The sequence below is a fragment of the Danio rerio genome, chromosome 19 (assembly GCF_052040795.2).
Source record: "Danio rerio strain M-AB ecotype USA chromosome 19, GRCz13ab, whole genome shotgun sequence".
In the NCBI taxonomy this organism is placed as follows: domain Eukaryota; kingdom Metazoa; phylum Chordata; class Actinopteri; order Cypriniformes; family Danionidae; genus Danio; species Danio rerio.
In genome coordinates, this window is record NC_141039.2 from 42,166,813 (window position 1) to 42,238,901 (window position 72,089).

General features: G+C 35.6%; 3 long non-coding RNA genes across 4 annotated transcripts; all 3 read left to right on the top strand.

Moving 5' to 3' along the window:
* The first annotated feature begins 21,650 nt into the window (after positions 1-21,650).
* On the top strand, positions 21,651-24,389 carry LOC148679821 (uncharacterized). 2 transcript variants are annotated; one of them, XR_015945452.1, is made up of 6 exons: positions 21,651-21,698; positions 21,999-22,104; positions 23,000-23,127; positions 23,302-23,377; positions 23,707-23,749; positions 23,847-24,389. It is a non-coding gene; the product is annotated as an uncharacterized LOC148679821 (long non-coding RNA). The 2 variants fall into 2 exon arrangements; XR_015945453.1 differs by having other exon boundaries at positions 22,031-22,104.
* An 11,056-nt stretch (positions 24,390-35,445) lies between these two features.
* Positions 35,446-46,233, top strand: LOC148679822 (uncharacterized). The gene is made up of 2 exons (XR_015945480.1): positions 35,446-35,566; positions 46,128-46,233. It is a non-coding gene; the product is annotated as an uncharacterized LOC148679822 (long non-coding RNA).
* Positions 46,234-47,969: 1,736 nt separating this feature from the next.
* On the top strand, positions 47,970-50,328 carry LOC141379167 (uncharacterized). The gene is made up of 2 exons (XR_015517137.2): positions 47,970-48,014; positions 48,273-50,328. It is a non-coding gene; the product is annotated as an uncharacterized LOC141379167 (long non-coding RNA).
* The last annotated feature ends 21,761 nt before the right edge of the window (positions 50,329-72,089 follow it).

Genomic DNA, 72,089 nt, shown 5'->3' on the forward strand with positions numbered 1-72,089 from the left:
AGGTCATGAAAACAAAACCCAAATTAAAAGTAAAACCCAAATCTCTGACATTTTAGGAGATTCAGAAACTACGGTCGGATGCATTTTGGCGCAAAAGTTATGCAGAGGACATGAGATTGTCTGTGTGAGAGTTGATGACCATCAGCAGGAAATGTGCAGAGCGAGAGAAGATTTTCCACTGATTAATCGATCACAAATGTTGTGCTTTTTTGGGGCGGATATCAAACAGTGTAAAAGAGGGATAATAATAGTATTCAAGTGTCACAACCAAATATACTTGGGCGGCCGTTAATATACCTGGGCTGCCCGCCCCCAAGTAAAGTCTATGTGTGGGAAGCACTGGGTTGGAACAATCACCAAAAACAATTTTTTGAGTGTAAATCAACTTTTGAAATTCTCTTTTGAAAGACTTTTTTCTCTCATCCACTAGCACACATATTTTTTTTCAATACATAAATATAAATGCAAAACTAATTTAAACTATAGAGAAGCCATAGATGGTGCTCATTTAGTCAGTCAACAACAGTGTAGCCTGTATTACAACTTCACTTGAAAAATATGAAAGTGTGAAAAGGGTTGACTAAAATACCTGTCTTACACTTAGACCTTTTTTTTTTTTTGATAGGTTATGTGCAATTTGCAACCCTGACTCTGGGTACCAGAGACTAAGGAAGTCTATTATCCTGGTCCTGGTGTTTTTCTTTTCTTTTAGATGGGTTCTTCAAGCCTCGAGTGTAATATGGAGGACATAACACAGGTTAATTGAGTTTTTTCTGTCTCTCTTTTTTTATATTCCTCTCCCACAGATTTCCACCGCATGCTGAACGCAAAAATATGACTGGAAGGCGTCATAATGTGGGTAGCGTGAGTGAGTTTTATTCCCGCTTGCAGGAATGTATTAAGCAAAGAAAGGTGGTGTGATATTCTGTGAGCACACACCTGTTCCAGTGCCTCAGAGGAATTCATCCACACGGCGGTTTATTAACTAAAAGCTTTCCAGGTCAAATTAAGTTGCCTCTTTCCGAAAGGTAAAGCAGAAAGAGCATGAGTTCAATAAATTCGATCATCCAATTCCAGGAAATAAGACCGATACAAGACTCCATGGTCTCGTAAAACGGTAGACACGCTATAACTTTTTTATTCATTACAATATTTCGATCTGTCCTTGAGTTTGATTGGCTGAGCAGCAGTTTAGTTACTGTTTTAACTAACCCAGGATCATTCTGATTACGTGCCTCTATATACATTCCTGAAGAGAGCAAAATATGTCGCAGGGGCTACATTTTTTGCCGTTTTTGATTTTGTGAAAAAAAACAAAAACTGGAAAACTTGAAGATTCAATATGGTGGCAGGCATGCCAGGGGTAGTCACAGCTGCACAATTAATCGTAAAAAGATCGCGATCTCGATTCGACCCCCTAGACTATCTTAATCCAGCGTTTCTACGATTCTGTCAATCATATTTTCAAGTTCAGAAGAGAAGCAATGTTGGCCGCACAAGTCTTCACATTGTTTTTACATGCGTTGTTCAGCAACGTGGACACCTCCAAATGGTGTTGAAAGAGTCACATACTGTATTTATAAGATATAATTCACCTCAAAAATGTCATTTCTGTCTTCATGTAATGTATTTGCGACCGCAAAAATCACACAAGATGTGAGCTGACCGTCAGCTGTTGCCACACAGAGATTGGGAGCGTTCCCGCCGCTGAATGAAGTCTACTTTAGTGAACAGAACTGTGATTCCTGAATAACAGGTAGTAATGTTGTAAATAACATTCAGTTTGTGGCACAGAGTGATCGTTTGGGAGCCGCGCGGGAAGTGAACCACTCTAAGCAGTGAAAATGAAACCAAAAGTTGTAGCATGTAGCTGACTGATTCCAGCCCAAAAACTATCCAAAGCCCGCTGAAATGCACAAATACCCACCCAGTCTTCTGTATTCACAAAAACCATGTCAGTGACCGATTTTAAGCAAAAAATTACAGATTGTAGACATATGTCTCAAACACAATAATTCAACATCAGAATTAAAATTAGCATTAATGACCAGGACAAATCTAAAGACTGTTCACGTCCACCATTCCAAGTGTATACAAAATTTAGCATTTTACCCAACAGTACAGCTACACAAAGCATATTGCTGTTTCACCACATGTTTGAGAATAACAATAATAATAGCGCACTCATATTAACCTTTATTTTATATCTACAGAATCGTGAGAAAATTCTGATCTTTATTTTAGGCAAAAAAATTGCGATTTTTATTTTAGCCAGAATTGTGCAGCTCTACTATGTAATTATGCTGTGCTTTTATTTTAGGTGTGACATTTTAACATTCTGCAAGGGGTCTACAGATGAAAAATAGCCATTCTTGGCTAATTCTTGGCACATTTTACAGTAATGTTTATTAATGTGCATTGACCCTGTAAACAAATAAACTAAAAAATGAAAAAAAATAAATAAATAAATCCACCAGAGGCCACTGTGTATGCTTTTTCAGACCTCAAATTTCTCTCACAAGTGCCATTTAGACCTGCTGTTGACTGACTGACTGACCATCTGACTGATCCCCCCACCATCCCTCTTTTCGAAACCCAACCGATAGTGTTTTTAAAAACATTGATTGACCCAACCACCCACTTTCCTAAACCCATTGACAGTGTTTTAAAAAGCAATCCAGAAAAGGAAAAGCCCTCGCCTGATCTTTAGCTGATTTTTCAGATTTTACCACATTCTTACCCTGTTATTTAATTGTTTGTTTTATATTTTGGCTTCTGTTTTTGTCTTACCCGTTTTTGGAACCGTTTTTCACTGGACTTGAACCCCAATGTCGTGGCCAACACCGCTCTGCATCTTTAGTCATGTCGAGCTACCAGACAAACTGATAACAGTGGAAAAAAATATCCATATGGAGGTAAGAGGCCAGCTGGTACTGTAAGCGTGAAAAGGAACGCCGTTATACCATGCCTAGCATTTTAATTTCAGCTACAAAATTTCAGAATGAGCCTATGTTTTCAGAGTGAGCCTTTGTTGGTTTTAACTACAGGACTCGGTTACTCTGATGCGCCAATAGGTGGCGACACATTAGTGAATTACACTTTAAACTCTTTTGTAAAAAAAAAAAAAAAAAACAGCCTGGTCTCACGAGGAAAGTATTTTACGTTTTGTCAATTTAGTGGCTAATTTGTAAGATGTAAGATGACGTTCTAAAATGTAGGCGTGGCACCCAACCCTACTCCTAACCCCAGTTGCATTGGGTGATACGCAAATCGTTTTAAATTGTACAAATTAGATCGTACAAATACATACGTATTAGCCACTACATCAAAACGTTACAAATTGCCATGAGATTGTGTTGAAAAAACAGTGCTTTAATTCAGAAATAAATTATTCTTACTTCAGTACATCATAATAGGAAATAACATGTCTGTTTTTCTCAATATTCTTTAATATATCTTATATGTAGTCAACAACAAAAAAGTCAGACTGGTTTGGACAACATAGGCTCATTCTGAAAACATAACCATCTCCATTTCTGGAGATTGTAAACTATGTAGCCAGAAGTATGTATGGCTGCAATTCATCATTATAACAAATGCTACAGAGGGCGTATGACGGTGTTCCTTTTCACTCACCAGCTGACCTTTTACCTCCGTATAGATGGCTTTCCGGCTGTTACCAGTTTGTACAGTGGCTTGCCGCATACATCGGTGGACTTAAGACACACTATGTCTTATCGTGACAAAGGGTTTCAAGTCTGGTTAAAAACAGTTTCAGAAAGCAAGTAAGACAAAAAACAAAAGCCAAAAAATAAAATAAACAAGTAAATAACAGGGTGAGAGCATGGTTAAAACTGAAAATGTGGTAAAACTTAGGCTAGAGCTTTTCTTATTTTGGACTGCTTTTCAAAACACTGAGGTTGGGTTTTAGGAAGTGGGTCAGTTAGTGTTTTTGAAAACAATATCGGTTGGGTTTAGGGAAGGAGGAGGGTGGGTCAGTCACTTAGTCAGTCAGTCAGTCAGTCAACAGTGGCCTCTGGTGGATTCACACGAGAGCAGTAGGCGTGAATTGCACTCACAAGAGAAATTTGAGATTCCAAAAAGTGTAAACAGTGGCCTCTTGTGGATTGCCGAAAACAAAAACAGCAAAAAAAAACATAGATCCTGGGACGTATTTCGCTTCCCAGATATGAATAGTGTTATGTTTTCAGAATGAGCCTAGGCTGAGTTTGGAACAAGTGGAGAATGAGTAAATGATGACAACATTTCATTTTTTGGGTGAATTATTTTGTTTGGGCATCACTTTACTTTTCACAATAATTCTTTTGAGTTAATTTAAAATATATATATTTAAATAAAAAATGGTAAATTAAGCAAAGTGTAAAGTAATTTTTATCATAACAACACTAGTTTATACAAAGAAAAACAACAGAAGTGCAGTGAGGAGGAATGCCAAGCCTATTGTGTGTGAACGGCCCCGATGACTGTGTTTGTGTTCAGGTGTGTTTGTGAAGAAAAGCATGCAGACCAGATGCAGTCGCTGTGTGACAGAATGGTGTCGCATATGTCTGAATGCTAGATGACTTTCTCCTCATGTCATCCCGACTTCCAAACCTCTTCCACCATTTCTGACACCCTGTCAGAATCAACAGAAACACCTTGAATGCAAGCAGATGTAATTGCAGAGCCTGAACAAAAGAAAACCGTGAGTGCCTTTACATGCATAAAATAAGCAGAGAACTCTCAGAAATCAGATCATTTCTGAAACTAGGTTTGGAAGTCTATGGTTAGAGGTTTTCAGCTTTAAAATATCTTCTTGTATGTTCAACTGAAGAAAGAAATCAAGTTTGGAACTACTTGAGGGGGAGTAAACAGTCAGTAAATTTACATTTTGGGGGGAACAATCCCTTTTGGAGAAGAAGGCAACAAATTATTTAAAAAATAAACCGATCTATTAATAAAGTCAGTAACATTTTAGTTTAGGTCACAATTCGCTGTATTAACAAACCATTAACAAACAGTTATTGCTTAATAAACTACGAATTAGCTATTTATTAATTGTTGGTAGAAGTTGGGTTTAGCTATTGGGTAGGGTTAAATATGTAAAATAAGATCATACTTTATAATTACTAATAAACAGTTCATATCTTAATAATAGGTAATAAGCGAATAGTTCAAGAGATCTCCCCTGAATTTGTTTGCTCAGCCTTACCTTGATTATTAGGGGTTGCCATGGTGGAATGAACCACCAACTATACCAGCATATGGCTATGCAATGAATGCTCAGTACTAAAACGCTTATATACTGTGCCAATTTGGTTGATTCAATTCACTTATGCTGCATGTAGTTGGACTGTGGGAGAAAATAGTACCAAGGGGAACACGGGGAGAACATGTAAACTCCATATAGAAATCAACTGGCCTAGCTAAAACTCAAACCAGTGACCTTTTTTGCTGTGAGGCAGCAGTGCCAACCACTAACCTACCATGTCTGTATCAAAAAAAGAGGGGAAGGAGTAGGGATGGATGAGGGTTTCTTCGCGACTAAGGTATGAAAATCTGATTATTTATGTGCATTTGCAATTGTCTGATTGGTAAATCATAGCTAATGCAGGACCAGCTGTGGTCAATCATAAGCATGTGATCTTCTCGAAATTAGTTTATTGATAAACTTCACTTAGCAAGAATTGTGACCTTAACTAAAGTATTACCATAAAGTCTTGTAAGCGTGGTTTACTTGCATCATGGTTTGCCTGTAAAACCAGGACTATTTATTATTTTTTAGTTTGCTTGCATATTAGTTATTTGCATATTCGCTTGCATATTAATGTATTCCTCCAATATAGGCTCATTCTGAAAACATACCCCATATACATTTCTGGCGATCGCAAATTATGTAGTCCGAGGTACATATCTCTGGATTTCATCTTTAAAACAAATGCTACGGGGTGGTATGATGCTGTTCCTTTTCGCGTTTACCAGCTGACCACTTACCTCCATGTTGACAGCTTTCCCAGTGGTGTAGAGCAAAATACGGGGCCCCTCATGCACAGATTATTGATGGGGGCCCCTGGTGAAGTCGGTCGTGGAAATGACGCTCACTTTTTTTGGGGGGGGGGCATATACCGCGGGGGGATATATAATGCGGGGCACCCTTATTACGCGGGGCCCCCCCCTGCTACGCCACTGAGCTTTCCCACTGTTACCAGTTTGTTCAGTAGCAATGTCAGCAGATCTGAGACGCAGAGAGGAGTTGATCACAACAACAGGGTTTGAGTCCAATGAAGAACAGTTTCAGAAAGCAGTTAAAACAACAACAAAAGCCAAAAAAAAAGTAAAAATTAGGCAAGGGCTTTTCTTTTTCTGGATTGCTTTTTAAAACACTGGGAATTAGGGAAGTGAGTGGTCGCTAGACAATTGGTGCTTTTTAAAACACTATTGGTTGGGTTTCGGAAAGAGGATAGATGGAGGGATCGGTTGGTTGGTTAAACAGTCAGTGAGTCAACAGCGGCCTCTGGTGGATTTACACAAGAACAGCAGGCATGAATAGCACTCGCGAGAGAAATTTGAGAGCTCAAAAACCATACACAGCGGCCTCTGGTGGATTCGTGATAACAAAAAGAGCAAAAAAACTGCTCCTGGCTTGTATTTGGTGCTACGTTTTCAAAATAAGCCTGGTTTGTATTCACCAAAAGGGGTCGATCAATGTAAAGCCAATGTGAGATCAAAAGATATTCATGCTTCTTTTCTATTAGGATAAAAGCATGAACTCTTTATAGTCAACGATAATTTAGCTTAGTACTGCAAGAAATCAGGAGTTTGCTGTGAACATGTACTAATAAAAACGGATGCATCAAATACACTCATAAGAATATCCATTATATATTATGCTATGCCGGTTGAACTGTGAATAAAATGAACTGGTTGTGATGTAAATTATAGCTTTGGAGTCGAGCGATCCACTTCCTCCATGGCATTTTGGTACAAGCAGAAAACAAAAGATTGCCGGAAATGGGACAGAAAGGAAAATCATAGTTGGATAGACCTGATAAAGTACATGTTTGTTCAGTTCCTGCTTTTCATACGCATAAAAAGCTTATAAATAGTAGAGAACATTCAGTCTTGCGGTAGAGTTGAAAGCTAATGCTCTCCTACCTGGTTATTACTGCTTATGAAAGTGCATCAGATTCAAAAAGAAGAAAAATCTGTCTATAAGCATGCACTGTGTAATTCTGTTCTCACTTATTTGATGTTTTAGTTTGTGTCTGCTATCACTTATGTAATTGGTGATTATTAGACATTATGATATCTGCAACATAGACTCATTCTGAAAACGTAACCCTTTGTACATTTCTGGAGATCGTGAATAATGTAGCCAGAAGTACGTATGGTTGCATTTCGTCTTTAAAACAAACGCTACAAGGCCATATGACGACATTCCCTTTCACCTCCATATGGACTGCTTTGCAGCTGTTACCAGTTTGTCCAGTAGCTCGCTGCATACAACGATCGACCTGAAACGCAGAGTGGAGTTAACCACGACGACAGGGTTTGAGTCTGGTGAAGAATGATTCTACTGTAGAAAGTGTGTAAGACAAAAACAGAATCTAAAAAAATAAGAAAAACTAGTAGATAACAGGGTGAAAACGTGGTAATATCTGAAAAAAGGAAAAACGGCAATACAGGAGACCAGGAGAAACCCCAGTAGGAGAAACGACGCAGACACTAGAGATCACAAGGAGAGTAACTTTTCTAAATAGAGAAACACTGACCGTTTGGAGAATGTAATCCTTCAGGTGTAACGAGGTTGGAGACTTTATAATGCCGGGGAAATGGGCAGGTGCGGGGCTATATCAGTATGCAGTTGACCAAGGAAGGAGAGAACCAGGCATTATGTTTTTAATATATAAAGGAAATCTTTTAAAATATGAATATTTAGGATTTTTTAAGATACTGTTATACTTTAATTCAGTATTGAGGCATTAAAATAATTTAAATTTGCAGTAAAGATATTAATAAAGTTCAAAATGTTAATATTAAATACATACTGTTTGGATTACATATCAAATAAAATTTTGTGCAGATTAAAAAACTCTGAAGGATCTCTTTGGACTAAACAAGTTTTTTTTTTCCTGTTAATCAAAACTATTCCTGTTTGTCTTTTGGAGAGAGAAGCAAGGCTGCACTATATCAACATGCACCTGTTTCACAGAAGAGTCATTAAATATCTTGTTATTGTAGGAAGAGAGCGTGTTTGGGTTATGAATTACAGTGTGACGACTCACAGATTTTATTTCCAAAGATCATTAAGTCTGGTTTATGGATGTCCACATAGCTGTCACTTATATCAGCTTATAAAATCACACTGAAAGAGACTTACTGGTTGGTATTTTTTGTCAGATTGTTTTCTAAAAAAAGATCCGATACAAATGCTATAAATTAGGAGAAAACCAATTTAAAGTACGAGTCAAGCTCCCAAATGAAGGGAACACTAATCACTGCAATGGTGTCTGTTTCTGCTTTCTCCTTCTGCTAAATGACTAAAAGTAAATTAAACTGTTATCCTATAATGCAGTCCAGTGCTTGTTTTCTTGTTTTATTTTGTCTTTGTGTGGCAAGCAATGACTAGATTGATTTTACTATAAGATCTGATTAAACGACTTTATTAAATTCGCAACATATTTACAAACAAAGCAAAAACAATCCAATTAAATGTATAAGGTGAATAATGCAACTGGGGGCTGTTCCATAAACCAAGCTTAGAGAAAATGCCAGGCTTATGGCAGTTTACATGTGTTTGGTGCCTCATTACGAATATAGGCAGCAAATTTCACAATATACACATTAAACAAAAAAAAAGATACATCGAAACAGTCCTTATGTATTTTTGGTGTAGCACTAAATACATTTATAATCTGTATATCCTGCATTTTGCATTGCCGTGAACAGATGAGAACACGGCTGCCTGCTTCTTCACAGAACTGCTCCTTCACTCTTCGTTAAAACCTGTCCTATTTTTAAAGTAAGAGTCCCACATACATAATATCTTTAATTCAAGCTTAGATAAACATAAAAAATTAGAGGGACAATTTTACATTGTTGTTAGTTCATATTGTGGCCAATCAGACGCTGTCTGGGGCATGCATTTTAATGAGTTGTGTGCAAGGTAACAGTCAGTGTTTTGTTCCAATTGTTCTGATTTTACACTGATGGGATTTACATGAGAACCTGAAAACTGATGCTTGAGGCTCATGGTATGTGCTTTGCATGTACTGAACTCCTATTATTTAGCTACAGGTATATACAGATTGTCATTGTATAGTGCGCTTACATAAAAAAATTGTCTAAAATGACTTAAGTCTATGTTTGTGCGATTCCAAAGTACAAAAAATCCAACAATCCTGCCTTGAATGATCATTTCCAGATTACTATTCTGAGTGTGTTGCAGAATCACAATCATTCTGTTTTAATTATCCACTGTTTGGTCCTTGAGCAGGGCGAAGAGCTTCTCTGCTCCACTGCGCTGTGTGGACGTCCGGCCGTGGCCCAGCAGTCCTGCTTGTGTCCACAGTTTTCATATGTCAGGGTTTTGCGCACAGCCTGCCAGCTTCACTGAATTAAACATGAGCTCTTCTGATGTTGTGCAAACACATGAAAAGAAAATGAAAATCTATATATTTTTGTCTCCACGTTTTATTACTTTTCGAACAGTAATATGTGTCTGATTCGCAAAGAAAAGTGTTCTTAGACATTTGCAAGTTTAGTGCCACTAGCCCATATTTACATTGGATCCTCCACAAATTGGATTCTCTCCACAAATTCATATTAATATATTCTTATTCACACATGAGAAACTTCGAAAATATATATATATTTCTTGCCTGGTCTGGTTTTAGTATACACTAGTGTTCTTTGAAAAACTTGAATGTGGTTGACACAGGTTTATTGATTGATCTGAACTTCCCTAAATTTTGTTGATAATGCTTTTATGTTTATGTTTAGTTTAGTTTAGTTTAGTTTAGTTTAGTTTAGTTTAGTTGAGTTGAGTTGAGTTGAGTTGAGTTGAGTTTAGTTTAGTACTACCCGGAATTTGGTTGATGTCATTCTGTTAATTGCTTTGCATTACCATGACTTTGGTCCACACCAATTTTAGGGATGAACACCTACGGTGTATAGACCCTTGGAATTGCTCCGTTTGTTCTTCTTCTTGTTTTCTAAAATGAATCGCATTTTGAGGGTCTAAACATGCTCAAAAACTCACTAAACTTTGCACATGTGTCAGAAGTAACGGAAATTTCTGTTTGTCATGTACGATGTCCGATCTGCATGAAAATTCACAGATTCCTCTCCTGGAGATATCTACACGGCAGTATTGAGTCACAGTCATAGCGCCATTTGCTTTACTTTGCATAACCCTGACTTAAGGTCATACTTTTTTGTTTTGTTTATTTACTTTTGTTTTATTTAGTGTTTTTATTATTATTTGGACTGCCCTGACTTACAGTTTTACAGTTTTGTTTTTCTGGACATTTGTTTTGTTTTTCAGTAGCATTTGGTTGATTTGCTTTGCTTTTTGCTTTTCTTTTTGCTTTGCATTACCCATTTACAATTGTTTTCGACCACCCTGACTTAGGGTGATACCATTTTGTTTTGTTTTTCCTGTTTTGGATTAACCTGATTTAATAGATACTGTTTTGTTTTGTTTTGTTTAATAGCATAAACAAACAATCGTGTACATTCTTCTGCCTTCACAGGATTAAAACAACAGAAGGCAGAGTACATCATGACAGAAATCTTGTTTTGAGGGGAACTGTAAGACTCTGAAACTTTAAACTTTCTGTAAACTTTCCATATTAAGTTATTTCTGCGTGTATCCTTGTTCTAGGGTTATGTACACTTTTAATAAATTATTCAACTAAAAGCAAATGTTTTCTTGCATGGCACTGCAGATTTTCCAAAACACAGTGCGCGCGGCAAATACACACACAAGCACGACCAAAACAGACACTGTGCCACTTTCTATCATCCGCCTGTAAATATGAAAGGACCTCTGGGTTAGTTGTGCCATGTTTTCCAGACATTTGAGATAATTGAACAAATTATGTGCAGGTTGCGGTTAGGCACTGGGGTCAAAATAGCTGTTAGTAGTAAATGCTTATGCCTCTGTGCCTTTCATTAATTGTGAGAATTACTGTTTTTACTCCTCTTCTGCTGTACGGGAGTCATTAGTCATTTGACAGGCTCGCCGCAAGCTCTCCAGTCCACCAGTTTAGTCTTGAACACCCCCAAGAGCAAAAACACAAGAAGGAACGAATGAAAACATGCCCGACGCCATCCACATATTAGCACAGATGAGCATCTGAATGTCATTTTAAATAAACAGGCCTAGAGAATGATTTGTTGCCGAAGTGTTTCATAAACCTTTCTTAAATGTCTCATTTACATTTCTAACTGTTGTTTTTTGCACACCACACCTGAACATAAATCCTAGGCTTATGAATGCAACATTATTTGGTGGTTTATAAAGGATGCATATCATTAGCTTAAACAAGTTCAGAGAATATGTGAAATCCTATGTGCTTTATTTCTGTGGCAGGTTCCCAAGAGTAAAATCTTATTAGCTAAGACTTGGTTTTCACAGTTTGACAGGTGTATCCAGTGGATAATGAAAAGCATCCACACTGAGAAAGGCTGGAGATTTATGGAGTATTTTTTTCTGAATTGCTGCAAACAAAACACACAGAGGAATTATATTAACTTTATACTTGAAACTAAATTAGGATACAAACTTCTTACACTGAATTAAACATCATCTGTGAAAATAATTAATTAACGTAAATACCCTGATTTTCTGATACCATTTTCTTTTGTTTTTTTGTATTCAGACTTCTCTGACTTTGGTTGATACAATTTCATGTTATAATTTGTATTAAACATCATGTGCAAAATCAATTCATTTATTGTCTATAAAATATTGCTTCTTAATAAAACTTTAAATAGTTTAGCTCCTGTTTATCTAACCAACCTTCTGTCTTGCTACAATCCATTCCTACTCCTTAAGATCTCAAAACTCACTAAAGTCCACTAAAGGAGAACAAGCCTTCTCATATATGGCTCCTAAACTCTGATGAGTTCCAAGACCTGAATATTTTATTAATTATAAAATATTGCTCTTTACCTATGAAACTTTAAATAGTCTAGGGCATGTTTGTCTAACCAACCTTCTCTCTTGCTACAATCCATTCCCACTCCTTACTATCTAAAAACTCACTAAAGGAGATTGAGCCTTCTCAAATATGGCTCCTAAACTCTGATGAGATCGAAGACCTGAATATTTTATTGATTTTAAAATATATCTCATTACTTATAAAGCTTCAAATAGTCTAGCTCCTGTTTATCTAACCAACCTTCTGTCTCGCTACAATCCAACCCACTCCTTAAGATCTAAAAACTCACTAAAGTCCACTAAAGGAGGTCGAGCCTTCTCATATATGGCTCCTAAACTCTAATGAGTTCCAAGACCTGAATATTTTAATAATTATAAAATATTGCTCTTTACCTATCAAGCTTTAAATAGTCTAGCACCTGTTAGTATAACCAACCTTCTCTCTCACTACAATCCATTCCCACTCCTTAAGATCTCAAAACTCACTAAAGGAGGTTGAGCCTTCTCAAATATGGCTCCTAAACTCTGATGAAATCGAAAACCTGAATGTTTTATTGATTATAAAATATTGCTCGTTACCTACAAAGCTTTAAATAGTCTAGCTCCTGTTTATCTAACCAATCTTTTCTCTCGCTACAATCCAACCCACTCCTTAAGATCCAAAACTTACAAAAGTCCACTAAAGGAGAACAAACCTTCTCATATATGGCCCCTTAACTCTGATGAGATCCAAGGCCTGAATATTTTATTGATTATAAAATATTGTTTATTGCCTATGAAGCTTTAAATGGTCTAGCTCCTGTTTATCTAACCAACCTTCAGTCTCACCACAATCCAATCCGCTCCCTAAGATCTCAAAACTCAGTCCACTAAAGGAGGTCAAGCCTTCTCATATATGGCTCCTAAACTCTGATGAGATCAAAGACCTGTCAAGTGATGATGCCAACCCTCGAAAACTTTGATGACAACACATTTAATGCACAAGATACATCTTTGAACATGTACACATAGACATCACCTATATTATATAACTGCAGGTTTATATATAATAACTTAAAATGTTAAAAGCTATTAGTTACTAGTTAATTAAAGTTATTAGTAACTAATAAAGTTATGGTAATAAGCTTAACTCAACCAAATTAGATTTGAATGCAGTAATGTAGACCTTTTGTAAAGCTGCTTTAAAACAATAATTATTGTGAAAAGCGCTATGCAAATAAACTTGAACTGAATTTAATTACTTAAATAACATGATTATGATTGATTTTGTTTTGTTTTTATTTTTGTTTTAGGACTACTCTGACTTTGTTTGAAACCATTTTGTATTAAAAATTGTATAAAACATCGTCTGAAGAATTAATTGACAAAACAGCAAGAAATCCAGCCTGATCTTGTGAGTAACTTAATTATTTCATGTTTTGTCAGTTTAGTGGCTAATTCGTACGAGTTCAGTCATACGAAAATGAACAATTTTAAAACCCAACCCCACCCTTAACCCCAACTGTCATTGGGTGATGAGCAAATCATACTAAATTGTACAAATAAGATCACACACTCTAAAAAACACAGGATTAAAAACTACCCAAATTGTGTTGTTTTTAACCCTACTGCTGGATAAATATGGGACAGAATACATTAGGGGTTAAATTAACCCTAGTAATTGGGTTGTTATTTTTAACCCCATAAATGGGTTGTTTTTTTACCCAATAATTGGTTATTTTTACAGGTTAATTTGATACAGAAATGCCTCGGAAAAATGGCCCAATTGTGTTGTTTTGACTCGGCATTATTGAAGTACAGTGAGTGATGTGCAGCTTTGATTCCAGGGGTATTCCAGGGAAATTTTTTAATTCATGAAGGTCTGACTAAGGGCTGCTATGAACAGATCCCATTTTAATCATCTGAAAACGCAAGGAATCTGCATTTATGTTACACTATTTTCATTGCATTTAAACAAATTAGTATATTATATGTGGCATCCCTGTCAGCCACTGTGAGTTGATTCGACCCAAAGAGTTGGGTTGGAACTACCCAAGACTCTGAAAATAACCCAAAAATTACTCAAATGCCTCAACCCAAGATTTGGGTAGAAAAAATAACCCCATATTTTTTAGAGTGAACAAATTCATATGAATTAGCCACTAAATTAAAAAGTTACGAATTGCCGTGAGATTGCGTTGATCTGAACTCTGATTTCTTTTTCTTTTTATTTTACTGTAGAGCAGTAAGTGTCATCACTAAAAAAATGTTAGTAATTAAAAATTAAGCTGGAATAATTTAAGGAATAAATTAAGATATCATTATTAAATGAGAAACATTAGGCAAAGTAAGTATAACTATCAGGTTTACAGTGATAGTCCGCCCAATTTACTCTTCCTCAGTACAGCTTGTTTCTCTCCAGAAAAAAAAAAAAAATGGGATTTCAGCTTAAAATCTTCTTTATACTGAATAGAAATCCACCTACATGCTCGATAAGCTAAGGGTGACTAAATTAACAGCATATACAATCAAGCTTGACAGACATAAAGAAGTACTCAAACTAAAAGGAAATCTAAAATCAAAAGCTCATTTAAAATATGGATACATACTTACTAAATAGCATTAAAATAACTGACGCAGGTCCTTGAATCTGCTTTTTAAAATGTGCAAAGTAAGGTTACTCTGCAGCAGATTTTTTTCTTCATCATTTGATCATGAGCAAACCATCATTTGATGGGAAACGAACATGATCAATAGAAAGTGAAAGCAAACGTCTCTTTAACATGAAAACTCTTTTCAGCCGAAAGCAGGCAGTAATGGCTCAACATTAATTGCACTGGACAAACCTAGTTTTGTAATTAAGGATGTATAATGAGCCTAATTTGCATAGAAAGTTTCTGCTGAAAATCTTTTCCCACAGTAGAGTGCTTTTTATGTTAAAGTTTATGAAGCATGTTTTAATTTAATTTTTGTGTACGCTTAAAATAAACAAAAAAAAAACTTCAAGTTATATTTTATGTGTCAGAACAGTGTTGTCAGGTGAAGAGCAGCACAAAGTCACAAAGAGGACACTGAAAAAGCAGTGAAAAAGATGTGTCATCCTGAAATATTCATGGTCAACATATATTTCAAAACAAGCTGACAACAAACACGCTTTACCTTCTCTTGCTAGATGTCCTTTTAGCTCAAAAGCTCGAGAAGATGATGAGTTTTTTTTTTTACTTCAAAAGAACATAGAATCAATTAAATGGATCTGCTATCAATCAGCGCATTTTACAGTCTACACAATCTAATACATTTCTAACACATTTCACACCATGTCAGTCATACGGTACTGTAATTTGATTTCTTTAAAAAACCTTTAAGCACAGCGGGTCTGTCTGTTTGAGCGTCTGACTACTGTAATGCAGCAGCACTGGCTCAATCTGAATTTTGGCGGGGCTGTCTGTTTTTTCACATTTTAAAAAAGGGTGTGGCTCTCTAACTGGGAAAAATTCATGGACAGCTTCTTGGATAATGTAGTTTTTTGTACAAATTCCACTATTAAACCAATAAGTCAAATGATTGTGAACAGATGGGCCCAATAAAACCATACAAATGTAAAAAAAAAAAAAACATTTTGTTTAGTTTTGTTTTGTTGTTTCGTGTCAGGCGAAGCTGGCTGTTTACTGTTTTAGTTTTGTGTCAGGCGGAGCTGACTGTTTCCAGTTTTGTTTTGTTTTGTGTTTTGTTTATTTTTTTGTTTTGTTTTTTGTTTTTTAGGCACAGGCGGAGCTCTCTGTTGTGTTTTGTTGTTTTGGGGCATGCAGAGCTGTCTGTTTTGTTTTGTTTTGTTTTGTGGCTGACAGGGGTTTTCTGTTTACGTTTTTTGTTTTGTTTAGTTGTTTAAGGGCAGGCAAAGAGCATAGAATCACCAAGAGGCGACACTCTAGTGCAATTTGGGAAACAGCCACTAGATGGCGCAGCGACCATTTTGGAATGAAAACTCCAATTGAACAACAGCATATTAATAAACTATTAAAAGTGAAGATGATTGTCATAGTAAGTGCTGTATTGTCGTCTTGCAGGTTGTATCCTAGCTTTAATGTGCTTTTTAAATAAATAAACAAAAAACAAAGCAGCTGCTTGCTATCTTGAAAGCAGTAAGATTCAATGAACAGCCGATCACTTTCACTCCAAAATGGCGAAATCGGGGCTGTTCATGGCCGCTGCTGTTGCAATGGAAAGTTCTATTGAGTGTCGCCTCTTGGTCATTCTAAGCTCTTTGGGGCATGTGGAGCTGTCTGTTTTGTTTTGTTTTGTTTTGTTTTGTTTTGTTTTGTTTTGTTTTGTTTTGTTTTGTTTTGTTTTGTTTTGTTTTGTTTTGTTTTGTTTTGTTTTGGAGCTGGCAGGGCTGTTTGTTATGTTATGTTTTGTCAGAGCTGTCTGTTTATCTATGACAAAAATATGTGGCCTTCACTGCAGCTTACTTACTGTTTTTATTTTTTATTTTGTTTGTTTGTTTTTGTACAAATTCCACTATAACACAAAACTGTTTAAAAAATAATTCGAAGAAATATGAACAGATGGGCACCAAAACATACATTTACAAATAGCTTTATCAGAGAAGGTCAGTTTTTAACAATTATTGTTATTAAAAATCAATCTCCCTATAGAGAAAATAAATCCCTTTATTTATGAAACATCACTGAAGGCTAATTTGAAATAGGCATTTTAAATGAAGTTTAAATGAAGAATTTCACCTTTCTGTCTATTCATATAAGTAATGATTTAAACCAAAATGCACACTGTAAAAAAATCAGGGTTCCACATGATTTTTTATGTTGTCACAAATTAATTAATTTAACTTAATTGTTTTTATAAATGTATGTTGATTGAACAAAAAGCAAGTTATCTAAAATAAATCTCTAGAATTTTGTTGATTCAGCTTGTTTGAACAAGCAGCAAAAATCATTTTTGAATGCATATTTTGGCTATATGAATAATAAAATGTTTTTCTATGCATATGTTGTAGGTGTTGTTGTTGTTGTTGTTGTTTTTCCTCCTTCTTAAGGGAGAGCTCCATATTCTCCAATATCATACTTTATGAGCCAATAAAACTTGATGTATAATCTAACCTAAATGCTCAATTAACTATTTATGCAATTTTTATTCATTTTGTTTCTATTTATTAACATGCCACGGTAAACGCAAGTCTGAAACACTTCTGTACAGCAAAATATATGTGGTTCATAACCTATAATGGTTAATTCAGCTTACTGGTTTATTAATACTGCTATAAAAATTGCCATTTTAATAAAACAGCTTTACAGTAAAGGAGGAAAGCCCATCCCACGCTGACCAGCTCTGAGGAATAAAAGATTGATGAAAAGCAGCCATTTATAGCAAACACGGTTTATCTTTTAATTGATCTTTTGAATGATAGTCAGCGGATTCGTAAAGAAAATAGAGGAAAGTTAATTACGGTACATGATTTCTCAATGCAATGATGAAGGCATGCGAGGACTGTAAACACAAAAACTTCCCCATCTTAGAGTCCAAAGCAAAGCCAACAGCACGGCCACGCAAAGCTATTTTAGTTTGTCTGAAGAATTTATGTCCTTTAGAAAGAAGGTATGAGTCTTGATCACTCAGAGATTAAAGTCTGCTAATGGAGAGCGGATCGGGCCGGAGAGCTGCTCTTTCCCTGACAAACAGGCCATGAGAGTAATCGCAGAGGACAGGAGGGCTGTTTGTCTCGAAATGTTAGAAAAAAGCCCTGCAGCAAACATCAATGCATTTCTACTTTTCACACCAAACGCATACGACAACAAATATCCCATTCCGTTTCATCTATGAGAGACTCTTTGAATATTAAGACATAATGGAGCAATTACAGGGCACTTATCTGTGAGCTCAAAAAGCCATGCCTTGCTTTCTCCCGGAAAGGTTGGACTTCATGCTCAAATGCACAGCCAATCCCTTGATAACCAGTCAACAGCATCTATTTTCAATGGCGCTTTGAGGCCTTTGTGCACTTGCTGCTGCCTGCTGACAAATATGCAAATTGCTCTGATAATTCCAGTAGCCAATAGGGGGCCAGGATGAAACTTTGTCCTTATGTACTCCCTGCTACTGACAACAGAGAATGATATGCACAACATTAAAACTTGTTTGCAGCACTACATACTTGTACAGTTCAGTACAAGAATGAACTCTATAGTTATAGTACGTAGAAGGGTCAAAGATGAAAAGGGGATTTCAAGCAACAAAAAAGGGCGATGTAGCTGTACATTTTAATTTTGTTTATTTGAATTTAATTATTTTTTTAAGCAGGAAAAATTATGACTAGCATTGTCACCGGTTCGGTCCCAATATATGCCTTCACCAACCAGCAGAGGCCCTCATCTCCCGATTATCAACCACATGGCTGGCGCTTATTACTCTGCACTAGATTTCAATTACCAGGTGTATAAATACCAACTCAGTTCAAGAATTTAGGGCAAAGTCTTGTTTTGCTGTCAAACATTTCTGAGTGCTTCTGAGTGTTTTCACGATTGTTTTAGAACTACCAACTGAGTCATCTATGGGAGAAATGACTTGGAATAATAAACGGCAAAAAACGGTCAAACTACTTGCTCTACAAACAAATGTTTGCATGACTATATAGGCCAAGTAGAATAATATAATAAGGAAATATCAGTTTGCAACATCAAACAGCGAAACGAGTAGTTTTTAATGTCTAAAAATGAATGGAAGTGAATGAGACAAGAACTCTCGAGCCAAAAAGCTTCAAATGGCTGCGCCCGCTTGTCAGCGAAGAATAAGGTGAATACTTTCTGATTGCCTTTTTGTTACCGACTGCCTGCCTGCTCATTTACTGATTGTTTGCTGCCGGCCCTGACCAACACCTGCACCATCATTCCTGACTCCTAGCTGCCTGCCCTAACCAAAGCCCGTTTCAGTTTCCGATCGTAAGCTGCCTGCTCTGAATAAAGCCCGTTTCTCTGTTTCCGATCGTAAGCTGCCTGCCCCTGACCAAAGCCCGAATTACCGTTCCTGAGTTTATGCTGCATGTTCGTGGCTGTCATACTCTCTGTGTTGTCTTGCTGTGTTGTAATAAAAGCTCACAAATGGATCCACATCCTTCAGAGTTGCCACTACAAGCACACATTTACCATGGTTTACAGAAGACATCACTTAAATGCCAATCAGCTTGACAACAAAAATTATGTCCATTTTAAAAAAATAATAATAATAATTTGAGGTAACGCAGGCTCATTCTGAAAACATACCGCTATATCTGAAGATCGCCAAATTCGTCCCAGGAGGTTTTTTTTTTTTTTTTTTTGCAATTTTTGTTTTCGCAAATCCACCAGAGTTCTCTGTGATGCTTTTTCAAATCTCAAATTCCTTTCGCGAGTGCCATTCCTGCCTGCTGTTCTTGCATAAATCCACCAGAGGCTGCTGTCGACTGACTGACTGACTGATCAATCGACTGACCCACCATCCTTCAACTAAACCCAACCAATAGTGTTTTTAAAAGCAAATATTGACCAGTGCCCACCCATTGAAATTTAATCCTAATTCTAACTATTTTCTCTGTAGAAATCGTAAGATATAAAGTAGCAAAAAGTCTAAATTGTGAGGTGTAATTGTAGAATAAAATGTCTCCAGTCCCCCTTTACAATAAAGTTAATCAGTTAATGTTAGTTAATGTGTTTAATAGCATGGACTAACTATGAAAATTACTTGTACAGCATTTATTTATCACAGTTCAACATTACTATTGCATTATTAACATACAAATTTGCATGTGTTAACATTAGTTAATGCACCGTCAGTTAACATGAACTAATATGACAACTCTATTTTCATTAAGGTTAACTAACATGTACACATACTGTAACAAATGTATTGTTCATTGTTTGTGCATGTTAGTAACTAACATTAACTGACATTAACTAATACAACATAATTTTAAAGTCTTACCAAATTGCGAGATGTACAGTAATTGTGAAATAAAATGTCTCCATTATATTCTTTGGCAGAATCCAGCTTTTAATTAGCTATTCTTTGTTTTAGTCCATCAGTAAAAACATGTTGACGTGAAGCCAACACACTGTGAGTTTCATTACTGATTCATTCAGTATTTTTGATCAAATCAATGATTCATCAGCTTACTCGAGAAACTCTTTTTGCCTCCTTCTTTTAAGTCACTAAAAAAATCCCCACCAAACCTGCAGAGTTCAAACAGAGCAGTGTTCCAATGACAGAATGTTGAAACGCTATTCAACCAATCAACAAGCTGCTGTGTAAAAATAAACATGTAAACATTCCATCTAAATATCGGACTGGATGGAGAAACGCTAATATAAACACTGCTAATATAAACTCCTCTCGCCGCTCGAGGTATCGCAGGGATTCATCAAGACAGATGGGAGTGTTAACAGGACAGGACTAAAGCAAACATGTCACTCTGTAATGGTTTTCTCAGTCTGCAGCACTGGGGAGCCTAATATTTGCATTGGATGATCTGTGGGATCTTTGACAAGCAGAGGAAGGGCCATGATAAAACGGAGAGAAATGGAGGATTTGGGGTTTTCGTGGACTCTTGTGCATTCATTGTATTGCATTGTACTAAGAGGCTGTCTCACAACTTGACCTGAAATTAGACAGCAATTTAACTTTTGAAAACCATTTATCCTATGTCACAAAAACAATTATTTCATGTGAGAAATATCGAAGTTATGAAGTATTCTATCCATCTCAGATGCAGAAAAGCTAATCCATGCTTTTATGACTTCTAGGCTGGATTACTGTAATGCTCTATTTGCTGGCTGCTCAGCATCCTCTATTAACAAACTTCAATTAGTACAAAATGCAGCTGCCAGAGTTCTTGGAAAAGGTCTATAAAATATGACCATATCACCCCAATTTTATCCTCCTTACACTGGCTGCCTGTTAACTTTCGTATTGATTTTAAAATATTACCTTCTTACCTACAGTATAAAGCTTTAAATAATCTAGCTCCTGTTTATCTAACCAACCTTCTGTCTCACAACAATACGACTCGCACTTTTAGATCTCAAAACTCAGGGCTTCTGGTCCTCAGTCGAGTAAAGGAGCCTTCTTATTTATGGCTCCTTAACTCTGGAATAGCCTTCCTGATAATGTCCGAGGTTCAGACACACTCTCAAAACTAGATTAAAGACCTATCTTTTTAGCAAAGCATACGCTCAATGCATCACATGGCGGTATGATGCAAGAATGTGCTCCACGCAAGTTTTTATATCTTGTTTATATACACTATGAACAGTAACTACGCTACACAGCAAATTCATCAGAGTTAAATTCTCGGTGTTGAAGCATTTCAGAGTAAAGTGTTGACGTTAAAGAGTTATATTTTGATAAATGAATATAATAAGAGTTAGAATTGATTTTATTCAGTGCGAAATCAAGGAGTTATCTTTTCAACACTTGGTGGTGTTATTTCCAACATCCGGGAATTCATGCAGCACCAGTCACTGATGAATTTTCCAGCCGCCATTTTCCAGGTTTAGAACAGCAACTGGTGAGTCAAACTACCTAAATGTTGGTATTTTACTGACTTTCTTTAAGGAAATACAGTTGTAAACATATTGTTAAGTTAATAACTTTAGAATGGAGTGACAATTTTAAACTTCTGCGGTTCATTCATGGTCGTTTGTGTAACTTATCTAACGTTAGCTTAACTGCAGTACTATTGACTTTTTTCATAGTGCATAAAAACATCAAATGTACATTTTCAACACATTTCTGTCACGCTTAATGCCATTTTGTGCGTTGTTACCCATCTTTAAAATAAAATCGACACTTCTCCTTTAATTCGAAGCAAACTAGCGAGGGAATCCCCGGAGCGCCTAGCCTACTCTGCCCAGATGCTAACAGCAACACAGGACGGTTTCCATAAGCTCTGGAGAGTTTCTAAAACATATCTGGTGAGTAAATGAACATATGCTTACTTGTAAAAGGCTTCCTGACTAAAACATATGATTGTTTGTTATTCGTGTATGTTAATTTGGTTATTTTAAACACCGCGGCCCTTTTAAACTGGTTCATTCGTGGCCGTCCATATAAGTTACCGTTAGTCCATAAACTCGCGTGATAACGTACGCTTGAATTATATTAAGTGTTGACAACCATTAAAGTCGGAATGTTAACAATAATGTCTTTAAATGACCGCGTTTGCACTTAGACATTTAGTCTCCCGGAAGTTGCGGGACTAACGTTAACGTTATCCCGCAAATGCACAGAGATTCCCAGATGCCCAAGTAGATGCCCGCAAATGAATGATAATCTCCCTGAAATAGCGCGTCTCCCGCCCGGTCATTAAACACTTTGCACACCCCTCTCCACCGCATTCCTCCCAGCTCTTCAGGTACGTCGCGCGCAAGTCACCCCCACCGCTCTTCAGGTACTCATCTCTCCCGCTACCTCCCGCAAATCAACTCTGTATCCCCCGAAAATGACTTTTCCCAACTCGGGATGCCTGACGTTAGTAAGTTAGGCTATTTCTGTAGTCAGGAACATCTTAGTCAAGTTTTTTCTCCCGCATGATATTGTGCTTAAAACTATAGGCTAAACTTAAACTTAAAGACAATTTAGTGCGTTGTAAACAGCCACCTGTCTGTAAAATTAATCAACTGATTCATATTTGAGCAGCCTAATGATGATACAGGTTTGATTTGTAGATTTATTATCAATAATCAACATCTGAATCAAAAGATATCTGAAAAAGTGTGAGGCATACTTTGTGATGTTCATCTCTCTTTTTTTAATCTGAAGGTTATGCATATGTGTTAGATACTAATGTTTTGTTGTTTTTTTTAACAGCTACAGTTTTCCATACAATAACACAAGACCCTGTGATGATTGGCTGATTAGAGACGGATGGTGTATTTCCAGAGTTGGTGAAATTACCAAGCACACCTTCTTGGTCATATGTGGTGATAATAATGAAGGTATGTTTAATAAAGTTCTGTATTTGTTTCACAATAAGCTGAGAGGGTATTAGAGCATTAGAGAATAACAAATGACATGAAGGTGATAAGTTTTGTATTGTGGGTGAACTGTTACTTAAATAATGTTTTGCTCTGCTTTGCACTTTTCCCCTTCTGCTTATCCTAATATTTTAGATTATATTTGGACCTGAAACATCTGCTAGACTCCAGGAAAGGTGGCGTCAATACTGGACTTGAAAGGGCCTAACTGGTAAAGAAACACGCATGCGCACACACACACACAAACACACACACACACACGCACGCACACGCACACGCTTACAGAAAACTGTAAGTTTATGAATATTTTTTACACTGTGGCCAATATTTTGGGGAAGTCAGCATCACTAAATGATATAAATTAAAAGATTTTAAGCTCCTCTAAATTTAGCTCCAAGTGTTGTGTTAATTCAGGATTCTGGACAGACAGCTGCCTGTTTTTCCAGTTCTAGTCATAGTGGTTAACCTAATTGTTTTTGGAGATCCAACAGTGATGTATGTGTTTTTTTCTACTTTTCCATATCCTGTCACCTCAACCAGCTGGGAAAGTCAAGTTGTGGATCATCATGAAGATTTTCAAAAGGTGAGTTTAGATTTCTTGAATGTTTTATTTACTTTAAATGTTCTTTTAAATATATCATAGAATTTGATTGCAATTTGTTTTTAAACATTTTTCTTAGTCATGCTGGAGTCTTGAAGAGTTCTTAGATGAGCATCACCCTATATCCGTGCATCAGGAACCAGCAGACGAGCGATCAGCAGCTGCTACATCGTCATGGATAAAAAGGTCATCCTGTGGCTGGGAAGCACTTCATTCACAGGACATGCTTGATGAGATTTCCTAGCTCCAGTTTGTTTTCACATAAGTTTACAGCATTTATATCTTAATTTAAACTGCTGTGTTTGATATGGAGGATCAAGGAAACACCAGAAGTGAAAGATTTGCACGCCAAGTTGTTTAAAATGTAATTTCAGAAGAAAACTATGCGTTCAGAAGAAAACTATGAGTGACGATATATTGAACTTTCAAATTGCTCTGACGAAACATCAAGTTTGGACCAAATGACTGAAACAGCCTTTTTGAGCACTGGTCATACATATTTTGTTGATACTGTCTGTACTAATAAAACATTTAAAGCATATTTGACATTGTTGCATTTTAAAAACTGAATGAATTGTTGAAGTGGTGAATGTTTTCAAATAAAATGTTTTTTATTTTATAATTTACAGTCTATTTGACCTTTTTACCATATTTACACTCAAGAGAGTTGAATAAAATAAATATATTACACCAGGTGGTGTTAAATATAGTTACATTTTTTAACTCTGCCCAGAGTTAAAATTAACCCTTACTTCGGTGTCAATGTGCCAACCCTTTTGAAAGTGTTGATTTAACTTTGTTTTGAGTGGACCCCATGAGACACTTTCAAAGTGTTGAAATTAACACCCATAGAGTTGTTTTGGGTCCCCATATTTTGCTGTGTAATTATTCTCTTTATTCTCTATTTCCACCTGGGGATACTCATCCCGAGGCCCCCAGAGATTATGCAATGCCATTGAAGCAATCCAAGACCTGTGAAGAGATGATCCCAAGGATTCCACATTCCCGGATCAGGCCATGTCAGCTGCTGTGGTGGTCATGGAGGAGTAGAGAGCATGCGTCTGATTCCTGTGAGACTCCAGGGACAGATGAGTTTTTGCTGACATTCAGTGTTGTCCAGCCTCCGGCTGCAGCTCTCCACAAGACGTTTGGCCATAGGAGAAATGGTCGTGCTCAACTGAGACTGGTTTCTCTCAAGGTTTTTTTTCCTTAACTTTCACCAATTGGTGAAGTTTTTATCCTCGCCGTTGTCGCCATTGGCTTGCATAGTTCAGGACCTGTAGAGCTACGCATCGATGGATTACTCTTCAGTGTTTGGACTCCCAGCAGTGAATATTAAAATACACTAAACTGAACTAATCTAAACTGAACTTAAACTCTGAAAACTGAACTACACTGTTTCAATTCACTATAATCTTCTATGTGAAGCTGCTTTGACACAATCTACATTGTAAAAGAGCTATACAAATAAAGATGAATTGAATTGAATTGAATTGAATTGAATTGAATTGAATTGAATTGAATTGAATTGAATTGAATTGGTGAAATGGGAGATTTGCATCATGGATGTGCAGCCAACAAATCTGTAGCAACTGCGTGATGCTATCATGTCAATAGGGACCAAAGTCTGTCACTAAAGACTAAGGATCTGTCACTAAAGATTGAAGCAGTTCTAAAATCAAAAGGGAATCCAACCCGATACTAGTAAGGTGAACCAGGCTGAAAAAAAAAACTGTTTTATTAATCACCACAAAAAACTGATTAAAACTTTAACTTTAAACCATTTTTATTATCATTATTCATGTAATATTATCTTTAATCTGACTCTAAAACCTCACTAAATTAGTTAATACAACTGCAACAGCCATTACGAATAAAGTTTTTCTTCAAAACTGAAGAGGAATGAATAGAAAATAAATAAATGTTGAGAAGTGTGCTGCAGCTGTGTCTAGAAACCTATGTGAATAAATGTTTCAGCCTTGATATGATTTGAGCTGAAAAGAGTCCCTTTTGAAGAAAAGAGTCAAAAATGGAAACAGATTTTAGTCATTCTTTCTGAAAAACGTGCGCGGGTGACATTAAAACCACTTTAGCCTTCAGCTTAATCATGGTGTAATTAGAAATATCCATTTTTCTTAATAAACGGCATGAGAAATTAATCAGTTTCTTTTTAGCTAACACCTGATGGATACGCTCTATTTTAATTCACCCATGCACATTCATTGAGTTTTCTAATCATACTGTAGAAACAATCTTTGAAGGGTGACACAGTGGCTCAGTGGGTAGCGTTGTCACCTCACAGCAAGAAGGTCGCTGGTTTTAGTCCCGGATGGGCCAGTTGGCATTTTTGTGTGCAGTTTGCATGCTCTCCCCATGTTCGCTTGGATTTCTTCTTTCTGCTCCGATTTCCCCCACAGTCCAAAGACATGTGGTACAGGTGAATTCAACCTAGGCTCATTCTGAAAACGTAGTACGGCAGACACTTCTGGAGACCGCGAAATATGTCCCGGGAGGTACATGCACCTGCGCTGTTCTCGCGTGAACCAACCAGAGGCTGCTGTTGACCGACTTATTGACTGAATGATTGAATGGGCCATCATCCAATTGACCGACCCGACCTCCTCCTTCCTTAAACCCAAGCAATTTTACCAATTGACCCGCCCGCTTACTTCGCTGAACCCAGCTGAAGGTTTACAAAAGCCGTCCAGAAAAAGAAAAGCCCTCGTCTAATCTTTTTTGGATTTTACCACAATCTCAACCTGTTATTCACTCGTTCATTTTATTTTTTGGATTCTGTTTTAGCTGATTTTTGAAACCACCCTTTCCCAGACTCGAACCTGGTTGTTCTCGAGGTCAACTCGTCTCTGCGTCTCAAATCCTCGGACGTGCACGACGAGCTAACTGGACAAACTGGTTGCAGCAGGAAAGCCCTCCACACAGAGGTAAGCGGTCAGCCGATAAACCACAAAAGGAACGGCGTCATACCTTAAAAAATGAAATGCAGTCATACATGCAGTCAGTACCTCCGGCTACATAATTCGCGGTCTCCAGAAACGTCTGCAGGATTACGTTTTCAGAATGAGGCTGTGTTAGGTGAATCGAATGTGAGAGTGTATGTGTTTTTTCCAGTACTGGGTTGCAGCTGGAAAGGCATCCGCTGTGAAAAACACATGCTGGATAAGTTGGCGGTTCATTCCGATGTGGCGACCCCTGATAAAAAAAGCGGCTAAGCTGAAGGAACATAAATGAATGAGTAAATAATCTTTGAAAGAGCAAATTATGTCTAACAAGAACATAAAAATCTGGTGGATGGTTTATTTTCATAGATGCCAGGTGTGTAAGTGTATCTGCTCCCATATATCTGCTTCCTACTGTATTTAAATGGGATAATGTTATATAAAGGTGTTCTTTAGGCCTAAATATAGACTTTAAAGAGTTCTTCGAATCACACAGACTCGCATACTGTAGTATGGTGATTAAGAATATCACACCTTATACTAACTCAGCCCTCCAGGAGACCAGATAAAAGGATGTATTAGCTTCCTCCTATTAATGCTCATTTTATTTTAAACTACAGAGAAGAAGGGGAAAAAAGTTGCACAAAAAGCAATATTTCAGCTTTTCTGTTACACATGGCAATTGTATTAAGCATTTATATGCCTCTTTAGACATTGTGGATGTCATGTCTAGTATTAAAATGAACTAGGAAGCTACATGAATAGTATTTTTCATGTGTAATCAGATACCCTCGGCTTAGGCCAGCGTCCCGCTAGCTATATTTCAGACAATTTTCAGTCATAAATTGCGTTTGCAGTAATTTGGGAAGTCTGAAGTCGCTCGGCAGGGGGGTGTTAGCATCTCTGCTGAATCCCCAAAACATTCGACACATTTCATATTATTGCTCAGTCTGTGATCTGGATGCTTGTGGCATTCAGTCATAGACTATTTAGGAGTTTGAAGCACTATACTTACCCTAAAGGGATAGTTTACTCCTCAAAAAAATGGCATTTTCCTATACTTGCCCATATAGAAAAATTATACATAAATATATGCAAATTACAGTTGAAGTCAAAATTATTAGCCTTCTTGCAAATGTTTTATTCTTTTTTTAATATTTCTCTAATTTTGTTTAAGAGAGGAAGGACATTTTCACAGTATTTCAATATTTTTTCATTTCGAGAAAGCCTTATTTCTTTTAGCTTGACTGGATTCAAAGCAGTTTATGAATAGTTTTTTAAACAATTTCAAGGTCAATATTGAAGGTTTATGTAGAACCAAAAAACAGATATGATTTTCCAGATTTTTCTTTGTCAGGGCAAGTTTTAAAGGTTAGTTAAACTGTTAAATGTTTAGGGCATTTCATTACTGAAGATACGAGTGATGATAATGAAATGTGCATGGAAAGTCGAAAGTTAAATGCTCAAGCAAATATGCTGGTGAATAAGTTTTATTTGTGGTCGGAGCAGGTTAAGGTAAACTTTAGAACTTATTACATTTCTTTATTCACTGCTCCTCTGTGGTATAATTTTGAGTCTCCATAAGCTGCAGGTTACACAATGATTGTAAAGAGATTCTTCTTAAAAACATAGATGGTGTAGTGCAAGAGAATTATTCTGTAAGGTAAGAGTTTGATCATGTTTTGCTTTGATTAGAAATTTGATCTATAAGTTTATCTGTCGATCAGAGAAGTCTCAGAATAGCATTTGAATGTTGTTGATAAACCTGAGGTGTGTTTGCATTCACATTTAATGAAATATTTAAAGTTATATATGTTGAGTGGTTTGTAATGTTTTGTCTGTATTTTGTACTGTCTGACCTAGTGTCTGGAATAAAGAGAATATTAGCCCCCTTAAGAAACACATTTTTTCTCAATTGTCTATAGAACAAAACATTGTTATACTGGCCTAATTAACATAATATTTTAATTAACATAACTTAAGTTTTTAAATTGCAATTTAAACTCGATGCTAATATTTTGTGAAAATATGCTGTTACTGTTATTATGGCAAAGTCTAAGAAAGACTTATTTATCTTATTTATCTAATTTATTTATTACTTATTTATTTTAGACTTAGAAATTAGTTATTTAATGTTTAATATAATCTGTTAAACAGCACTTGGGAAACATTTTTTTCAAGAATTATAATTTTGCAGGTGGGCTAAATATTGTGACTTCCAGCTATATGAAATATAAGTTCATATTTGGATTTTACACAAATAAAATATAAATCAACTGCAACATATATTTCTAAATATTGCATAAATGCATGCTTGTATATTTTTTTTTCTACTGGAATTCCAAATATTGGCATGTGTTCTAAATACAAGTTATTCCACCACTGATATAATTTTAGAGACATGATTTATGAGATAAAAGGCTTGCTGCTTTGAATCAGAATCATATAAATAGGCAGTTTAAAACGTGGGACATCCTTAAATGTGATCATAAAAACATTAATTTATGCTTTTGGATCACATTATGAGAACTTGATCTTTCTTCTGACAACTTTCAACCTAGAAATGTTAGCAAAGGTGACTTTTATTAACATTTTTAACAGTTTAAAGTGGTATATTGTCTGGTTTGGTGTTGTAAATTGTGCTACAAAAGCCTGGTAATTAACTGCCATTACTTTTTTTGTTTTTTACAGACTTATTTCTCTATATATTATTTCTCATACTTCTAATTATTTCAAACTACTAAAATGTCAGTCAATGTCACTTTGTTAAATGGTAGAGTTGAATATTCAACATCAAAAGTCGACAGAGTGGAGATCTAAAGAAACTGTTAATTAACAAATATTTTTTAGGCAATTTCAAAAGAGAGATATCCTTAAATGTAATCATAAATAGATGTTTAAATCTAAAAATAGTAGCATAAGGAATACAACTCGGACACAATAACGAGCCAGGCCTTACTTTTTTTTATTTTGTCTAACATGTCTTTTCTGGTGACTAAATTGCTGTCAAATTATGGCGACGTCCCACTATCAACAAGTCGTCTGTAGTCGTGGATGTCGCACTTAGGGATTGCTCTCGCTGAAATCTCGCCCTCATCTGTCCAAAGTCTGTCACGCTCAGCCATTAACAAAGGAAGAGTGCTGACACACTGAATAACTCAGAAGTTTCACTCTGTTTTTCTGTCACATAATACCAATGCCCCACTGTCACGTATACCAGTGTCCAAGAATCAGTGTGAAGCTTGCCGGAATAATAGGAATACATACATAAATACAACTCCAATAGACTGAATTAGCATGCAGTTCAACGTAATTGTAACTTGTAAATGTGTGTGATGTGTATTCATTCCTTTACACAGGGGGAGGTAATGCAGTTTCATGTTTCGTATTCAGTAAGCACAATCTGCCAGGCATCATAGTTTTCTTATTTATTAAACCATTTAAAGAGATAGTTGCCAAATGAAAATGAAGTAGGCGTTAATATTACTAAAATGAATGCTTTTGTTGGAGCTTCAATTTAATTACCAATTTCAAACTGTTATTCATTCCTTTATTTATTTATCTTCGGTTTAGTCTCTGATTTATCAGTGGAATGAACCGCCAACTATTCCAGCATATGTTTTATGCAGCGGATGCCCATCTAGATGCAACCCAGTACTGGGAAACACCCATACACTCTTCCATTCACACACATACACTACGGCCAATTCAGGGTATTCAATTCACCTCTAGCACATGTCTTTGGACTGTGGGGGAAACCGAAGCACCTGGAGGAAACCCACTCCAACGCGGGGAGAACATGCAAACTTCACACAGAAATGCCAACTGACCCAGCCGGGACTCAAACCAACGACCTTCTTGTTGTGAGGCGGCAGTGCTAACCAATGAGCCACCATGCCGCCTCTCCCAACTATTAACTATGGCTAATTATTATGATACTGGCTGTTTATAAAAAAAGTATGAGAAAAGTAAGGTCTTGTTTTACATCCCTAATCTTACCGAATACCTAAACCCAACTGTTATGTTGCTAAATATTAATAGGCAGGGATTTGGCCCTCTATAAGGCTAAAAGTCTTAGTTAATAATATATTAATAGTAAGAAGGGTACCTTAAAATAAAGTGTGACCATACTTGTTATGCACTGTGGCTAATTGTTGACACAAACAAAGGGATATCAGACCTCATTTTCAGTAAAGGGAAATGGCACGGGTTAGCTAATTTAGGCTAATTCATCAAGTAAATGAACTGATTCTTTCACTATAATAAACTTGTCACGATACTTAATTTCGATGCCGAAATTTAAAATAAACGTGAATTTCCTGCTAACATTTAAACACTGTTGAGCGCGTTCCTAAACAGCACTGATTTGCCATAGTATTCACCAGTGCTCAACATAAATGACTGTGATTGGCCGTGAAGGTCATCAGTTCATCATACTTCACCAATGTTTACCAAGTGCAAACACAGACAGACGGGCAATCGTCTTCACGATTTTAAAATGCTCCAGTCTCCCTGTATCTGTGGTTACACTTGATAAAGCGCAGTGAACTGATAACCTTCATGACCATTCATTCCTTCATTCCTTCATTTTCTTTTCAGCTTAGTCCCTTAAATAATCTGGGGTCGCCACAGTGGAATGAACCTCCAACTTATTCAGCACATGTTTTACGCAGTGGATGCCCTTCCAGCTGCAACCCATCATTGGGAAACACTCATACATTTTCATTCACACACATACACTACAGCCAATTTAGCTTACCCAATTCACCTGTACCACGTCTTTAGACTGTGGGGGAAACCAGAGTAGCCAGAAGAAACCCACGCCAACACAGGGAGAACATACAAACTCCACACAAAAATGCCAACTGGCCCAGCTGAGACTGGAACCAGCGACCTTCTTGCTGTGAGGCAATCGTGCTACCCACTGCGCCACCATGACACCCAATTTGTTCAACCTATTTATTTAAAATAACCTGAAACATCACGATTATTGTTTATTTTTTTGTTGGTTTTTTGCCATTACGAGGGTAACACAATTGTTTTATGTTCAATCCTCTTAAATTAGTAAAAACTAGTTAACATAATTCCTTCATGTTGTTCCAACACAAATCGATTGTGTTGAACCCAGCCTTTCTAACAGTGTGCGTGTGTTTGATCTCTGTTGTTGTGCTAATTAAAGTAACATGAAATTAATTATTCCAGAGTCCAGCAGAGATTTCTAATTACACACTCAAGGCCAATTTTCTTTGTCAGCCATTACCATTTTTGTGTTAATTTAAATAATCTCTTTATTCATCGGATGAATCCTCCAAAGCATACTCCGAACCTTTTGACCTCTATCTGAATCCCACCTATTTGCATCTGAAAGGAACGTTTAAAGAAGATGAAAGTACACTATTCCCTTTCTGGATTTCGGTGGTGTGCCTTGAGGCTCATGCTCTTATTGCTTTCTTTTGGCCTGTCAGACACCCTCCTGCTCTCTATTCACTCAAGCCATTGATTATCTTAATAAGAAGATAAGAACTTGACAGAAAGATACTAAATAATAGCATTCTTAAATAAAAGCATTGTGGAAAAGGTGGTCTCTTTAAAAGTGCACACATTCATTTCCATGCCTTAACATTAATGGTACTTTTGATAAAGGATCATACTTGAATGTTTTAAATTCATTTTGTGTTGTTTTATTGTACTGGTTTCGATTGCTACAGTTTGGTTTAATTAAATTTGTCTTTCTATTTGTTAGACCCCAGGAATCTGAATAACAGAGTGTAGACAGGAATCAGAGAGTGAAATTTAAAACCTTTTAAGACCTTTTTAAGACTCTTTCCACACATTTTAAGACCTTATAACTACTTTTCAACCGGAAACACTGGTGAGATTTCAACTTAAAATATATTTACAAAATATTAATGTAAGAAACTAATCCAAAACTAAAACATTATTCATATACTGAATAAAAATCAATTGAATCTAGCTGATTCAGCAGGTTGGCACCTATAGAACTGCAGTAATAATGGTATTGCCTTGGTTACTGCAGTAAACAAAGCTGCACGATGTCAAATCTAGCAGGACTTTATTGATTTCATAAAACTACTAAATTTCTTTACATTGATTTATCAACTTTTAATACTTTTGTAAGACCCCGCGGACACCCTGAATCAACAAAAAAACATGCTCCCATGCAAAGAAAAGCCAGTTCGATCCCAGCTCAGACTGGGTTGGGTCCAGTGGGTTATACTTGGGGGCTCTTCCAGAATGGGAGTAAGGTTTATGCGGGACAGTGTAATGGAGGCCAGCTAGCAAAGTTCTTTGCACGTAAACATCACTCCTTTGACCTTAAAAGGTGCTCTAGTGACAGACGTTAGAGGCCATGGTCTTTAGCCTCCTTGTTAGAGCAACCGACCCCATACAAAGAATGGTCAACTATTATATTAATGGTATAACTATGGATCCCAGCTCAGACCGGGTTGGGTGCAGATCGGTGGTTACAATTATAATATAAGGAAACAGCTGATAACTAGTCCTCAAACTACCCAGTTTTACTTATTTGTCAGCAAAGTTTTTGAAGCATTTTAAATATTGTCAAATTATTTGTAAAAACTAACTTATTTATGTTTTAATAGGATGATTTATGCTGAGTTACAATGGAGCATTATTAATTAATTCATTAATTTTTTTTTTTTTTGGCTTAGTCCTTTTATTTATTAGGGGTTGCCACAGCGGAATGAACCGCTGACTTATCACGCATTTGATTTACGCAGCGGATGTCCTTAATGCCACAACCCAGCACTGGAAAACACCCATGTACACACTTGCATTCATACACCACGGCCAATTTACCTGGTTGAATTCACCTATACTGCATGTCTTTGGACTGTGGGGGGAAACCGGAGCACCCAGTGGAAAGCCACACGAGCATGGGGAGAACATGCAAACTCCACACAGAAATGCCAACTGACCCAGCCAGGGCTCAAACCAGCGACCTTCTTGCTGTGAGGCAAATTTGTAATTGCAAATGACTGTGTGTAAATTATGAAGATTACAAAAGTACGTACTTAACTTGCATAGGTTTTCTATGTTTAGAAAAACATATACATGTTATTTAAGGCTGCTTTCATTTACCACAGTAAAACAGAAATATTAACGATACATTTTAAAATGCAATTTTACAAAACTGAATTTTCAGCATCAATACTCCAAGTATCGTTTAAGCATTCAGAAACCATTTTAATGTGCTAATTTAATTTGCAGCTTGAAAAACACCTGTTATTATTATTTTTATTATTATTATTATTATTATTAATGTTGTGCCAGTTGTGCAAACAGTTATGCCATTTATTATTTGTCTTTTTAGTTTATATTTTATTACATTTTATTTATTAAAATTTTATATTTATTAAAAAGTTATTTTCATCATTATTATTCATGTTGTGCCAGTTGTGCAAACAGTTAAACTGTTATTTTATGTATGCGTTTTTATTTATAAAAAACAATCTTTAATGTGTAAAAGTTTTAATATTACTGGACTCAAACTTTTGATAAATGCAGTATTGTGCATTGCCGTATATCCAGAAATATAGACATGCATATAAACATAAATACCTACGAATACAAATGAGATGATAGTGGGTGAGCACGGAATCAAAGTACAAAATAATAGGGCCCAGAATCTGCTTTTTCTCCTTTGACCCTGCTCTTTGTATATCTCCTTTCTAAAGTCTCCTCTGAGTCCTTGTCTTTGCGCTGTGGGTTGCGCTGGGAATCTGTGCATCCCTGTGCCTCAGGCTGCCAGCGAGGAGGCCCGGTTCAGCCCTGCTCTGTGGGCAACAACACTGACAAACAGCAGGTTTCAGGCTTGATATGTGGCTGCTTGTGTAATCAAACTGTCCCTGGCCAATACGACAGCGCTGGAGGTTTTTTTTCATGACCTCTCTTTCATATATGCTTTCATAAAAAGCGCATGACTGCAGGCAGAATGCTCATTTTTGACAGATGACATTGTGCCTTTTACAATATAGTTTGATTTACTGCGCAATTTTGCAACTGTTCAAATATGCAAGTGGGTCAGGCTTGAAAGTCAAAGACAGAAACTTGAAGATACAGTAAACTGTAAACCGAATGAATTATTACATAGCACCAACTATAACCGCTCAACTTGAATGCCCTGCTATGCATTATGGGAGATAGCACAAACACAATATCTTTGAGCCGCTGGTATTTATGAAATATTTATGTGTAAATCGGGCAGTGTAAGTGTGTACGGTTGAGTTAAGAAGAACTAAAAGCACTGAGGCTGTTAAGTGACTGACATTTTAATCAGAAAAGCCTTTTTCATGAACAGACCCACAGATCACCTTTGTGTCCAGGGTATCAGTGACATTTTATTCTTAATTCTGTTGTTTCTTTGCTTTTAAAGTGTTATGAAACTTTCTCTTGCAGTGTTGTGTGCCCTTTCTAAAATTATCACCACCTAAATGTCACCAAAATTAACCAAAACTGACCCACAAATTCAAGAAAAAAACGCTAAAATGTACCAGTACAATTTAAATAAACTATTAGACTCGGTTGTCTCGATAAAGTTAATTATGAAAATTAATAAAGACTCTCTCATTTAGTTAAACTGCATTGCTGCAACGATTTACCTGATATGCCAATCAGGCACATTTCTGTTGAGTTTAGAAACGCGGTAGCCAATCAAATGCGTTTAAATTAGTCACCGCTGATGATCGTCATGGTTTGTTTAATGGCGCGAGTCCTGTGAGATGTTTGTCTGACTAGACTTCGCGCGCTCAAGTTTTCACCGGATTTCACCTCCTCATAAACAGCAAATTAGTGAAACAAAGTAAGTGAGAGATTAATTTGCCTTCACTGATTATGAAAGTAATGTGGGTTTGGAATAACTTGCTAATAACTTGCCTTGGACGGATAGAATATGTTTTGGTAGAATGTTTTTGACTAATTGGCATTAATAAGCATTAGTAACGAGAGCAAAAGTGCGTTAGACAGTAATATTTTCATGACAATTGCATCTGTATTCTCTGTAATGGGGGTTTTAATGTATAAATTTACATCGAAATGTATGTTATTTTGTTATTGAAATTGTTATTGCTAACTATGTACAGCATTCTACTTAGTTACTGGTAAGTATTTGGTGTAAATTAAAACTAGGTGACAATTACTGAGGTGGCAGCGTGGTGGATATGACTTTTTTATAGTTTATTGTGAAAAACATTAAAGATAGCTTCACTAATAAGCTTTTAATTGTTACTAGCATTTCATATACAAAATATTCACCTTAATTTTGTTGGGTTTTTAAAAACACCTTTGAAGTATAATAAAAATAAAAATATTACCTTATCAAGCCATAATTACCTTAATTTATTTTCATTTGTTGTTAATGAAAATTGAAATTCCCTCCATCTTGAACTTGTGCTCTGATGTCACTATTCATTTTCATAAAAACAACCTAAATAATCTTTCACACAAACTTTTTAAAGCGACATTACAGTGTTGTGGTGGGAATGACTGTGCGACAGCTATATTTTGTATAAAAATAAGATTGATAATAGTCTCACATTATTAACTATAAAATATTTAAATTATTTCACTAGTGCCTAATTAAGATACATTAATAGTTACCAGATGATAATAATTTAAAATGTTTTTTTTTTTTTTTGTTAAAGTTTAAAACTCTGGGTGAGCGACAAGGTGAAAACAGTGATTTTTACACCTAAAATGAGGTTTAATAATATGAAAAAATATATAATGGAAAAGTAGTCAAATTTTTCAAAGTAGGTTTTATTATTAGTTTGACAGAGGAATTTGAAGAAAATTATAAATTGTTGGATACATGATCCAAGGACATAAAAGTGCCTGTAGTTAGAGTTCTGAGCAATTCCAGTGTTATGGATGTGATATTTGCAGTATACATTTGCAACATAAATTCACAGAGAAAAAATATGTTAACATCATATTGTTTATATTTTCCAAAACAGCTAACCACAGAGTTATGAGATCCAAAAAAAAATATCAATATGTAAATATTTGTTTGTTTATTGAGGTAAATAAGCATGTGTTATAGATGTGACCAAAAAAGTTAGCGAGTCTACAGTATACAACATACTTTGCAGCAATTCTGTGAATTAAACTGCTCAACCCAAAAGAAATAAGGATAATCAAAAGTATTAAGAGTTGGCCCTCTATAGAACAAAAATGATTGATTTCATTTTATTTGAGAGATTTATGAGGTAAAAGCTTGGTTATGGATGTGACGTCTCTCCATTATGAATGTGACGTGTGAAATTGGCACTTGTGTGACTTTGGTAAATCAAATATATTTGTTTATATATTGAAGAAAAGCTCATATCTGATGTGGCAACCTCTTAATCAACTTCTCAAAAGCCAGTAAGTTTATTTTTTTGTAATCGTGTCTCTTAAAAATAATTTGGGTAGCATTACTCTTTATCGGTTTGTGCATACTCAGTTGCTTTTCATGTTCACTTTATTTATCACTGCACCTCTTTAATGAAGCCTTTGGCAAGCAGCATTCTGGCCAGGGCTATCAATATTTATTGTCGAGCTATTTGTCATATTGTTTTCATGATACATTGCCAGTGTTGCCAATATTGAAAAACAGTAATTGCGTCTAAGAAGATGGTGGAGTAATAAAATTGTAAACTGAATAGGGTGTTAAAAAGGTGATGTAGTAGTTATAAAGTGTGGAAGCAGAAGACCATTTATTTGCAGGTTTAGCTAAGAATATGATAAAAAATACAAAATATTCAAAATGACCATAATATAAGTTTGTTTTTAACATTCATGCATTTATTTATTCTTGTTTATGTTTAAACTACATGCAGAAATCATGTTGTGCTTGTTTATTTGCCTATTACTTTCGCATAAAGAAAACATTGCAGCTTTTCAGCTTTTTTAGCATGAGGAATGCATTAATGAGTTATCACAACATAAGAGTGCCTGACTTATTGATAAAGGTTTTCATCATTAAATAGTAGTAAACATAAACATAGTTTATTTACAGTACATAGCTATATAAATAATTGAGGAAAACGCATAACTGAGAAAATATATGGTTCAAAAGTTTGAGATTGGTAAGATTTCTTTTATATGCTTGTGATTAGGGCTGCATGATATATTTTTCTGCGATAAATATTCACCCATGTTGTCACTCGATTGAATGGGCATTATCAGTGGTTATCAGCTGATAGATACGGGATAGATGATAGGCTCAGAAGGCTGTTATCATCTATCCACATGGCTGGGGGTAGACGTTAATAAAATACAATTAATTGGAAATTTAATAAATAATAAAAATAATTCTTGTTAACTTCCGGCCGCAGCTGTATAAAGCTGTTTTACCATTAGGATGAATGATAACAGCCTTCTGAGTCTACCAGTAGGGGCAGAAGACCCCTACTGGCCCCTGTCTATCAGCTGATAACCACTGATAATACCCATTCAATCGAGTGATAATATTCGAATCAGCTGAAATATTGCGATTATAAATAGTTTTAAACAGTATTTAACAGTAATTACGTACAAAATTTGAATAATCACAAGGCAAAAAATGCATTGTCTTGTTTCTAGTCCAAACATTTAAAAAACTCTTAGATCATGTAAAAATAATCTGAAATACTCCAAATTTCTTGTGTGTTTTTTTTTAAACAACCTACATTATTTGCTAATGTGGTAAGTAAAATAATCTCGTTTTTCACTTTGAAATGTTGATATTTAGACTAGAAACGATACAAAAACTCTAAATAAAAGAAAATTCGAAATTCTGTATAAATAATTAAATAAATTTAATCTTTGTTACACGTCCAAACATCATAATTTTTTTGTGACCAAATATTCTAAACCCTCTTGAAACACTCATTCTCATGCCTTAAAACAAATGCAAATGATAAACTACTCTTATTATAGTTAAACCTAGCAGTGACTCTACAAACGACATGTGTTCTGTGGTGTAACATCACAGATCTCAAGGTTCGGATCACATAATGGTTTTTTAGTCATCGATCGGACTATTTTTTAAATCAGTAAAAAAGGGGCAGAGACAAATGTGATTTGCTTTCCATTTATTACAAAAACAGTACTACAAGAAACTTTTGGTTTTAACAAACAGAACTTAGAAGCTGTAATTTTATTTAGATTAAAACAAAGAAATAGGGCGAGGCAGTGGCACAGTAGGTAGTGCTGTCGCCTCACAGCAAGAAGGTTGCTGGTTCGAACCTCGGCTCAGTTGGCGTTTCTGTGTGGAGTTTGCATGTTCTCCCTGCCTTTGCGTGGATTTCCTCCGGGTGCTCCGGTTTCCCCCACAGTCCAAAGACATGCAGTACTGGTGAATTGGGTAGGCTAAATTGTCCGTAGTGTATGAGTGTGTGTGTGTGAATGTGTGTGTGGATGAGTCCCAGAGATGGGTTGCGGCTGAAAGGGCATCCGCTGCGTAAAAACTTGCTGGATAAGTTGGTGGTTCATTCCGCTGTGGTGACCCCGGATTAATAAAGGGAATAAGCCGACAAGAAAATGAATGAATGAATGAATAAAATAAAGAAATAGTCAGCTAAATCAAAAAATAATTTGTGAAATATTCAGTACTATGAATTTTTCACTGTTACCACTACTGTTGCTGATGACGCTAAATGTATCAATTTTAACAATTTGTTCAACCCATATATTTTTTTAAGTCTCATTATTAATAAATGATTCAGTTATTCACTCATAAAACTTCATGTTTCAGTGCTGGATATTTCAATTTTGAAGAATGATTCAGTGGCATATTTTTGATGGCCACCTATTGGTTAAATAATGTAATTGCTGCCTACAACTTTCAGTTTTGAGCGTTGTTAAAATGCATATGTTGGTGTTTTTAGTCTTTACCATAAACATCAGTGGTTTTATCTAAACTATAAACTGTTATCCCTGTACCACTGTGTTATTTGACTGTTTGTAACTTCATAACTCAAAAGACTAAAGACTGAATTACTTTCTGGATTTTTGCGTTTTCAGATTTGAATGCAGCGATTCAAAGGATTAATAAACAGATGAAAATCACCATCATTCATAATTTGTTCATAATTTGAATTTCATTCATAATTTGAATGATGCGATAGATGATCTCTCTGTGATCATTACAAATTTAAGATTAATCTACAAGTAAAAAAAGTGTTAATTTGCTGTCCACGTGTGTTCCAAACCGTGGATTGTTATCGGTTGATCTGTGATTCACCCCTAGTTCTGAAGCTCCTGTTCAACTATGATTCAAACTAAACATTGACGATCTTTTGATGTGACAATTTCGATATTGATGCTCATATGATATTTTGTGCAGGCCTACTTGTGATGTTAAAATACAATAAAAAGTTAAATATTGTGAAATATTACTATTTAAAACTACTGTTTTCTATTTTAATATATTTAACTATTATTTATTTCTGTGAAGAAAAAGCAGATTTTTTTATTAACCATTTTAATTTTTGGATTTGGTGCTTAAGTATTGTTTATTATCATTAATGTCAATTTTAAAAACAGTTTCACCACTTAACATTTATGTGGAAACCACAAGACTTTTATTTAAGGCTTTTCGGAGGAATAGAAGTTCAGAAGAGTAACATTTATTTGACATTAATTCTTTGTAACAAGTTCTAACTGCGAGTTTTGATCAATTTTAATAAAAGTGTTAATTTTTTATGAAACATTTGAACTGTTCTGGCAGAAATGCTCCACTGAAACTGTTTGGTATTCATTGATTTTTCTCTGCCTTTTTCAAATGAATTTCATCTACAAAAGAATTCTAGCAAGGGTGCTTTATCCATTTTAATTCCTTTGATATGTGAGTCTTACGGGTTTCATTAGTGCGCCTTAACCGAACGTCCAAAAAAACAAGCCTGACATTGTGCCGTTCTGATATGTGACTGTCAATCCCAGAGTATTGTCTGCCTGTCCTTGCCAATCTTTCTTGGGTTTCGTTGAAACAAGCTGGCATATTACTGATACCTTCACCCTGTTTGAGCATAAGCTTCAATAAAAAAAGTGTAAAGAGCCAGTGTTTAACATGGGTTTAACTCCCATTAGCCTTGATTGACAACCTCCCAAATCCACACATATATTTCCTTCGGTGTCATTATTAAATGTCGAATGACTGAATGATGCCATAAAAGGCTTCATGTAGGGCTTCACATTTCTGACATTTTGATATTTTGTTTTGCTGGTATATGTTGTGATATGAATATAGATTTATCAGGTGATTTGAATAGCTCTATTTAAAAATGTTTCATATATGTGTATATATATATATATATATATATATATATATATATATATATATATATATATATATATATATATATATATATATATATATATATGTGTGTGTGTGTGTGTGTGTGTATGTATGTATATATCTAACCAAACAATATCTTAACAAAAAGAAAGTTATTACTGAAAGTGAACAGTGGTATTTTTCTGTTGCATAAAACAAATCAGACATATAAAAAATATATACAAACAAAAATATCACCACCGCTTTGCTCTTCTGGTGTAGTTTTATCAACCCAAGAACATCAAGAGAAATCAGGACAGCAAAAGTATATGTGTATGCTCATTTGTAATATTTCAGCCCTATCTCACAGCAATTCATAACTTTTTGATTTAGTGGCTAATTCAAATGAAATCATAAGAAGTCATTCGAACAATTTAGTACGATTTGCTCATCCCCCAATGACCTTTAGGTTTAGGGGTGGGGTTGGGTGCAACGCCTCTTTTTAAAATTGGGCCTTTTCGTATGACTAAACTCACACTAATTAGCACTAAACTGACAAAACGTAAAATAGTTACGTTTTCTTCATGAGATCAGGCTGAATATTTAAATAATCTTTCGGATGAGATGTTAAACCGAGGTCCCGACTCTCAGTGGTCGTTAAAAATCCCAGGTTGTCCTTTGAAAAAAGTAGGGGTTTAACCCCGGCATACAGGCCAAATCTGCCCACTGGCCTCTGTCCATCATGGCCTCCTAACCATCCCCATATTCCAATTGGCTTCGTCTATGTCTCCTCTCCATCAATCAGCTGGTGTGTGGTGTGCGGTCTGGCGCAAAATGGCTGCCGTCGCGTCATCCAGGTGGATGCTGCACACTGGTGGTGGATGAGGAGATTCCCCCCCATTGTGTAAAGCGCTTTGAGTGCCCAGAAAAGCGCTATATAAATGTAAGGAATTACTATTATTATTATTAATAATTTTGATATATTGTGCAGCCCTATTGTACTGATATGTGACTGGCAATTTGGCAAGGACAGGCAGGCAGTACTCCTAAACTCCTTCGGGCTTCATTGAAACGAGTTGGCATTTTGCTGCCTTCACCACCCAGTTCGAGCAGAAGCTTCATCACCCAAGCGTAAAGAGTCTGTGTTAAACACGGGTTTAACTCTCATTAGCCCTGACGGACAACCTCCCACATGCACACACATCCCCGCTCTCATTGCGTCAGTTTTATATGTCAAGCGACTGCTGTTCGTAACACTGCCTCGCCTCCTTTATTGACCCACAGTGGGGAACCACAACATACTGTGTGCCATCTGTGTTTAATTTCATATGGCTGGTCTAATGAGAGCCTTCAAAGCCGCTCAGTATATTGTGCAGTATAAAAAAAAATGTTTACTCGAGTTCCACTTACTTTTTAGTAATTGAAGACCACTTCTTGCATCTTTTTCCACTCTCTTTTCATGCTTTGTTTTTAAGTTCTCTGCTTAGAGTACTGGAACTATAATAAAAGTTAATGGTAACACTTTAGTTTAAGTACAAATTCCCAATAGTGTCTGGCTGCAGACCTACACATGCAATCCTAGACATGCAGTCTCAGTCACATGCACTCAATAGACCTAGTGATGTCACTGTGAGGGGTAAGTTTAGGGGTGGGGTTAGGTCTACACATTTTAAGGTGTAAGTTTGATATTAACAAAGTGCAGATAAAACTTTCCACTTTTCATAAACAGGTATGCTTACTATGGGTGCTTATTTATAAGCATAATTTCTCCACATAAATCAGTAATATGCAAACAACAAATGTATAACCTTTAAAATAAATCCTTAGTTTATAGAAATTGGGATAATAATGATGTTATATAGCTGACACGTTATTCAAAAGTAATGGATAACTTAAATTTTTGTGAATTTCTCAATTATTACAAGATCCTCATAACTCCTAAAGAATTTACAATAGTATTCCTAATGGACTTATTCAGCTCGTATCCGGTAATTTATCCTCTAAATCAAATCTTTTACATACTAATCAGTTAAGCATCAATGGTGTGAAAATTATAGACAATAAATTTAATAACTGTTACCTTAAAAAGTTATGCAGAACCACATTGTTGCCTAAATGCAAACCTTTTTGGAATTCCTTATTTGAGCAGATTGAGTGGAAAAAAAAGTTTGAAACTTACCTGGTAAGTAGTGTCTCACCATTAAAGTTTAATAAGTGACATATAAACTAATTTGTTTCATTTATCCAGTGAAATAAGTTGTTAAAATCTTTTTATAGACATGGAATCTGCAAGCACTTTTTGTGAATTAGAGGAGGAATCAATAAAACACCTGTTTTTTGAATGCACATATACCCAAATGTTTTGGTTTGATGTTGAATATCTTATATTTAAACTTACAAAATAAAAAAAAAATCATCTTGTAAAAATATTTGTTGATATACAATAATAATAACAAAACTTTGGAGCAAAATTTGTTTATTAATTTAATGAATATATGGGAAGTAGCATGTACACAAACAGAAATGGTCCAATGATAAGCATTTTATTTATTTTATTATTTTTTTAATTTTTTTATTTTATTTATTAGTCTAAAATTGATGTTAAGCATTATATTGAAACCCTAAAAGACATTAAAAATACAAAGATGTAGGGATAATTTTTTAATTAAATTTTAAAACATTTATATATCCCCTGTAATTTTTTTGTTATTGTTTTTTTGTTCTCTACTGATTTGTTCCTTTGATGAGAAAAACTACTGTAAGCATTGTGTTTATTTTTTTTGTATGCTATTGTTCTTGTTATGAAATAAAAAAGGATTAGGTCTACACAATAAAAGCATTGCATGCAGTCTCATCCACTATTAATATATAAACTGTTTTTTAGTACTTATGGAGTATGATCTTATCCTACATCCCTAATCCTACTTATTAAACCAAACTACTATCTCCCTAACTATTAATAAGTAGCTAAAAAGTAGTTAATTGAGATAAAAGACTTCGTTAATGGTTTGTTAATTGTACATTAAAATAAAGTGTGACCAAACTAATACTTAATGTAAGAAAATTTGGTAATAATTTAGTTTAAGTAACTAGGGCTGCACAATATTGGCGTTATGCATTATGGCATAATATTATGCAAAATATATTGCAATATGAATACAATTTCATCTGATGGCTTGAATATCTCTTTTTGAAAATAATTTATCATTTTGCATTAATCAGGCTGATTCTGAAGGGAAGAGCAGCTGCATAAAATCTAATAAACAATCCACAAGTATAGAAAAGTACAATGAAGAAAAATATACAATTGATATATACAGGATTTTATCATTTTATGAGTTTATCAGCATTCATGCACAGTATATTAATAATAAAAACAATTCAATGGTAAAATTTTTTTATGCCTGAATTCATCACAGACCTCAAAAGCACATGCAAACTATACATTTTAATACAAACTCAACATTGCATATCCTGCGATGTGACTTGCAGATGCACACATTGTGATGTTGATGTTGATATCCTGATAGGTAACCATTTACACCATTTTCTACTTGCTTATTACCTGCCTATTATTAAGATATTACTTGTGTATTTGCAATTTATAAAGAATTATTCTACATCCCAATACCTAAACTTCTGTCTTACTAACTTTTAATAAGCAGTAATTAGTTCTTTGAGCTAAATGTCGGGTTTGTTAATAGCGTGAATTGTACATTATTATAAAGTGTGACTGAAAAGGTTTTACCAAGCTTGTGCTGAACTTGTTTTAGGGTTTAAATTGCACAAATGCGTTCTTATGCATGGTAATGATTCCATATTTTATAGTCTTGATGAAGGTGATGGCACCTTGACAAGATTCATTTAAGCAATTCATTAATTGCTGTCCAATTACACCCATGTCAAACTTAACACATCTCAAATTGAAGAGTACACGGTCTTCTCGGTGGAATTAATTCTTTAATGATATGTCAATAAAAGTGCAGGAGTCGTGTGGCCCAGCGCTGTGGGAGAGTAGAGGTGACGGATGATGGATGAGCACACAGGGAGAAGATATTAAACACACAAGCAAGCAATCCACAGCATACACACTAAATCAAACATGCCAGCACTGACATTTATGCTCTTGAAGAACGTAAATGAGTTGTATTGTAAAATTAACAAAATTAAAAGTAACAAAGAATTATTATTTTTAACATTAACAGGGTATGGGTAAAACATGTTTCTGATTATATTTAATATCTTAACTGCATTTTTATTATGTGATGAAACTGTGATGAAAAAAAAATGCATCTTTCTGTTTGGTTGTCCACAAGTGCCACACATGAAAACAAAAACACAGTATGAGTAGTCTGATTCTCAAACAATACTTTATAAACATGTTTAAGTGAGTCAAATCTTTACAGCTTACTCTGATTCACAAACAAATGAGTCTTATTATAGCGAATCATTAGAGCTAAACATCACCACCAGCACCTAGCACCACACAAAACCCTACGGGACAGCAGGAGTCCAGCCTCATAAGTTTTGAAGATGCTCCAACCCATTCCTAACACACACATACACACACTATCTTTCTTTTTAAAAAGTTTACTTTCTATTTATAAAAAAGGCAATTTTTGTGTTAATTTTTCTATTGCATTATAATGATTTTTTTCTTAGTATAGTCTATATTAAGTGGCACAAATTTGAAAATATTTAGCAAATTAAGCTGTGGGATAATTACTGTTAAATTAGCAACCCTGGCTCATTCTGAACACGTACTGCTAAATACATTTAAATACAATGCACCAGAGACCGCTGTGTCTGCTTTTTGAGATCTCAAATTTCTCTCTCGAGTGCCATTCATGCCTGCTGTTCTCACATAAATCCAGCCGAGGCTGCTGTCGACTGAGTGTTTGACTGACTGACTGACCGATCGACTGACTCACCTTCCTCTTTGCCTAAATCTAACCAATAGTCTTTTCAAAAGTACAGATTGACCCGCCCACCCACTTTCCTAAACACAACCCAGTTTTAAAAAGCAATCCAGAAAAAGAAAAGCACTTGTCATATTTTTACCACATTCCAGATTTTACCACATTCTCACCCTGTTATTTACCTGTTTGTTTGGTTTTTTTTTTAGGTCTTTATGTTTGTCTTACCTAATTTCCTGAACTGTTCTTTGCCGGACTCGAATCCTGTCGTCGTGGTCAACTCCTCTCTGCACTTCAAGTCCCCCATTATACATGGTGAGCTAACTGGACAAACTGGTAACAGCAGGAAAGCCATCCACACGATGGATTAAAAATGAAATGCAGCCATACGCCCTTCTGGCTACAAAATTTGCGATCTTCAGAAATGTATATTTCATTTCAGAATGAGCCAGTGTTTTAATTTAGGGTTAGGTTTAACCCTATGTTTTGAAATTTTTCATCTCTGAAACTGGTATTTAAGCATGTATATAACGTCTTAGATTTGTGTAATTGAATAATTATTTAAAATATTAATCAATGTTGTTTTAATGTTATAGGCTAATTTAAAATATTAACTAGCCGACTGAATTATTTAAATGCTAGTGTAAACATGCGCATAAAGATATATTTAGCTTTTTTTGTCTGCTCATTGCTTATTATAAGTCATGGAAATTTAGCTTTTTAGCCAGTGAAAGCCACAGAGAAGTCGGATAACAACAAACAAGTGGTACTCATGATTAAGTTTTGTAAATCAAATTATTACTTTGTAGGTGACAATAGACTATTGGTTAAGTGCACTGACATACAGTATATCGCCACTTGAGGTCTTTAGCCAATCCTATATGGCCAATCCTATGTTTTATATATATATGTGTATATATAGAGCAATGTTTCCTTTAGGATTTTTTCCAGCTGTGGCAGCAGGTCTTTTACACAAATCTAACAACTACCTATGGCGGTATTTCAATGGAAAAATGTCATGGGTGCAGTATTACAAGTCGAGATCGCATTTATGCAATCGAGCATGCAAATCTTTTTGCTTACGTGACGATTTCCACTGTTCGTGCACAAAACTTCTTGCACACCCTCAAATATACGCTGCTTAAGCAGATCTTCTTGTGCGCTCTCAAATAAATGCTAAGTGCGATTTAGTGCGCTTATGTAACAAGGATGTCTACAACATTTATTAGATTTGCTAGGAATATTTATGAATTCATCTAATAGACCTACAAAGCACCATTAATGCCAAGTAAAGTGAAACGGCAATAAACTGCAAGCAAGATAAAGTGATTGTATGCAGAACCACAGACATTTATCTATAAATAATGTATAATTATGGAAACTGTGTTCATCTTAACTGAAAGCTACATCGTGTTTGCTGGCCTCACGCATCACGCACCTGTCAGTCAGTCAGCACCGGGTTAAACAATTAACGATAAAAAAAGGTTAAACAAATAACACACTGCACTACTACGATTACAGAAAAGTTTGTGCTTTTATAATTCACTTACCTTTTAATGCGTTTTGGTCTGATTATAACCCGCTATTAAAAAAAACAACAACATTGACTGAATGTTTTGAATGAGAAGCTGGAATGTAGCCGTAGTGGGATGAATTTTTGTGTGGCGCCCCGCCATAGCAGAATGAATGTAGCGAAAACCATGTATAATTATAAATAAATTAAGGAATATATATATTATATTATATTACTATCTTAAATTATATATATTACTTTATATATATATATATATATATATATATATATATATATATATATATATATATATTACTTTATACTCTGATTCACAAACAATTACTCTTATGAAATGGTTTTCTTGAATTAGAACCGTACCATGTAGCTGGTTAAATGATGATACATTATGTAAATCATCATTATGGTAATCCATTTTATGAGCAAAATATTATTTTGAAACAGTTTTAATAAATCAAAACCTTACAGTTTTCATGCATTACATTTGCATTACATTTTAACTAAATGTATTGTTTGTTTTCTTTAAAAAACAAGGCCAGCACCAAATGCTTGGAATTACCTGACGGTGAGTACACCATAAGATGATTCCTTTTTCATGTATTTGAGTAAACTTTACTTTAACTTACTTTTTTCGAATGAATCTGGTACAGTAGCATAGCATTCAACCCACATTTGTCCCAGTGTCCCGTCTTTCACTTATACCCAAATCCCCTCTCCTCCGGCACTGAGCTTAATAACAATCACATCCACTGGGACTTTCTCCCAGTCTGAACTCTCTAAAACAGCAGTGGATTCTAGAATAAATACCAGCTTTTCCCTTCAGCTCTCAGCAGTTGAGCTGCCATCTTATCAAGACCCCAAATGAGCACCAACCCAAGGGTGTGGACCTCCGAGGAGCTCCGCAAATAGACTCCTGTCTAGTCCTGCAGTGTTACCGCATGAGTTTCTCCACTGGCTTGTGAGCAAAGCCAACCGGCAGCAGCAAATCACGACAGTAGATACAAGTCTGAAATTCGCTCTTTAATCTGTGGATGAAAGTGTTTAGCGTATTATTTCATTTCCACCTTTGAGGTTGTGAAGGCCATTCTGCTGATAATGAGTTGGTGGGCTTTGTAATGAGGAGTATTCACACACCGTGATTGTTCTATTCATACTGAGCTCTGTCAGTGACGTATGCGTTTTGTTTATTAGAAGATTCTTGTTAGCTTTCTTTCTTCTCCACCTTCCTGTGTGCACAGCGTTGAGAGTCGAACAATACGCCATAATGAATATTTTAGTCCCTCACTCAATTACGAACTTTACTTTTCAATGGGTTGTTTTTGAAAAAGATTTACCGCAGAGAACAGCTTTGCCTGTGACCACACGAGTGATGGTGAAAATCTATTATTAATTGCTTTCTCTAATGTTATCAAATCATCTTTAATTGTATGAGTAGCAAATTTAAATTAATTCTTTACTTTTGTAAGCTTGAATTACTGTAATAATAGATGGTGATACATTTGGGAAATTGGTTTCTCTTTCTGTCCTCATTGGAGGGGTTTTTACTTGATAAGATATATTTGATAAGATATGATTGTAATTAAATGAGGTTAATTCATTCGTTCATTCATTTTCTTTTCGGCTTAGTCTCTTTATTCATTATGGGTCGCCACAGCGAAATGAACCGCCAACTTATCCTGCATATGTTTTACACAGCAGATGCCCTTTCAGCTGCAACCCAGTACTGGGAAGCATACACACACACTCATTCACACACATACACTACGACCGATTAGTTTATTCAGTTCACTAATACCCCACGTGTTTGGTCTGTGGAGGAAACCGGAGCACCCGGAGGAAACCCACGCTAACACAGGGAGAACATGTAAATCAGGGGTAAAACTTGTTCCTGGAGGGCCGGTGTCCTGCAGATTTTAGCTCCAACCCTAATCAAACACACCTGAACAAGCTAATTAAGGTTTGACAAGGTATACTTGAAACACCCATTCAGGTCTGTTGAAGCAAGTTGGAGCTAAACCCTGCAAGGACACCGGCTCTCCAGGACCGAGATTGGTGACCCCTGATGTAAATGAACTGTACCCAGCCAGTATTCAAACCAGCGACCTTCTTGCTGTGAGGCGACAGTGTTAACTTTGTCATCATTTCCTCAACCTTCACTTGTAACAAACCTGTTTGGTTTCTTTTTTCTGTTGAACACAAAAGAAGATTTAGGTAAAATGTTGGAAAACTGTAATCATTTACTTCCATATTATTTGTTTTTCGTACTGTGAAAGTCAGTGGTTACATGTTTTTAACATTTTACAAAAAAACTTATTTTTTGTTCAAGAGAACAAACTCATAAAGGTTTGGAACCACTTGTGGGTGAGTAAATTCCTAGCAAGCATTTTTTTTTTTTTTAAAGATGTCTAATAGATGTCTAAACATAGTCGTCTTGGCTAAAACAAGGCCTCTCAGTGAAAATCTAAAAGACGACCCAAACTAGACTAGTCATCAAATAAACAGAAATGAATGACTACACATCTAAAGTCTGTCTAATCAGTCTATTTGACGACTAGTCTAATTTTGACCTATTCTAAAACGTCTGTTAGATTTTCACTGACAGCCTAAAGCCTGATTTATACTTCTGCGTCAGGTGACCGGCGTAACCCACGGCGCAGGCAACGCGCGTGGCTGTGCATTTATACTTCTGCGCGCTGTCTCTGTCGGTCTGCATTAACACTTCCGAAACGCTAGTTGGCAGTGAGGTGTAAATGTTCCTCTGTGTCAAGTTTCTTCGCTACTTTTTTGCATTTCCTGAACACTTACGGGATGTACAAGTGGCTCAAACTCGCTCATTTTGAGGCAGGAACCGGCGGACGTGCAACAACTTTAACTATGAGGTAAACACAAAACAAAACTTTCCATCCGGAGCTCCTTCACGATACTCCACACTTGTAAACAATCGCTCGCGCGGCGTCGTGCCATTCGCGCGGCTCTCGGTCCCGCCCAGACTCGTCAGCGCTACCAAGCCGACCAATCACAGAGCTTACGCTACGCGTCGTTGCGACGTGTAGTTACATTTTTTGAGAGGTGCACGTCAGCGACGGCGATGGCCACGGCGAAGGGCTATGCGTCAGCGCCGTAGCATACGCCGGCGTTTGACGCAGAAGTATAAATCAGCCTTAAGATAAGCCTTGTTTTAGCTAAGCTGTCTACGTTTACACGTCTACTAGAAGACTATTAAAGATAAAATTGTTTGCTGAGTAATGAGTACAGTTTCATTTTGGGGTGAACTATCCTTTTAATTTACTTGCTTTCAGGTTAACCACGATTTGAGTGTTTTTTATTCTTCAGTAGAACAGTAAAGATTTTTATCTGAAACCGTGGTTCTATGATAAAAAAAAATTCAAGTCAACAGCTGCAGCGTCTTTAAGAGTCAAAAAAAGGTTTACCAGTAAAACAACATTATTTTCTGTTGCGTGTGAAGATATAATGATGTTTTATAAGGTAAAAACATTGGTTTGTGCATGAATCTGAATATTTTTAACAATATTGTTTTGTTATTAAGTAAACTTAATCCCAAACTACTTATCGTAAAAATTAGCTACCCATCAAAATATCATGTACTAACACCCGTTTGCTATATTAAGGGCTTAAAATGGATCACCTTTTTAGCCAAAGACCCCAAATAGTTGTATTATAATATTAATAACTGGACATTGCAACTCTCCAAGGAACTAAGTACTAAGTAATGAGGATTTATATACCGCATTTGTTGTGTATGGCCATACACCCAATGCGCTTCACAATCATGAAGGGGCTCTCTCCACACCACCACCAGTATGCAGCATCCACTTAGATGGTGCGATGGCAGCCACAAGACAACGGCACCAGTGCACTCACTACACACCAACTATGAGTGGAGCCAATTCAGTAGATGGCGATGATTGGGAGGCCATGATCTGTACAGCAGGGTTATACCCCTACTCTCTACAAGAAGTGCCATGACCACAGAGTCAGGACCTCAGTTTAATGTCTTATCACTGACAGTATAGTGTCCCCTTTACTATATTGAGGCATTAGGACTTACACAGACTTGGGCTCCAGGGTGATATGGCTGTGGCTGTAAAAGCTCTCTACAAAACCAATCATGGTGCCTCTGTAGGAGGTAGTTTAGTTGACAGCGAGTCTTTGTATGTTTCTTTAGTTGAAAATGTTAAATGTTGCTGTAGTTACAATAGTATCATTCATCCATACACACAAAATAAAAAATTAGGGAACTCACTTCATATATAAATGCAGTTGTCTCTCATTTAACATGTACAGTGTGTACAAAGCCGGAGAAATGTACAACAGAAATGACTTAAAATTCCCATAGCACAAAACAGGGCTTTAAATATTTTACAAGCTTTACGGCAACAGCATTTTAACGAAACAAAGCTGTCCATATATTACAGGCTACCCGTGAAGACATGATAATGACGAACTGATGCACAGCAGTGAATATTAAAATCTATTACTGGACATTCTATACGCACCACCCACATTCATTAATGCTCAGGGAAAATAATGAAAGCAATTTGCGCTTCCCCAGGAGCATCAAGCAAATCATGTCCGTCTCTTTCAAAATGTGTGAGGTGTTTATTCCTCATGGCCGTAAATTATGCATATTTCTCTTTATAATGCGCTGGAGCCCATTTGCAGAAGATGACATTATGAAGCGCTGCATCTTTCCACAGAATCACTCACATTATACTGATGGCATCACCTTTAGACCTTCCAAGAGGGTCATATTTTCCTAAGACTCAATCCGACTGTGGAAACAGTTGATGCGGCTGGTGGCTGCTGGGAAGATATTGTAAATTATTCGCTCTGCCATACAAGAATGATTTTTCATTTTCTCCTGGTTAAATATTTACTTTTACGGAAGCAAGTGCACACATATATTCAGGAGTCACATAATCAACAAATCACACTAAGTGCATAGCTGCTTTCCCCAATACTCCTTGTGAAAGTAATTAGGCCTTAATTCCTCCCGGGTGGTGATAAAGGTAGCATATAAATGACAGCCTATGAGGCTTTCCCATCATAGATTGTTGTCACTTAAGAAATAATAGATTTTCCCAGATCAGGAGAGGGATGAATATTTATGGGGTGAAGAATTTATTAAAAGCCACTTTATATTCTCCTTTTTGCTTGATTGGGTCTCACGGAGAGAGAGCGCGGCTGTGTTGATCTTAAAGCATACTCTGTGACTGAATTAATAGACTCGTTTTCGAAAAAGTATCTGTGGAAAAGCAAAGACAGAGTATGTGGCAGTGATTGCGAATTATTTGCATTTTTCTAATTGGAATGCACAGCACCTCTCCTAATCTTATAGGCCTTGACATTAACATGAAACAAAAATGGTAAATATGTAAATATTCAAGAGATGGAAAAATATAAATCAATTATATTATGCAAATGAATAAACCTCATATACATTTATGTAATCCAATTAATTCATGTTATCTCTGTATGTTAACGTATATAAATGTTATTATAGTCATTATACTGAACGGACCCTAGACTTCTGGGGGCCATAAGAAAAGGTTTTTGTTAGTGTGTTAAAGGGATAGATCACCCCAAGATGAAATGTATCTTATCATTTACTTTCCTCTTGTGTTTTTAAACCTTTATGAGGTTGAATTGAAATAAATTGCTCAATTCATTAATTTTCCTTCGGCTTAGTCTCTTATTTGTCAGGAGTCTCCACAGCAGAATGAACTGCCTGAATTGCCAAATTGAAATATGCAATAGTTTACTATTAACAGGGTAAATGATAAAAAATAATAATAATAATAAAATAACACTGCTTAGCATTCACAGTATGGCTGTAAAGGCTAAACAGTGGGACACTTTGATGTCAAAATGATATCGAAAACAATTTAAAAAAAAGCATGTATAAAATTAAAATCGATTTAACGTGAATTGACTACATTGATGTCAAAGTGACATCATATTGATGTCTAACATTGTTGTCAAAAAATGTACTAAAGGACAGTACTGTTATCAGTTTTTTATGTGTTTTTAAGCCAATGTTAGCTGTTTACATGCCTTGTTGCGATACAAATCCGGTGTAAATTTTATTCAGTATGTTTACTTATATAAATTTATTTATAGTCTTTTATATTGCTGTACCTAGACTTCGGGGGCCTTAAAAAAGGTTTTTGTCAGAGTGTTAAAGGTAGAGTTCACCTAAAGATCAAAATAACCTCATCATTTACGTTATTTATTGTATTTTTAAAACTTTATAAGGTTAAATTGAAATTAACTGCTACATTAAAATGTGCAATTTAAACTACTGAAATAATAGCCTGCTATACACAAGTTGAGTGCGGTAATCAAATCAGTATGGCTGTGAAGGCTAACAAGCAGGCCACCTTGATGTCAAAACAACATAAAAAAAAAAACATGTCAAAAATGCTAATCGATTCGATGTGATTGACTACCTTGATGTCAAAATTAAATCAAATTTATATCTAACATTGGCGGGACAAAAAAGCCAAAACTTGATTACAGGACAGTCCTGTAATTGTTTTTTAATGTGTTTTTTATGCCAATCTTACATATCAATCTGATGTTGTTTTGACATCAAGGTAGTTTACATGCATTGTAGGGATACAAAGTCTTGTGTACTTTTTTAATTTGGGATTGAAGCTTTCAGGTTAATAAAACCTTTCGTATAATACTATATATTACTAATTTGTTGGTCAAATGGGGCATCAGTTTGTGGATGTCAAATGGATGTAAAGATTAAACTCTTAGCCAGATATATCTCAGTACGTTTAAGCAGGGGAGTTCTTAAGACCTACCTGAGCTCAAACTCTCCTCTTACCCTTCAAATGGGAGGGGCCCTCAAGGACATACTGGGCTCAGGGCTCTCTCCCGGGACAGCATGTCAAATATGCTTTATTATCAATCATCAGCTAAGTGTGAACTCTTGAAGCCTAATTAATACTTCTTTTAAGTATATTTATCAGATTCAGTCGAAGTACTTCACAGTTTCCTGCTTACTAATGTCTTACTCTATATGATTTAGCAGCTTTCACAAGGATTTTGCATAGTTTAGACCAGGAGTCACCGAACTTGTTCCCGGAAGGCCGATATATTGAGGCAAATTAGAGCTAAACTCTGCAGGACACTGGCCCTACAGGACCATCATTGGTGATTTAGACCGTTTATTAGGCAAACAAAAAGTTTTCATTAGTACAGTAAACGTATAAGGATGCTCTTTACATCCGAGAATCTCCATTATGGCCGTACATATAGGTAACTGACTAAATATTGAGGTACCTGCAAACTCTCCATGACTTATCATGTGCTAATCACAGCATACTTCATGATTAAAAAGTTGTATGGTGTGAAAGGAGCTGTGGAGTTTGCAAATAGCATGGCTGGCATGAGGTGTTTTGTTAGGCACAACATTTATGGAAAGCGTTGACTTGACTATAAGGCAGTTTCTGACTCAGTTTGCATGCAGGGTTGCTGAAACATGATTAGTTGATTAGATGTTAGCCTTAATGGACAAGTGTACTAAATAAAGTAACCATTGAACACTGACAACCCTTTCAGAAGCCAAAGCCAAGGAAGTAGAGTGACACTGTGAGGTCTGAGTTATTGGATTAAACCCATAATGCTTTACAATCCACCCTCAGCTGTAATTAACATCACACATTGTAATATTCGCCGCTTTTATAAGCCAGACAGAGTAATGGCACTCTCTTGTCTTCAGATATATTTATTATGTTTCAGAGCACTTTTATGACATCTTGAACGCACACGTCAGTGGGGGCCTGAAATAACGCTGGAGTCTGGATTGCTGCAATCAAATCAATCAGTCAGGATTAGAGATATGAGGAGGTGTCAATAGGCCTAAAGCTGGAAAGTTTTATTATTCTTAGTTACCATGGTGACACTGTTGCTTTGGCATTCCAACACATTTCAGAGGCAAATAAAAAGAAAATAATTCTATCTTTTGTATGTTCTTCACTAATCATATCAGACTTCATATATGGTGTGTGAGTTTAAAAGGAAGAACAAAGTGGTTAAAATAAAATAAAGGAGATTTTTTTATATAAACTTAAAACTCCAAAGCTTCTTGAGGGGGTCGCAAACCGGATGCACCGCTTGGTGTCTCGCTGCACCCTGCATTTTGAAATTCTAAACAGCACAGCTACAACTTAGGACACTGTTCATATTTTTGCCACACCACAGAGCGCCATCTGAATAGTTTTATTCTAAACAATATGCGAATGTGCCCGTCTTGTGTATACTTCTAACTGTCATGTGCACGTAGTGTCACGCAACCGTTCTGTAACCCACTTTATACCCATGAACACATACCCAAGGAGCAGTTAGGGGTTCAGTGCCTTTCTCAAGGGAATCACCTCATTTGTAATATTCTCGCCAACAATCCCTGCTGGTATCTGGACTCAAACCTGCGACCTTTGGATTGCAAGTCTAACTCTCTAACCCAGGGGTGCCCAAACTATTTTTTTTGATGGACCAAAACCCAAATTTGATTGAGGGCGATGGGCAGAAGGTAAATATACCAAACTATTACAGTAAAGTTGGCATGGTAAATGCCTAATTTATTCATATTCAGAAATAAATTTAAAAAATGCTTTAATCGTATTTGTAATTCTATATGTATTTTTACATTTTACGATGAACTTATTACAATAAAACAGTCCCATTTATAACAAAATGGAGTTCAATAAGGTGTACGTGAGAAACTGCTTTTGCCTTGCCTGATTTACTCATCAAAATCTTCTGCATTATCCTTGATCTGTTGAGTGACAGTACATATAACCATTCTGATTCATTCACAGCAACAAATTGAATCATTTAATTTCAGTTTGCTTATTTGTAGCTCTACAATTAAATTAACAAAAGGTTATGATCAATTAGAAATGATCATGTCTGTTGAAGGCATTCGCCCTAATCTTCCCCATCACTCTCTCTTTTTTTTATATGAGATGGTCGGCCAATTTAAAGGTTACAAATGGCCAACTTTGGCTCGTGGGCCCTAGTTTAGGTTTCTTTACATTAACCATTAGGCCATGGCTACCCTAAAACAAGAGATTTTCATGTCGATACTATCTGCTGACAAACTGGCATTCTCAGAAACAGGCCTCTGTGAAAGCCAGAAACCCAACGTTGGGTCAAAAATGAACAGATCCGACCAAAATTTTTCAATTACATTTAAATTACATTTTTTAACTCAACAATTAGATTTGTCCATATTTGACAGATTTACAACAACCAAGATTTTTTTAGAATGTAAGCATATTTATGTATTCTGAGGGGATGGTCTGAGAAGCAAATCCTTGACTTTGTCTTTGCTGTTATCTATTTTTTTCTGTAAGGACATTCCTGTTAAAAATGTAACACTGTGCTGCCCTGACTAAGCGCTATACTTCAGCTCTGTGAATGTTAAAAAATCAGATCCTCTCTAAGTGTTAATTAACAGATAAAAAAGGATTAGATTACAGGACTCATTGTGCTTAACATCAGGAGAATCAAACAAGCCACTGATTCAATATTGACTGAAGCTGTGTTGAGCGTCTGACTTCTGTATCGATAAACTGCTGATGTGTGCACAGACTCATCCTTTAAAGACCTTTTAAAAATGTGACAAAGGCTTGAAGTGCAACAGGATATAGTGTTCACAGTGGAGTTCTTTGTGTGCCAGGTTTAGTTGTGTAAAGTGGACAGACTGGGAAAAGTTTCACACCCACACTAGAGCAAATGAAACTCTTACAGAGACACTCAGAAAGGGTTTTATAAAAAGCTCTGGTCTGAATCTCTGGATGAATCTCAAACATTTCCCAGAGCTGAGCAGATTATTGTACTGTGGATCGGTGATTGTTTATAGAAGTTACATGGTAATGCCCATTGGTGATGACAAATGCAAGTCTTATTTCAATGAATGTCTTGAGCTGTATCCAAAGCACCCGCTGTACCATTAAGACTGGGACACACCAAGCCAAACAACTAGTGCTGACAAAACCAAACGGAATTGACGCCTTGCATCGAATCACATCTGGTCTCATCTGGACCAAACAATGAACCAAATGGATGGCAGTTGACTAAAACAATAGTGCATGTTCTCCACCTCTGTGAGAGGATGTATATGTAGGTTTCCACAAGGGCCAGTGTCTGTTTTCTTATTCCTCAAAGGGAAGCCGGAACATGCAAAGTGTAAAAAAGAAAAATTTAGTTAGGTTATCACAATAAATGTCCCTTACCATGGGGGGATTCGCTCTTGCAAATATATCTGGCAATCTGATAATCCATATTGTTTGCAAATATTTGAGAAATGTAGCAAAATTACAGCCAGATTCTTTGTGTTCCTTTTAAAACCTAAATTGTTTACTTAATACATTACTACAGTTTTTAATCTCGGGCTCTGATTCATTACATAATAGCCAATCAGAGCTTCTTTTTTTTTTATCACCTTAGAATTAGAAGGTTCTGTCTGACATTTTTTGTCAAAATTGAGTTATTCACTGATTCTTATTAAATGACAACTTATTTACATTGTGATGTTTTGTATTGTTAACATTTTAGTTGTTTACAGTTTAAGATTTTTTGTTTAAAAAACAAAAAAAGGTTTTGTCTACAAAGTCAAACTAGCTTATGTGCAATTACTGTCATAACATTGTAAATACATGTCATTGTAATATATTGTATTTGCATCCAACATAATATTTATAAAGGTAAATGTTTCTTTGTGTATTTTTTTGTGTTTTGTGTATTTAGTTATTTATGTAAATATACACAATACACATGTTATGTAGTATAGTTGCATGCATAAATACACACAGGACACATGTAATTACAAACTTAATTAATATTTCAATACATTGTAATTACATCCAATATAATATTTCTAAACTTAAATGTTTCTTTGTATATTTCATGTACAGTATTTGTATATTTATACGAAAATATACACAGTACATGTGTAATTACATTGTGATTACTGTGTAATAGCATTTTAATTACATTGTTATAATATTGTAATAACAACGCACATTGTTATTAGTGTTATTACAGAGTTATTACATTGTAATTACAGTGTTATAACAATGTAATTCAAATGTTATTACATAGTAATCGTAATGTAATGACAATGTAATTACACAGTACACATGTATGTAAAATGCAATTACAAACTGTTATCTGGTGTGCCATTATTATGTCGTTACATTGTAATTACTGTATCATGACATTGTAATTACATCAATATTTATAAACTTAAATGTTTCTTTGTATATTTCATGTACAGTATTTGTATATTTATGCCTAAATATATGCAATACATATGTAATTACATTGTCAGTACATCATGACTACTATGTAATAAGATTGTAATCACAGTGCTATTACAGCGTTATTACAATGTAATGACTATGTTATTACAATGTAATGACTATGTTATTACACAGTATTCATAATGTTATGACAATGTAGTCACGTTATAAGTACATTGTTGTAATTACATCTATGATAGTATTGTAAATGCATTTTTGTATATTTTATGTACAGTATTTGTGTTATATAAATATACACAGTACACTTGTAATATGTGTTTACAAACTTATGTTGGATGCAATGCCTTTGTAATTACACATATATAACATATTTTAAGGCCTTTTCGATTTTGGGAAAAATCATAATCACGATTATTTTGGTCATAATTGTAATCGAGATTATTTAAAACGATTACTGTTGAAGTAAAAATTATTAGTGCTCCTAGGAATAAGTTTTTTTTTTATATATATATATAAATATTTCCCAAATGATGTTTAACAGAGCAAGGAATTTTAACATTATTTCTATAATACTATAATATTTTTTTCTCCTAGGTATATTTGTTTTCTAGAATAAAAGCAGGTTTAAATATGTTGATACCCATTTTAAGGTCAATATTATTAGCCCCCTTAAGCAATATATTTTTTCATTGTCTGCAGAAGAAACTACTGTTATACAATGAACTGCTTAATTACCCTTATTAAGCCTTTGAATTGCACTTTAATCTGAATGCTTGTATTTAGAAAAATAACTAGAAAAATATTATTCAGTAAACAGAAATTATATATCAAAACTATTATGTTCAGAAAAAAAAAACTTTCCATTAAACAGAAATTGGGCAGGAAAAGGGTTGCTAATATTCAGGAGGGCTAATAATTCTGACTTTAATGTATACATAGAGTATTTTCCATGCTGCAAAGGAAAGAGAAATAAATACAATAGAATAAAAATATGAAACAAACTGCTTTAAACATCTTCACTGTAAGAATAAAACTTTAGCTACAAAAATCCTTCAGTCAAGAGCAGAGGGATTTTCTCATTTTCTTTGATTAATGATAAAAACAACATCGCACACTGTCTCTTTAATGGTTTCTCTTTCACGTGTCTTTTGATCCTTAACTCGTAACTTGTTTGTTTATTACACAAATGAGGGTTGTTATGAATAATAACTAAACACTGCGTTTTGGCACCTATTTGACAATTAAAGCGCTCACATTAAGATGACTTTAGATGCCTGCGCCTCATCCGTTTCGCGAGGTGCGCGCGCGGTCTGCGGAGGTGCGCAATGCGGTGCCAGGTGCAAGTATAATTCCAGCTTCAGTGTGCGAATGAGACCGAATGCTTACCGGCCGCATGCTTCTGGCTGTGTGTGCGTGCCGCGCTTTTAGGAGCAACAGCTGAAAAGGGGGCGGTATATGATGCAATAATCGTTATCTCGATTAATGCTTTTTCATAATCGTTTGAAGCCAAAATCGAAATCGGATTTTCGATTAATTGCACAGTCCTAACGTATTTACATCAGCGATGAAATATGTAATTACAAACATTTAGCTTGTGCGCAATTACTGTATCGTTACATTGTAATTACACTGCAGTTATATAGTACAGTTGTATACGTAAATATACACAGCACACATATAATTACAAACTTAATTACTGTCACTACATTATCACATCCAAGATCATATTTATGAACTTGTTACTATATTACTATATTGTTGTATAATACATATACAATATTTGTGTATTATACGCAAATATACACAGAACATATGTAATTACAGTATGATTACTTTGTAATAACATTGTAATTACATTGCTATAACACTTTAATAACACATTAATAATAAGGTAATTAAAATGTTGTTACATAGTAGTCATAATGTAATGACAATGTAATAACATTATAATTACATTGTTATAACATTGTAATAACTTTTATGATAGCGTAAATGGGTTTTTGTATATTTCACATACAGTATTTGTGTTATAGTTAAACACAAATACACAGTACACATGTAATATGTAATTACAAACTTTTACTTAGGTTGTAATTACTATGTCGTTACATGGTAATAACACTAATTACGTTGTAATTACATCCAAGATTTACAAACGTGTTTATTTCATGTACAGTGTGTATTTAGTTATATTCTCAAGTATGCACAGTACATGTGTAATTACATTGCTTCTAGGTTGTATTTACATCCAAGATAATATATATAACCTTAAATGTTTGTGTATTTATACGTAAATACATGCAGTACCTTACATTGTCAATACATTATGTATTGTAATTAACATTATAATTGCTTTGCTATAACAGTGTAATAACAAAGTACTTACATTGTTATTACATTGTTATTGAAGTGTTATTACTGTGTTATAGCATGTATTTACAATGCTATTACATAGTAATCATAATGTCATTACAGTGTATTAACATTATATTTACTTTGTTAAAACATTGTAATTACAACTATGATAGTATTGTGAATTCGTTTTTGTATATTTCATTTACAGTATTTGTGTTATAGTTATACACATTCACAGTAAACATGTAATATGTAATTACAAACTTTTGTTTTGGATGTAAGAACATTGTAGTTACATTGATATACAAACTTATCTTGTGTGCAATTACTGTGTCGCTACATTGTAATTACTATATCACTACATTGTAATTACATATAATCATATATGATTACTATGTAATAAAATTGTAACTACATTGTTGTAACACTACATCCATTGTAATAACGTAACAACATTGGGCTTACATTGTTATTACACTAATCAAGGTGTTTTACAGTGTTATAACAATGTATTTACAATCTTATTACTTAAAAGTCAAAATGTAATGACAATGTAAAAACATGCCAATTACATTGTTATAACATTGTAGTTACATTTATGATTTTCAATGTGTATACAGTTCATGTACAGTACAGTATGTTTTATATTGTGTATTGAAGAGTAAAATTGTAAAAAAAAATAGCAATGACTAAAACTAGAAATTTTTGTAGTTTTCAAAAAACGTGATTTTACATAAAGTATTAAATATTTCAATAGCAAAAATTTTGAAATATAACACATTTAAGAGATGTTGGCAATTTTCAGATATAGTATAATATTCCAACTCCAACTTATCTGCATTAAATGCTTTTTACAGTGATTAAAGGGCTCTTCAAGACAATACTTTCAGTATAAAATTTGCACAAAATCTTTACTAAGATCAAAGAGAAACACAAGGTACATTTTTGTTTAGTAAAAGTGAATGGGTTGACAGAGAAGCTGACTTAAACTTGCTCAGAGAAAAGCTGTTGCTGTCAAACATTGTTTACTCCACTTAGCCAGTTTAATGGTGAAGGAATTGATCCGATAGGCCTATTAATAGAAGGTTTGCAAAGAAATGTCATGCCCCTTTGTAAAAGTATTTAGTAGTATTTTCAAAATACAAAAGTACTGTAGTTTATTTTGATACATTTGTGGCTGCTGTATTTTGTAGTTTATTTTGATACACATTAAACTGAAGTATTTTGTATTTTATTTTAAAATACATTTCAATGCATCTAGGGAATAGTGTATGAGGGTAAAGGGGTGATTTTGGCTAACTACCTAATTTAGATATACAACATTCGCTATTATATCACAAGCATCATGTGATCCAGCATCAGTTATGTTACTTGACTGTATGTCCCATAGACATTATTTATTCATGATAAATTAAAATGTAACTTAAAATGTTACTTTCTGAGGAAATCTACAGTACAAAAACACATTCTCTTCAAGACTTTAATATTATAAACATATTTACTTTTGTCAGATGTCTCAATTTAATGTGCAATGTTAGTATTTGATTAGAAAAACTGATAGTTACTACTGTTACTATTCAGCTGAAGACCTACCACTTTTACATACTAATACAATTTCTCCTCCATGTTGTTTTCATTTCTAAGGGTAAATGGTTTGCTTTCAGACCAAACTAATGTCCCCTCTGCGATTCAATAATGGAAAATCTGTTGCTGAGTTAATTTTACAACACAGTCGTCATAACTGCAAAGTTTTACCTTAATATACTATCATATAATGCCATTCAGTTCCTTGTTAGTGGCTTTTCTGAGCAATGCTTTCATCAATACGCAAAGTGACAGAACATATAAACCTCTCCAGAGGTGTTAGAGGCCAACAAATTGCATCTGCTTTTTTGATTCTTTGTTTAATTCAGTATTCCAATGCACATTTATCTCTCAAAATCAATCATTGCATGTGCCTGTTACATCCTTAGCCATTCTCCATAGGTTCAACAGAAAAGGGCGATTCAAGTTATATGCAGTATTTAGGGTGAACATTTTGAGTTTATATTCTATGCATACTGGCAAATTATTCAAAGGCTACTGTCAAAATGAAAACATTTTTCATAAGTGATTGTGATGCTGTGGGATTCAGCTGGGAGAAGTCAGAGAGCACAGCACTCTACTTAATTATAGACAAACTGAAGCCTTCTGCGTTCTACTGTCTTTATTATTATCTCTGAATCTCCAACACTGTAAGAAACTTATAATCCGTCACTCCTCCATACTAACTCCCACACAGCCACCACAGGATACACTGAGGTTATTTATATGCTATATGGTTTTAGTGTATAGGTAGGTAGCCATAGACCATCTATTGTCCTGTTGCGACTGGCCAAGCTTTTGGTCTTTTCATTTATACTTAATAAAGCAACATGCTTGAAATATTTACATCTTGGCATTTAAATAAAAATTTTGAAAGCCTGTTTCCGCTTCATAAAACTACAATGTAGTTCTTGATTGACTTTTCTCATAATCACAACACTCTTTCAGTCAATTTAGACACAATGTGACTTTATATTTTACAATACAGCCCAATAATTGGCTTCCGGGTGTAAAACGTAGTTTCCTTTTCTACAGAGAAATTGATTTCATGTAATTATTGATAAACTGTTAAAGACATTGTTAGTCAGTTAAATGTGATTTATTTACTCATCGGCCACTTTATTAGGTACACCGTGATACCAGGTTGGACCCCTTTTGCCCTTAGAACTGCCTTAATCCTTTGTGGCAAAGATTCAACAAGGTACTGGAAATATTCCTCAGAGATTTTGGTCCATATTGACACGATAGATTTGTCAGCTGCACATCCATGATGTGAATCTCCTGTTTCACCACATCCCAACAGGTGCTCTATTGGATTGAGATCTGATGACTGTGGTGGCCATTTGAGTACAGTGAACTCATTGTCTTGTTCAAGAAACCAGGTCAGATGATTCACGTTTTATGACATTCTGCATGCATTATTCTGCTGGAAGTAGCCATGCGAACACGGGTACACTGTGGTTAAGGGGTTATACATGGGTTATGGAATAAAGGGTTGAACATGGTAAGCAACAATATGCAGGTAGGCTGTGGCGTTGACATGATCCTCAATTGGTACTAATGGGTCCAAAATGGGCCAAGAAAACATCCCCCACACCATTACACCAAGAGCACTAGCCTAAACCGTTGATAAAAGGCAGGATGGATCCATGCTTTTATGTTGTTGACACCAAATTCTGATCCTACCATTTAAATGTTGCAGCAGACATCAAGACTGATCAGACCAGGTAACGTTTCTCCAATCTTCTTTTGTCCAATTTTGGTGACCCTGTGCCAATCGTAGCCTTAGTTTTTTGTTCTAAGCTGACAGGAGTGGCACCAGGTGTGGTCTTCTGCTGCATATGCCTCAAGATTGGACGTTTTCTGTGTTCACAGAGATGCTCTTCTACCTCGGTTATAGCGAGTGGTTATTTGAGTTACTGTTGTCTTTTTATCAGCTCGAACCGGTCTGTCCATTCTTCTCTGACCTCTGGCATCAAAAAGGCATTTGTACCCACAGAACATTCACTCACTGGATATTTTCTTTTTTTCTGACCATTTCTATAAACCCTAGAGATGGTTGTGCTAGAAAATCCCAGTAGATCAGCAGTTTCTAAAATACTCAGAGCAGCCTGTTTGGCACCAACAACTACGCCACGTTCAAAGTCACTTACATCACCTTTCTTCCTCATTCTGATGCTCAGTTTGAACTGCAGCAGATCATCTTGAGCATGTCTACATGTCTGAAAGCATTGAGTTTGGCTGTGTGCATGTGATTGGCTAATTAGAAATTTGTGTTAACAAGCAGTTGGACAGGTGTACCTAATAAAGTGGCCTGTGACTGAATATATATATCATCAATTATGGTTGTTGTTCTTCCTCTTAAAAATGGACATGTCGTATACTTTTTTGCTTTAAATCAAAGTTTGTAATTTTCTGTTTGGTTCAGAATCAGAAATAATATGCCTTAAAGCAACAGTTCACCCCCAAAAAAATGCTGAAAATGGCTTTCGTATGTGTCTGGTTACCCCTGATTCATATATGAAGCATCTGTTATGAGCCATTTATCCTTTAATAATGAGGATGCACATACTATTTCACCAAACACTACATAAATGAGTTTAACGCTGAATATGATTTTATAATAAATGACCTGTCAAGAGGATATAGGTCTCTCAGTCATTACAGGATCGACTGACCGTGAGAGATTAATTAGCATTGTCCCTATAATTACTCAAAGATCAGCAGGGCTATTGTTTTCAATGACAGCGAAATGTGTTTAGCCTCCGATTTAGGTCAGTGCATTAAAAAGCATAATTGAGGTGCCAAATGAGCCTAATTAATGAACATACTGTAATTAAAACTCAAGGAACAAGGAATCATGTAACGCAGTTTGTTGCGAAATCGAATATTACAAAGGGTTCTCACCTGATTTACACGGCGTATGAAGCGGAGTTTGATTTACCATCACCTTTCAAGAGCTTCAGGCTTACTCTGAAAAGCTGAACATTTCTTTTCTAATTTATGAGCGCACTAAAACTTAACAGTGCAATCAAAATGTATTAAATAACACGCTCTTTCTTTAATAAAGAGACACAAGGAGACATTCACAAGCTGATTTAATTGATTTGGATACAAAAGTATTGCTAGGTTTACTTCGTTGTACTGTATTTATCACTTATGTACACAGCAGGATTTGTATGTATACAGTATATTTCAGTAGATACATCCAAGAACTCGAGTCATTTTTAATTTGTCATTTCCTTTCATTTTGACAGATTTTCACATACATAAGTTAATCTTTTAATAATATTTTTTAATGTTAGTTTTAAAGATGGTGAGTCAGGGGGAAGGAGAGTAACATTAATTTTGGGTGAAACACATAAGCAAACACACAATATCAATAAGTGAGGGACAAAATACCAAGATTTACTAAATGCAATAAAGTGAGTTCATTAACAAAGATGATAATAACAAAGGTGAAGATAATAACTGCAAAAATATGTATATAGAAAGAATAATAAATATTTACAATATTTTGAAATTTACAGACAACAAATGGGACAGATTATGCTTGAACAGATAGATGGGAGGGTTGGAGAGATGAGACTTAAATAAATGAAAATAAATAAAACAAAACAATCTACTCTATTGGCCCGATATCTACCCTAACTATCCAAAAGACAGTGGCTTGGTTCACACATTATGTCTAGAATATAGTTATTTAGAAGAGCATCACATTTATATTTCCATGGCCACACATTTGGTTTATGAAGACATAGCGCAGACCCATGCACTGCAGAGGATATTACAGCTGCTGGATTTACAACACATCAATTCATCAGCTTCTTCTAAAGTATGTGAAAAGAGGTAAGCGTTTAACTAGGAGAAGAATGGTGTAAACGTTGTAGTAACCTACACAGTGTTTGAGAGACAGCAGATTTGAATTTAGCAGCTGATCAATGAAGCACTGAATGTTATAATCACACAGCTCTAGGGACCAAACCAGACTGATCAAACTGCTGTGATTGTATGTGTTAAAGGGTTATGATAATAAAGTTGTTCCCCTGTTTTATTTTCAGCGATATCACAGGATTTACTCTGTCGCTATGCAGAAGCTGCTTTGCTCTGTTGTGCACTGTTGACTTAGTAGATTGCACCATGGCACACCTTCAGGTACTGTTTTTTTTTTTTCTAGAGAAAATCGGCAAGCTATAACTTTGTCCAGTTATTTCTATAAAGTCTTTGACTTTGGACTAACTCTCACTAATAATTTGTCACTTATTACTTGAAGTCCCATGAAATTAAAATCAAGTTTTTTAGATGCTAGTATTAGTATTGTTAGTTTTTAGGATATCTATAAACTAGCACACACCAAAACAGTGACATAATTCGCATTTAGAAGATATAAAACTGATATAAACATGTAAAGTGTCTAGTGTCTAACATGCCCCGCCCCTTCAAGACACTTTTTATTTAATGCGCTTGATTTCAATCTCTCTCACTGGCAGAGTGGTGATAAAAATAAGCACTATAGGCTGTTTTTATGAAGAGGAGGAGCTACAATATGACCCACCCTCTCTTCATGTTTTGGTTAAGATTACTTCAAACATTGTATAAAAATGCATATTTCAAAGCACTTCACAGGACCTTCAAGATATTGGGTGTTTTTTTAGTACTTATAAAGTACATACTTGATTTTATTCTACATCCCTAATTCTATACAATACCTAAACCCAACAAGTGCCTTACTATTAATAAGCAACAATTAGGTTTATTGAGCTTATTGTTTATGATTTAATAGCAAGAAATGTACCTTAAAATAAAGTGTGGCCAAAATATTAGGAAACTAATCATTTTTCAGAGATGAATAACGGATGCCATTTTACTCTATAGTTATTCAATATTAATATGAGCATGCTGCATTTCCTTTAAATGGGGCCTATTATGCAAAAACTACTTTGAATATAGTTTTCGTGCCATACCTGCCAAAGATAACGTCAGTGTTTAAGGCATTATTAATGTCCAGTTTTATGATGCTCAAATGTACACTAGGGCGATGCAGTGGCGCAGTAGGTAGTGCTGTCGCCTCACAGCAAGAAGGTTGCTGGGTCGCTAGGTTCGATCGTGGCTCAGTTGGCGTTTCTGTGTGGAGTTTGTATGTTCTCCCTGCGTTCACGTGGGTTTCCTCCGGGTGCTCTAGTTTCCCCCACAGTCCAAAGACATGCGATATGTAGGGGTTTTCGGCTTTTCTCTTAATGAATCAAACTCAGACTGGGCGTTATGAATATCAGAAGAATATACTTTACTGGAATATTTTCCAAAAAAGCAGAGACGTCCATAAGCAGACCCATCCCTAGTCCCACTCCAGGACAATCTAATGTCCCTCAAGTTTGCTATACCCTTTATGCTTGCTTCCTCCCACCTTTGTGTTTTCACAGCTGTTTACTGGTCCAACAGGCCTCTCCCAGCTCCTACTCCTTTACGACCCCTCTTCTTGTTGGCTTTTATAATGTAAATATCTAATGTATTCATTACTGTTTTTATACATACAGTTCACATTTGGTAATTATGACTAGTATCTATGATTCAAACATCTAAACTGGACTCGTCTCTTCCATACAGTATGTGCCTTTTCAAATATACATGACAGTTTCAACATATGTTGAATACATTTCATGCTTTTCTGACACAGATGGTCCTCATTGCATCCCCAAGTCCTCTCTCGTGCTCTTTTATGACCACCTTGCCTTACCCTATCACCTGTTTTTAAAGACATATAATGGCAGATTCATAGGGCCCTCCACTCACCCAATTAAATGTGTCTTCATATAGCTTTAGTAAATAAAAATCTTCATCAGGTACAGGTGAACTGGGTAGGCTAAATTGTCCGTAGTGTATGAGTGTGTGTGAATGTTTCCCAGAGATGGGTTGCGGCTTTAAGGGCCTCCACTGCGTAAAAATGTGCTGGATAAGTTGCTGGTTAATTCCTCTGTGGCGACCCCAGATTAATAAAGGGACTATGCTGACAAGAAAATGAATTAAATGAACACTAGTGCTCATTTTTTGAGCCCCTTGTTTTGATGTTTGCAGCTTTTTCAGAGGTAATGTTTATCCAGTTTTTAATCTGCCACTATGCTGATGATGGATAGGCGCTTGTACCTCTACCCCCTTTTGGAAAGAGCACAATCTCATTTGAATTTAAAGTGGCAGTCACCAAAATGGCATTATTAGGATCAAAGCCTAAAAGGGGCAGTTTGAGAGAGTTATAAAACATAATTTGTGTGGTATTTTGATCTGTAACTTCACATACAGTTGAAGTCAGATTTATTAGCCCCCCTGAATTATTTGCGCCCCTGTTTATTTTTTTCCTCAATTACAGTTTAATGGAGGGAAGATTGTTTCAGCACATTTCTAAGCATAATTGTTTTAAAAACTTATTTCTAATAACTGATTTATTTTATCTTTGCCAAGATGACAGTAAATAATATTTTACTTGATATTTTTCAAGACACTTCTATGCAGCTTAAACTTAAAGGCTTAACTAGGTTAATTGGGTGAACTAGGCAGGTTAGGGTAATTAGGCAAGTTATTGTAAAACGATGGTTTGTAGACTATCGAAAAAAATAGCTTAAAGGGGCTAATAATTTATCCCAAAAATGTTTTTTTAAAAATTAATAACTTTTTATTCTAGCCGAAGTAAAACAAATAAGACTTTTTCCAGCAGAAAAAAATATCAGGCATACTGTGAAAATTTCCTTGCTCTGTTAAAAATCGTTTGGGAAATATTTTAAAAAGAAGAAAAAAATCTAAAGGGGGCTCATAATTCTGACTTCAACTGTACACACTCTGACTTATGAGTTTATTTTCTATCTTGTAATTTTCTATCTTGTTAAAAGGGGCATTAAAGACCCACCGGTGCTCATGAACACATTTCACCATTCGCGTCCATGTGTTTTTAGTCCTAAATGCGACTGAAAGGCTTGGAGTTCTAGCTTCTGTATTTACCTCTCCCTCTTTTTCACCAAATATCGAGCTCCTCTCAGGTGTTTGAAGCTCATTTCTCACCGGATGTGATTCGAGCTCCCCGGCAGCGCTGTGAGTAATGATCCTCCATCAGTCTTGCTCTTCAGCACCACCGCAGGGGAGGATCCATAATTACAGCATCTCCGCTCCGGCCTGCCGTACAACCTCCTCGCCGACAGTGACAACACCGAGATGACGGCACACATCATTTCCTTTGAAATTAATGAGTGGTAAATAATTACTCCACATACCCGCCGAGCTGCAGGATGGGAAGACAAAAGAAAGGAAAGCAATGTGACAAGACAATCTCAACCCCTCCAGGGGCAAAGGAGGGCAGGCATCGGGAAGAGATGGAGGAACTCTTTCATGGCCTTCAGGGATGCAGATTTGTGTTTGCGGTGACTGAACGCTGCTTACTTTTGCACCGAGTTCCAGCCCACTGTCAGCGCTTACAATCCTCATTCGCTCATCAAGAGAAACGAGAGAGCAGAGGTCCCGGCGCTCCCTGCATTACCACATCAAAGACCCCCTTATTTTTTATTCCATCTAAAGTAATTGTTAAATGAACATTGTTAACTGCTGACTAGGGTTAGGTTATTGGGGGGAAAAGCAGGTACGTTAGAGAGGAGGTGGCGGTGGTGTGATCAAAGGTATGGTAATGTGTGCATAAAACAGCGAGGAGCTTTGACAACACTGAGCGGGAGGTGCTAAAGCAAGACCTTTTTAGTTTTTCGGCAGGGGGGATGCATGTGAGGGGGATGTGACTTTATGGCTCACGGTTACAGCATACAACTTTACTGTTAACAGTTGTGGTTAAATACGTATTATAGAATGACTGATAATTTTGTATTTAAAGAGAAAGTTCACTAAAAAAGTGAAAATTCCACTTGTTGCAAACTTGTTTGAGGTTCTTGCTTTTCTTTTTTTAGCTGTTTTTAATTAAACTTTTTTATAAACATAGTATACACATAAGATTTACTTAGAATGTTTGCATTCACAAAAATAAACAAATAGATAAATAATAATGATAAATAAATAATAATGACAGATAAAAAAATACATCAAAAAGGAAGAAAAAGTAGGCAAATTAATAAACTGCATTCTAAATACAATAACTACAACAAATACCCTTACAACGTTTCAAAGATCTCTCTCTTTCTCTCTCTCTCTTTCTATATATATATATATATATATATATATATATATATATATATATATATATATATACATATACAGTTGAAGCCTTTTGAATTTTCTTTTCTTTTTCAAATATTTCCCAAATGATGTTTAACAGCAAGGACATTTTCACAGTATGTCTGATAATATTTTTTCTTCTGGAGAAAGTTTGTATTATTTGTATTGCGGCCTGAAAAAAAGCAGTTTTAAGTTGTTTAAAAAAACATTTTAAGGTCAAAATTATTAGCCCCCTTAAGTTATATATTTTTGGATAGTCTACAACAGGGGTGGCCAATCCTGTTCCTGGAGTTCTACCTTCCTGCAGATTTCAGTTGCAACCCTTATCAAACACACCTGTCTGTAATTATCAAGTGGATTTCAGGTCCTAATTAATTGGTTCAGGTGGGTTTGATCAGGGTAGGAGCTAAAATGTACAGGAAGGTAGATCTCCAGGAACAGGATTGAACACCCCTGGTCTACAAGAACAAACCTTTGTTATATAATAACTTGCCTAATTACCCTAACCTGCCTAGTAACACTAATTAACCTAGTTAAGCCTTTAAATGTCACTTTAAGCTGTATAGAAGTGTCTTGAAAAATATCTAGTAAAATATTATTTACTGTCATCAAAAATTGTCTCTTCATATGAGTGTGTATGGTTGTTTCCCAGAGATGGTTTGCAGCTGGAAGGGCATCCGCTGCCTTAAACATATGCTGAATAAGTTGGCGGTTCATTCTGCTGTGGCGACCCCAGATCAATAAAGGGACCAAGCCGAAAAGAAAATGAATTAATAAAATTGTCTCTCCATTAAACAGAAATTGGGGAAAAAATAAACGGGGTGAATAATTCAGGGGGGCTAATAATTCTGACTTCAACTGTGTATTGTATGATTCGGCCTCTATGTCCATTCTGTTAAAGTAGGTTGTCTGGTCTTCATTCAGTTCACTGTAATTATCTGTTCTTGTATTTTTTAACAACACAGTAGTTAGCACTGGCGCCTCAAAGCAAAAAGGACACTTGTTCGAGTCAAGGCTGGGCCATTTGGCATTTCTGTGTGGAGTTTGCATCTTCTCCTCGTTTCCTCCAGGTGCTCCAGTTTCTCCCCACAGTCCAAAGACATGCAATATAGGTAAATTGGGTAAGCTAAATTGTCTGTAGTGTACCAGGTTGCAGCTGGAAGGGGATCCTCTGCGTGAAACTTAATAATTTCTTACTTGCT